Source organism: Symsagittifera roscoffensis, chromosome 10, assembly GCF_963678635.1.
Source record: "Symsagittifera roscoffensis chromosome 10, txSymRosc1.1, whole genome shotgun sequence".
Lineage (NCBI taxonomy): Eukaryota > Metazoa > Xenacoelomorpha > Acoela > Convolutidae > Symsagittifera > Symsagittifera roscoffensis.
Genome location: NC_087071.1, coordinates 35,007,387 through 35,079,475, shown reverse-complemented (window position 1 = coordinate 35,079,475; position 72,089 = coordinate 35,007,387). Strand labels below are relative to the sequence as shown.

General features: G+C 33.7%; 1 protein-coding gene and 1 non-coding gene across 2 annotated transcripts; both read right to left on the bottom strand.

Moving 5' to 3' along the window:
• Nucleotides 1–43,157: 43,157 nt before the first annotated feature.
• On the bottom strand, nt 43,158–43,230 carry Trnar-ucu (transfer RNA arginine (anticodon UCU)). The gene has a single exon. It is a non-coding gene; the product is annotated as a tRNA-Arg (tRNA).
• A 10,692-nt stretch (nt 43,231–53,922) lies between these two features.
• Nucleotides 53,923–67,261, bottom strand: LOC134855044 (uncharacterized). Its single transcript, XM_063871424.1, has 4 exons — nt 66,823–67,261; nt 64,120–64,529; nt 56,583–58,160; nt 53,923–54,047 (listed from the first exon to the last, which is right to left on the bottom strand). Exons 2-4 carry the CDS (start codon nt 64,421–64,423, stop codon nt 53,923–53,925), a joined length of 2,007 nt encoding a protein of 668 aa, XP_063727494.1. The 5' UTR covers nt 64,424–64,529; nt 66,823–67,261.
• Between the last annotated feature and the right edge of the window lie 4,828 nt (nt 67,262–72,089).

Here is a 72,089-nt window from a genome sequence, read left to right as displayed (position 1 = left end):
ATTTAGTTTGCGATAATTTTTGTTGCAGGAAAAGTCTTCCAATTTGTTCAGGCTCAATTTTAATTTTTTGCGGTTTGACTTTGACTTCAGAAATTGAAAAAGTCTTACAATTTGTAGAAAAATAGTTTAATTTATGCACTATGAGCCATTTTTTTCATCACATCTGATAATGCGTAAAAGTTCACACTCTTAGTTCAGACTTTTATGCTTATGTAGTTTGCGATAATTTTTGTTGCAGGAAAAAACTTCCAATTTGTTCAGGCTCAATTTTAATTTTTCGCGGTTTGACTTTGACTTCAGAAATTGAAAAAGTCTTTCAATTTGTAGAAAAATAGTTTAATTTATGCTCTAAGAGCCTTTTTATTCATCACATCTGATAATGCGTAAAAGTTCACACTCTTAGTTCAGACTTTTATGCTTATTTAGTTTGCGATAATTTTTGTTGCAGGAAAAATCTTCCAATTTGTTCCGGCTCAATTTTAATTTTTCGCGGTTTGACTTTGACTTCAGAAACTGAAAAAGTGTTTCAATTTGTAGAAAAATTGTTTGATTTATGCACTAAGAGCCATTTTTTTCATCACATCTGATAATGCGTAAAAGTTCACACTCTTAGTTCAGACTTTTATGCTTATGTAGTTTGCGATAATTTTTGTTGCAGGAAAAAACTTCCAATTTGTTCAGGCTCAATTTTAATTTTTCGCGGTTTGACTTTGACTTCAGAAATTGAAAAAGTCTTACAATTTGTAGAAAAATAGTTTAATTTATGCTCTAAGAGCCTTTTTATTCATCACATCTGATAATGCGTAAAAGTTCACACTCTTAGTTCAGACTTTTATGCTTATTTAGTTTGCGATAATTTTTGTTGCAGGAAAAGTCTTCCAATTTGTTCAGGCTCAATTTTAATTTTTTGCGGTTTGACTTTGACTTCAGAAATTGAAAAAGTCTTACAATTTGTAGAAAAATAGTTTAATTTATGCACTATGAGCCATTTTTTTCATCACATCTGATAATGCGTAAAAGTTCACACTCTTAGTTCAGACTTTTATGCTTATGTAGTTTGCGATAATTTTTGTTGCAGGAAAAAACTTCCAATTTGTTCAGGCTCAATTTTAATTTTTCGCGGTTTGACTTTGACTTCAGAAATTGAAAAAGTCTTTCAATTTGTAGAAAAATAGTTTAATTTATGCTCTAAGAGCCTTTTTATTCATCACATCTTATAATGCGTAAAAGTTCACACTCTTAGTTCAGACTTTTATGCTTATTTAGTTTGCGATAATTTTTGTTGCAGGAAAAGTCTTCCAATTTGTTCAGGCTCAATTTTAATTTTTTGCGGTTTGACTTTGACTTCAGAAATTGAAAAAGTCTTACAATTTGTAGAAAAATAGTTTAATTTATGCACTATGAGCCATTTTTTTCATCACATCTGATAATGCGTAAAAGTTCACACTCTTAGTTCAGACTTTTATGCTTATGTAGTTTGCGATAATTTTTGTTGCAGGAAAAAACTTCCAATTTGTTCAGGCTCAATTTTAATTTTTCGCGGTTTGACTTTGACTTCAGAAATTGAAAAAGTCTTACAATTTGTAGAAAAATAGTTTAATTTATGCTCTAAGAGCCTTTTTATTCATCACATCTGATAATGCGTAAAAGTTCACACTCTTAGTTCAGACTTTTATGCTTATTTAGTTTGCGATAATTTTTGTTGCAGGAAAAGTCTTCCAATTTGTTCAGGCTCAATTTTAATTTTTTGCGGTTTGACTTTGACTTCAGAAATTGAAAAAGTCTTACAATTTGTAGACAAATAGTTTAATTTATGCACTATGAGCCATTTTTTTCATCACATCTGATAATGCGTAAAAGTTCACACTCTTAGTTCAGACTTTTATGCTTATGTAGTTTGCGATAATTTTTGTTGCAGGAAAAAACTTCCAATTTGTTCAGGCTCAATTTTAATTTTTCGCGGTTTGACTTTGACTTCAGAAATTGAAAAAGTCTTTCAATTTGTAGAAAAATAGTTTAATTTATGCTCTAAGAGCCTTTTTATTCATCACATCTTATAATGCGTAAAAGTTCACACTCTTAGTTCAGACTTTTATGCTTATGTAGTTTGCGATAGTTTTTGTTGCAGGAAAAGTCTTCCAATTTGTTCAGGCTCAATTTAAATATTTCGCGGTTTGACTTTGACTTCAGAAATTGAAAAAGTCTTTCAATTTGTAGAAAAATAGTTTAATTTATGCTCTAAGAGCCATTTTTTTTCATCACATCTGATAATGCGTAAAAGTTCACACTCTTAGTTCAGACTTTTATGCTTATGTAGTTCGCGATAGTTTTTATTGCAGGAAAAGTCTTCCAATTTGTTCAGGCTCAATTTTAATATTTCGCGGTTTGACTTTGACTTCAGAAATTGAAAAAGTCTTACAATTTGTAGAAAAATAGTTTAATTTATGCATTATGAGCCATTTTTTTCATCACATCTGATAATGCGTAAAAATTCACACTCTTAGTTCAGACTTTTATGCTTATGTAGTTTGCGATAATTTTTGTTGCAGGAAAAAACGTCCAATTTGTTCAGGCTTAATTTTAATTTTTCGCGGTTTGACTTTGACTTCAGAAATTGAAAAAGTCTTTCAATTTGTAGAAAAATAGTTTAATTTATGCTCTAAGAGCCTTTTTATTCATCACATCTGATAATGCGTAAAAGTTCACACTCTTAGTTCAGACTTTTATGCTTATTTAGTTTGCGATAATTTTTGTTGCAGGAAAAGTCTTCCAATTTGTTCAGGCTCAATTTTAATTTTTTGCGGTTTGACTTTGACTTCAGAAATTGAAAAAGTCTTACAATTTGTAGAAAAATAGTTTAATTTATGCACTATGAGCCATTTTTTTCATCACATCTGATAATGCGTAAAAGTTCACACTCCTAGTTCAGACTTTTATGCTTATGTAGTTTGCGATAATTTTTGTTGCAGGAAAAAACTTCCAATTTGTTCAGGCTCAATTTTAATTTTTCGCGGTTTGACTTTGACTTCAGAAATTGAAAAAGTCTTTCAATTTGTAGAAAAATAGTTTAATTTATGCTCTAAGAGCCTTTTTATTCATCACATCTGATAATGCGTAAAAGTTCACACTCTTAGTTCAGACTTTTATGCTTATGTAGTTTGCGATAATTTTTGTTGCAGGAAAAAACTTCCAATTTGTTCAGGCTCAATTTTAATTTTTCGCGGTTTGACTTTGACTTCAGAAATTGAAAAAGTCTTTCAATTTGTAGAAAAATAGTTTAATTTATGCTCTAAGAGCCTTTTTATTCATCACATCTGATAATGCGTAAAAGTTCACACTCTTAGTTCAGACTTTTATGCTTATTTAGTTTGCGATAATTTTTGTTGCAGGAAAAGTCTTCCAATTTGTTCAGGCTCAATTTTAATTTTTTGCGGTTTGACTTTGACTTCAGAAATTGAAAAAGTCTTACAATTTGTAGAAAAATAGTTTAATTTATGCACTATGAGCCATTTTTTTCATCACATCTGATAATGCGTAAAAGTTCACACTCTTAGTTCAGACTTTTATGCTTATTTAGTTTGCGATAATTTTTGTTGCAGGAAAAGTCTTCCAATTTGTTCAGGCTCAATTTTAATATTTCGCGGTTTGACTTTGACTTCAGAAATTGAAAAAGTCTTTCAATTTGTAGAAAAATAGTTTAATTTATGCACTAAGAGCCATTTTTTTTCATCACATCTGATAATGCGTAAAAAAGTTCGCACTCTTAGTTCAGACTTTTATGCTTATAAAGTTCGCGATAGTTTTTGTTGCAGGAAAAATCTTCCAATTTGTTCAGGCTCAATTTTAATTTTTCGCGGTTTGACTTTGACTTCAGAAACTGAAAAAGTGTTTCAATTTGTAGAAAAATTGTTTGATTTATGCACTAAGAGCCATTTTTTTCATCACATCTGATAATGCGTAAAAGTTCACACTCTTAGTTCAGACTTTTATGCTTATGTAGTTTGCGATAGTTTTTGTTGTAGGAAAATCCCTCCAATTTGTTCAGGCTCAATTTTCATTTTTCGCGGTTTGACTTTGACTTCAAAAATTGAAAAAGTCTTTCAATTTGTAGAAAAATAGTTTAATTTATGCACTAAGAGCCATTTTTTTCATCACATCTGATAATGCGTAAAAGTTCACACTCTTAGTTCAGACTTTTATGCTTATGTAGTTTGCGATAATTTTTGTTGCAGGAAAAGTCTTCCAATTTGTTCAGGCTCAATTTTAATTTTTCGCGGTTTGACTTTGACTTCAGAAATCGAAAAAGTCTTACAATTTGTAGAAAAATAGTTTAATTTATGCACTATGAGCCATTTTTTTCATCACATCTGATAATGCGTAAAAGTTCACACTCTTAGTTCAGACTTTTATGCTTATGCAGTTTGCGATAATTTTTGTTGCAGGAAAAGTCTTCCAATTGGTTCAGGCTCAATTTTAATTTTTGCGGTTTGACTTTGACCTCAGAAATTGAAAAAGTCTTACAATTTGTAGAAAAATAGTTTAATTTATGCACTATGAGCCATTTTTTTCATCACATCTGATAATGCGTAAAAGTTCACACTCTTAGTTCAGACTTTTATGCTTATGTAGTTTGCGATAATTTTTGTTGCAGGAAAAGTCTTCCAATTTGTTCAGGCTCAATTTTAATTTTTGCGGTTTGACTTTGACCTCAGAAATTGAAAAAGTCTTACAATTTGTAGAAAAATAGTTTAATTTATGCACTATGAGCCATTTTTTTCATCACATCTGATAATGCGTAAAAGTTCACACACTTAGTTCAGACTTTTATGCTTATGTAGTTTGCGATAATTTTTGTTGCAGGAAAAGTCTTCCAATTTGTTCAGGCTCAATTTTAATTTTTCGCGGTTTGACTTTGACTTCAGAAATTGAAAAAGTCTTTCAATTTGTAGAAAAATAGTTTAATTTATGCACTATGAGCCATTTTTTTCATCACATCTGATAATGCGTAAAAGTTCACACTCTTAGTTCAGACTTTTATGCTTATGTACTTTGCGATAATTTTTGTTGCAGGAAAAGTCTTCCAATTTGTTCAGGCTCAATTTAAATTTTTCGCGGTTTGACTTTGACTTCAGAAGTTGAATAAGTCTTTCAATTTGTAGAAAAATAGTTTAATTTATGCACTATGAGCCATTTTTTTCATCACATCTGATAATGCGTAAAAGTTCACACTCTTAGTTCAGACTTTTATTCTTATGTAGTTTGCGATAATTTTTGTTGCACGAAAAGTCTTCCAATTCATTCAGGCTCAAATTTAATTTTTCGCGGTTTGACTTTGACTTCAGAAATTGAAAAAGTCTTTCAATTTGTAGAAAAATAGTTTAATTTATGCACTAAGAGCCATTTTATTCATCACATCTGATAATGCGTAAAAGTTCACACTCTTAATTCAGACTTTTATGCTTATGTAGTTTGCGATAATTTTTGTTGCAGGAAAAGTCTTTTAATTTGTTCAGGCTCAATTTTAATTTTTCGCGGTTTGACTTTGACTTCAGAAATTGAAAAAGTCTTTCAATTTGTAGAAAAATAGTTTAATTTATGCACTAAGAGCCATTTTATTCATCACATCTGATAATGCGTAAAAGTTCACACTCTTAATTCAGACTTTTATGCTTATGTAGTTTGCGATAATTTTTGTTGCAGGAAAAGTCTTCCAATTTGTTCAGGCTCAATTTTAATTTTTCGCGGTTTGACTTTGACTTCAGAAATTGAAAAAGTCTTTCAATTTGTAGAAAACTAGTTTAATTTATGCACTATGAGCCATTTTTTTTATCACATCTGATAATGCGTAAAAGTTCACACTCTTAGTTCAGACTTTTATGCTTATGTACTTTGCAATAATTTTTGTTGCACGAAAAGTCTTCCAATTCATTCAGGCTCAAATTTAATTTTTCGCGGTTTGACTTTGACTTCAGAAATTGAAAAAGTCTTTCAATTTGTAGAAAAATAGTTTAATTTATGCACTAAGAGCCATTTTATTCATCACATCTGATAATGCGTAAAAGTTCACACTGTTAATTCAGACTTTTATGCTTATGTAGTTTGCGATAGTTTTTGTTGCAGGAAAAGTCTTCCAATTTGTTAAGGCTCAATTTTAATTTTTCGCGGTTTGACTTTGACTTCAGAAATTGAAAAAGTCTTTCAATTTGTAGAAAAATATTTTAATCTATGCACTATGAGCCATTTTTTTCATCACATCTGATAATGAGTAAAAGTTCACACTCTTAGTTCAGACTTTTATTCTTATGTAGTTTGCGATAACTTTTGTTGCAGGAAAAGTCTTCCAATTCATTCAGGCTCAAATTTAATTTTTCGCGGTTTGACTTTGACTTCAGAAATTGAAAAAGTCTTTCAATTTGTAGAAAAATAGTTTAATTTATGCACTAAGAGCCATTTTATTCATCACATCTGATAATGCGTAAAAGTTCACACTCTTAATTCAGACTTTTATGCTTATGTAGTTTGCGATAATTTTTGTTGCAGGAAAAGTCTTCCAATTTGTTCAGGCTCAATTTTAATTTTTCGCGGTTTGACTTTGACTTCAGAAATTGAAAAAGTCTTTCAATTTGTAGAAAACTAGTTTAATTTATGCACTATGAGCCATTTTTTTCATCACATCTGATAATGCGTAAAAGTTCACACTCTTAGTTCAGACTTTTATGCTTATGTACTTTGCGATAATTTTTGTTGCACGAAAAGTCTTCCAATTCATTCAGGCTCAAATTTAATTTTTCGCGGTTTGACTTTGATTTCAGAAATTGAAAAGGTCTTTCAATTTGTAGAAAAATAGTTTAATTTATGCACTAAGAGCCATTTTATTCATCACATCTGATAATGCGTAAAAGTTCACACTCTTAATTCAGACTTTTATGCTTATTTAGTTTGCGATAGTTTTTGTTGCAGGAAAAGTCTTCCAATTTGTTAAGGCTCAATTTTAATTTTTCGCGGTTTGACTTTGACTTCAGAAATTGAAAAAGTCTTTCAATTTGTAGAAAAATATTTTAATTTATGCACTATGAGCCATTTTTTTCATCACATCTGATAATGAGTAAAAGTTCACACTCTTAGTTCAGACTTTTATTCTTAAGTAGTTTGCGATAACTTTTGTTGCAGGAAAAGTCTTCCAATTCATTCAGGCTCAAATTTAATTTTTCGCGGTTTGACTTTGACTTCAGAAATTGAAAAAGTCTTTCAATTTGTAGAAAAATAGTTTAATTTATGCGCTAAGAGCCATTTTATTCATCACATCTGATAATGCGTAAAAGTTCACACTCTTAATTCAGACTTTTATGGTTAAGTAGTTTGCGATAATTTTTGTTGCAGGAAAAGTCTTCCAATTTGTTTAGGCTCAATTTTAATTTTTCGCGGTTTGACTTTGACTTCAGAAATTGAAAAAATCTTACAATTTGTAGAAAAATAGTTTAATTTATGCACTATGAGCCATTTTTTTCATCACATCTGATAATGCGTAAAAGTTCACACTCTTAGTTCAGACTTTTATGCTTAAGTAGTTTGCGATAGTTTTTGTTGCAGCAAAAGTCTTCCAATTTTTTCAGGCTCAATTTTAATTTTTCGCGGTTTGACTTTGACTTCAGAAATTGAAAAAGTCTTTCAATTTGTAGAAAATAGTTTAATTTATGCACTATGAGCCATTTTTTTCATCACATCTGATAATGCGTAAAAGTTCACACTCTTAGTTCAGACTTTTATGCTTATGTAGTTTGCGATAGTTTTTGTTGCAGGAAAAGTCTTCCAATTCATTCAGGCTCAAATTTAATTTTTCGCAGTTTGACTTTGACTTCAGAAATTGAAAAAATCTTTCAATTTGTAGAAAAAGAGTTTAATTTATGCACTAAGAGCCATTTTTTTAATCACATCTGATAATGCGTAAAAGTTCACACTCTTAGTTCAGACTTTTATGCTTAAGTATTTTGCGATAGTTTTTGTTGCAGCAAAAGTCTTCCAATTTTTTCAGGCTCAATTTTAATTTTTCGCGGTTTGACTTTGACTTCAGAAATTGAAAAAGTCTTTCAATTTGTAGAAAATAGTTTAATTTATGCACTATGAGCCATTTTTTTCATCACATCTGATAATGCGTAAAAGTTCACACTCTTAGTTCAGACTTTTATGCTTATGTAGTTTGCGATAGTTTTTGTTGCAGGAAAAGTCTTCCAATTTGTTTAGGCTCAATTTTAATTTTTCGCGGTTTGACTTTGACTTCAGAAATTGAAAAAATCTTACAATTTGTAGAAAAATAGTTTAATTTATGCACTATGAGCCATTTTTTTCATCACATCTGATAATGCGTAAAAGTTCACACTCTTAGTTCAGACTTTTATGCTTAAGTAGTTTGCGATAGTTTTTGTTGCAGCAAAAGTCTTCCAATTTTTTCAGGCTCAATTTTAATTTTTCGCGGTTTGACTTTGACTTCAGAAATTGAAAAAGTCTTTCAATTTGTAGAAAATAGTTTAATTTATGCACTATGAGCCATTTTTTTCATCACATCTGATAATGCGTAAAAGTTCACACTCTTAGTTCAGACTTTTATGCTTATGTAGTTTGCGATAGTTTTTGTTGCAGGAAAAGTCTTCCAATTCATTCAGGCTCAAATTTAATTTTTCGCAGTTTGACTTTGACTTCAGAAATTGAAAAAATCTTTCAATTTGTAGAAAAAGAGTTTAATTTATGCACTAAGAGCCATTTTTTTAATCACATCTGATAATGCGTAAAAGTTCACACTCTTAGTTCAGACTTTTATGCTTAAGTATTTTGCGATAGTTTTTGTTGCAGCAAAAGTCTTCCAATTTTTTCAGGCTCAATTTTAATTTTTCGCGGTTTGACTTTGACTTCAGAAATTGAAAAAGTCTTTCAATTTGTAGAAAATAGTTTAATTTATGCACTATGAGCCATTTTTTTCATCACATCTGATAATGCGTAAAAGTTCACACTCTTAGTTCAGACTTTTATGCTTATGTAGTTTGCGATAGTTTTTGTTGCAGGAAAAGTCTTCCAATTTGTTCAGGCTCAATTTTAATTTTTCGCGGTTTGACTTTGACTTCAGAAATTGAAAAAGTCTTTCAATTTGTAGAAAATAGTTTAATTTATGCACTATGAGCCATTTTTTTCATCACATCTGATAATGCGTAAAAGTTCACACTCGTAGTTCAGACTTTTATGCTTATGTAGTTCGCGATAGTTTTTGTTGCAGGAAAAGTCTTCCAATTTGTTCAGGCTTAATTTTAATTTTTCGCGGTTTGACTTTGACTTCAGAAACTGAAAAAGTGTTTCAATTTGTAGAAAAATTGTTTGATTTATGCACTAAGAGCCATTTTTTTCGTCACATCTGACAATGCGTAAAAGTTCACACTCTTAGTTCAGACTTTTATGCTTATGTAGTTTGCGATAATTTTTGTTGCAGGAAAAGTCTTCCAATTTGTTCAGGCTCAATTTTAATTTTTGCGGTTTGACTTTGACTTCAGAAATTGAAAAAGTCTTTCAATTTGTAGAAAATAGTTTAATTTATGCACTATGAGCCATTTTTTTCATCACATCTGATAATGCGTAAAAGTTCACACTCTTAGTTCAGACTTTTATGCTTATGTAGTTTGCGATAGTTTTTGTTGCAGGAAAAGTCTTCCAATTTGTTCAGGCTCAATTTTAATTTTTCGCGGTTTGACTTTGACTTCAGAAATTGAAAAAGTCTTTCAATTTGTAGAAAATAGTTTAATTTATGCACTATGAGCCATTTTTTTCATCACATCTGATAATGCGTAAAAGTTCACACTCGTAGTTCAGACTTTTATGCTTATGTAGTTCGCGATAGTTTTTGTTGCAGGAAAAGTCTTCCAATTTGTTCAGGCTTAATTTTAATTTTTCGCGGTTTGACTTTGACTTCAGAAACTGAAAAAGTGTTTCAATTTGTAGAAAAATTGTTTGATTTATGCACTAAGAGCCATTTTTTTCGTCACATCTGATAATGCGTAAAAGTTCACACTCTTAGTTCAGACTTTTATGCTTATGTAGTTTGCGATAATTTTTGTTGCAGGAAAAGTCTTCCAATTTGTTCAGGCTCAATTTTAATTTTTGCGGTTTGACTTTGACCTCAGAAATTGAAAAAGTCTTACAATTTGTAGAAAAATAGTTTAATTTATGCACTATGAGCCATTTTTTTCATCACATCTGATAATGCGTAAAAGTTCACACTCTTAGTTCAGACTTTTATGCTTTTGTAGTTTGCGATAATTTTTGTTGCAGGAAAAGTCTTCCAATTTGTTCAGGCTCAATTTTAATTTTTCGCGGTTTGACTTTGACTTCAGAAATCGAAAAAGTCTTACAATTTGTAGAAAAATAGTTTAATTATATGCACTATGAGCCATTTTTTTCATCACATCTGATAATGCGTAAAATTTCACACTCTTAGTTCAAACTTTTATGCTTATATAGTTTGCGATAATTTTTGTTGCAGGAAAAGTCTTCCAATTTGTTCAGGCTCAATTTTAATTTTTGCGGTTTGACTTTGACTTCGAAAATTGAAAAAGTCTTTCAATTTGTAGAAAAATAGTTTAATTTACGCACTAAGAGCCATTTTTTTCATCACATCTGATAATGCATAAAAGTTCACACTCCTAGTTCAGAATTTTATGCTCATGTAGTTTGCGATAATTTTTGTTGCAGGAAAAGTCTTCCAATTTGTTCAGGCTCAATTTTAATTTTTTGCGGTTTGACTTTGACTTCAGAAATCGAAAAAGTCTTACAATTTGTAGAAAAACAGTTTAATTTATGCACTATGAGCCATTTTTTTCATCACATCTGATAATGCGTAAAAGTTCACAATCTTAGTTCAAACTTTTATGCTTATGTAGTTTGCGATAATTTTTGTTGCAGGAAAAGTCTTCCAATTTGTTCAGGCTCAATTTTAATTTTTGCGGTTTGACTTTGACTTCGAAAATTGAAAAAGTCTTTCAATTTGTAGAAAAATAGTTTAATTTATGCACTAAGAGCCATTTTTTTCATCACATCTGTTAATGCGTATTTAGCAATTAGCTCGACTCGATTCAAGATGGAATGATTTTGACCTTTATCACTTGCTGCTTAAACGGTTGCGGATTAATAGAAAACTGATGAATAATGTGCATTGATTATCCCAAATTAATCTTATTTCAAGCCCAAATAACTGATTTGCCTTATAATAATATAGAATGCTAAGAGACCATATTTTGAGCCCACAAATAACCTCAGTTGATTTAAAACCGCCCAGATCTTGAATGCTCCGGCCATTTTCTTTGAAAGCCGGAACAAAAAACATATTATGAAATGTACGAAGTAACGCTTCATCACCGATTATTTCATAGGTAACATCAACTAACTTCCCAGCCGTGCTTACACTGTTCTCGGCTCCCAACTACTTAGACGTGTACAACAAAAAGGGCGCAATTCTGAAGTACGACAACACCACTATAGACGTGAAAACATACCAGTTCACGCCCCTTACCGGCTGCCCAACTTCATGGACGCATTCACGTGGTCGCTTCCTTTCGTAGGAGAGAAAGTCACTGATATGCTGTGTTAGTACTAATTTTTATGTTATAAATACTTTTGGATTATGTTAACAAATTCCTCTCCTTCATGTTGGAAAGGGTTTGAAATTTTCCGCTAGGTCCAAAATTTGCTGATGCTTAGATGCGTAATTGTGTTAGCTGTTATTTATAGCATTGAAGTTTCTGTAGTAGTTAATAGCAAAGCAGGGACACTTAAAAAGAGTGCCTTTACAAAAAATTCTAATACAAAACAGTGCAAAACTCATGATAACGAACAAAAAACAGTTCGATACTACAAAACATTCCAAATTTACTTTAAACGGAGAAAACTACCAAACCGACTGTCGATTTAAGATCACCAGTGGGATCTTCGCGGCAATAAACGGTTCTAATTTTTGCATAGACAATTTTCTACCTGCTAATTTTCAAAACATTAGAACATAATACTGTTTATGTGAGATATCTATTATCAGGTCATTTTTAACGTATTGTTCATGCAATACTGGTAATCTTTTGGTGACGCAATCATAAATTAACCAAGGTCTGTAAGTAGTTATTTATAGCATTGAAGTTTCTGTACTAGGTGGTAGCAAAGCGGGGACACTTAAAAAGAGTGCATTTACAAAACATTACAATACAAAACAGTGCAAAACTCATGATAACGAACAAAAAACAGTTCGATACTACAAAACATTCCAAATTTACTTTAAATGGAGAAAACTACCAAACCGACTGTCGATTTAAGATCACCAGTGGGATCTTCGCGGCAATAAACGGTTCTAATTTTTGCACAGACAATTTTCTACCTGCTAATTTTCAAAACAATTAGAACATTGGTCTGTTTTAGTGCTGTTTTGTATCGGACTGATTTTGCTGCTCATCATTCTTTTCCGGACTTTTTGGCGCTGAACTGTATGGGGTTGATTTGCGCAAACATGGAAAAAACAGTCCCAAACAAAAACAGTCCGAAACTTGATGTTTTCATTCATAATATTGTTTATGTGAGATATCTATTATCAGGTCATTTTTAACGTATTGTACAAACAATACTGATAATCTTTTGATGACGCAATCTTAAATTAACCAAGGTCTTCATCACTTTTGTTGGGTTACGAACAAAACCCAAAAATTTTTAGAAGAAATTAAATAAAAGATAAAAACACACATTGGGTATATGGAAAAACACTAATCCTGAAAATTCTTCATATATAAAAAATACCAATCTTTGCTGACTTTTCATGCAATGTTCTGTATTATGGAATTACCTAAAATTTGTGTGATTAGAATTTTTGTTCCAACTCGGGTATATATCAAGGACACTTTGTTTTAATCGTGTCTTTTTCTTCCACCTTTCTCAAGATTTGATTTATTAGTCGATGCAAGTAGTTCAGACTCTTATGTAATTTGCGATAATTGTTGTTGCAGGAAAAGTCTTCAAATTTGTTCAGGCTCAGGCTCATTTTTAATTTTTCGCGGTTTGACTTTGACCTCAGAAAGTGAAAAGGTATATAGTTTAATTTATGCACTAAGAGCCAATTTTTTTCATCATATCTGGTAATGCGTATTTAGCAATTAGCTCGACTCGATTCAAGATGGAATATTTTTTGACTTATATCACTTGCTGCTTAAACGGATGCATATTAGTAGAAAACTGATGATTAATGTGCGTTGATTATCCCAAATTAATCTTATTTCAAGCCCAAATAACTGATTTGCCTTATAAAAATATAGAATGCTAAAAGACCATATTTTGAGCCCACAAATAACCTCAGTTGAATTAAGACCGCCCAGATCTTAAATGCACCGCCATTTTCTTTGAAAGCCGGAACAAAAAACATATTATGAAATGTACGAAGTTTACGCTTCATCACCGATTATTTCATAGGTACCATCGGCTAACTCCCCAGCCGTGTTTACACTGTTCTCGGCTCCCAACTACTTAGACGTTTACAACAACAAGGGCGCAATTCTGAAGTACGACAACACCACTATAAACGTGAAAACATACAAGTTCACGCCCCTTACCGGCTGCCCAACTTCATGGACGCATTCACGTGGTCGCTTCCTTTCGTAGGAGAGAAAGTCACTGATATGCTGAGTTAGTACTAATTTTTCTGTTATAAATGTTCTTTTTCTGTTCTTTTGGATTATGTTAACTAATTCCTCTCCTTCATATTGGAAAGGGTTTGAAATTTTTTGCTAGGTCCAAAATTTGCTGATGCTTAAATGCGAAATTGTGTTTGTAGTTATTTATAGCGTTGAGGTTTCTGTACTAGGTGGTAGCAAAGTGGGGACACTTAAAAAGAGTGCTTTTACAAAAAATTCCGATACAAAACAGTGCAAAACTCATGATAACGAACAAAAAACAGTTCAATACTACAAAACATTCCAAATTTACTTTAAACGGAGAAAACTACCAAACCGACTGTCGGTTTAAGATCACCAGTGGAATCTTCGCGGCAATAACCGGTTCTAATTTTCGCATAGACAATTTGGTACCTGCTAATTTTCAAAAAACAATTTGAGCTTTGGTCTGTTTCAGAACTGTTTTGCATCAGACTGTTTTTCGTTGATTATGATTCTTTTCCGGACATTTTGGAACCTGATCTAAACTACATTTTATGATTGGATAAATTAGATATTTTACCACTGTAAATTATTTAATATTAACCAATCATGATCCATCTAACTAACAACCCACTTATTTGTAAGTGCTGAGATTACTTGTAATTTCAGCACCAGAGAGATTTGAATTTAACTTAGAAATTAGTTGCCTCTCCAAGAGAACTTCAGCAGCCGCAATAAACCAGTATACCCTAGATCTTTTGAGCCTAGCAGAGACTAGTTAAACAACCTGAGACTAGATAGTATAAGAGTAAGATTAGGATCGGTATTAGACTAAGAAGTTGCACGAATCTATCCGGCCGAAAATAAGATAGCGTGACGAACAGACGGTGTACCCTATCCGAAATTACTCTATGAGTTAAGACCATCGGTTATAACTCATCTGGTGCGACCATAAGTCTCGAACAAGTCCTTAATAGCTTAGAATTAACCAAAAATAGATTAGAATTTAGACAAAACATTTTAAAAATGTTATACGACGATAATTTAATCGAAATGTCTCTACGACTCAATAGATCAGAGCCAATATTCCGAACGATAATAGAACTACCCGGAATTGGAAGAAGACCTCGAACCAGAGACGACATACGACAAAGTAGAAACTTACCAAATAGTTATATGATAGTACGGCAAAAGCCAACACAAACTTTTATATTTAGAATTTTATTAGCAATGAATTTAGATTTTCATTTGCAAACATAAAATCTTGAAGTCAATCTTCATAATCATTTCAGGCGCTAAACAAACTATTAATATACAATAACGATTGATAAAAAGATCTCAGATCGTTTTCCTAAAGTTCTGCAGTATTATATAAAACATGTTTGGAAAATATTTATTAAAAATCAAAACAAAAATTATTAGCATGACAATAAACTGTTAGTAATCATAAAATCATCAGTTGTCCCAGCTTCATCACCGAAAACATAACAGCAATCATAAGCTCACTAATATCATTAAAACACTAAATCTTTTTCTTAAACAAAATTAAACCATTTTAAACTTAAATTCACTTAATTTTAAAATCAGATCATCAAGGCTTATCCTTGGATCTTAAATAATTTTCTATTTAATTAAATTTAAAACTTGATCATCAAGGCCTATCCTTGGATCAAAAAGAACAATTTTGTTCTCCCCCACCCACTTAGTTAGTGTCTAACGACCTCAAACGTCGATTCACTATCCAACCCTTTCAAAAAACCCAAGACTAATAGAAATTTTTGAACAAAACTAATCATTCAAATTAGGATAAACAGTGAAGAACTTCGGTTATTCGTCCTTCACTTGAACCCTCCTCTTATCAGACCCAGGATAAATCTTAGACTTAGTAAGTTTAAAATAGTATCCAACGAACTACTCGCGTTCTAATTATACCTGAACCTTGTGGATCGATTTACTATTCTCCAACCCTTGAACACAATCACTACCCCTAAGTAAGATTAAGTAAGTTAACACCTTAGCTTATACTAGCCACGAGAAAGTAAAAAATCATTCTTCGGAATCGATATACTTTTCTCTCCAACCCTGAACAAATAGACCCAGGTTAAGCTAACCAAAAAATCGTAAGGACTAACAGTTCAGGAAAATAGAAATCATCTAACAAATGTTTGCATCCGTCATCCTAAACCTTATGTCATTTAAAAATCTAGGAAACAAACAAACAATCGTTTTACACAACTGTGAAATAGATAACAAAAAATACGACCTTGTAATCACACCTCATACACAAACAGTTGGATGTATTAGAACAAAACGACAAACACTAAAAAAGAAAATAATAACCAAACAAAGACAAATAACACGAAAAAGATTTTCCAAAAATAAAAACGCATTTTCAGAATCAGAAGCCAGCAATTTAGACGAACTTTATAAATTAAAAGAATCTATTGATAAAAATTGCCCCATTCGCAATCAATTATATTTTTCAGACTCAGAAACAACTTCAAATTCATCGAAAAGAGGAAAAAGAAGAATAAAAAAGCAATATAAACACAAACCAGTACACTTGTATAATTGGAATCAACCAATTAGACAGATCGATAATTACCTACTAACAGTCATTAAACGAAAAAATGAGCCAAACACACACTCCAAGTGAAGATAGTCCAGATGATGACGATATCTACCCCTTCCTCGTAGATGCACCCGATAATAGAGGACAACATGATCTTTGCAAGAATTTCCTTCTAAATTTGTTTGAACCCGGAATCAGCCCATGTAAAGCAGAGTTCCCAGATGTAAAAATCAAAAGACAAATTATTGATCACTATCTGAAAGACATATGTAATTTAACACAACAATACGGAATCTACACCATAGAATTCAGTACACCAAACCCGAATCACCGCAGATATGTAATTCAAACAGACGATCTTGACTTAGAATTTTCAAAAGTATTCTTTTAGAATTTTCAAGAATATATAAAAAGCATACAATATCATAACTCACAAAGAGCAAACTCCATATTTACTAATGAAGTTTTTGCAATAATATATAGTTATATTTCAATATTAGAAAACGAAATCCCAATCTCAAATGTCTCACCGACAGAGACATCCAAACATATAAAAAATCGCGAATAATATTAATCAGATAAGATCTCAATATTGGGATAATCCAATGGCAACAACCAACTCAGTAAATTTTCAAACTAATTCACATCCTCCACAGGATCGTAGTGAAAATTACCCATTCTTTCAACAGAATAAAAATAAAAAACAAGCACCTCATCAAACGGATTATCTATCCTCTGATGATGATTTTTTACAACCAGATATATTTGCACCATACACTCAAGAATATCGTGGACAAAGAGTGCAGAAACCACATACATATCATAGAATTTTTTCTCCACACCCAATAGATACACAAAATTAACAACCAATACAAATGCAAAACCCAATTAATACACAATCTTTTCAACCAATTCAGCCACAAAACCCAATGATTACACACTCGTATCAACCAACACAAATGCAAAATGAAATACCACTCCCATATTACCTTCAACAACACGAAATAACAAAAAATCAACTTTCAAATTTTTCACAAATGCCAAATGCCGCAGAATCATTACAAATGACAATGAATCCATACCTTATGGGTGGATCATCAATAACATCAAACAAACCATTAATGGTATTCACAGGAACAGACCCTGAATATTCTGTAGAAGATTATTTAAATGCAGTAACAGCAAATTTAATTTTAAATATAGGACCTGAACCAATTAATACGCCACTACATCAAAATTGGATACATCGACGCACAGCGTTGATACAGACAACCTTAGACGGCGCAGCCCAAAAATGGTTTTCAGTATTGCCTATAGAAATAAAATCAAATTGGAAAAGATTTACACAAGAATTTTCAAAAATGTTTGACTCCGAAAGAAACAAACAACAACAAAGAGTTTTATGTAATGAAATTCGCAGATTACCAAATGAAACCATCAAACAATTAGCAGTACGTATCGAAACACTAGTTCGAAAAGCATATTCATTAAATACACACGACTATAAAAACACAAAAATGACAGAAATCTTAATGATGACCTTAACACCTCAATTAAGGAAAATAGCAATAAAAAAGAGAGCATCCCATCCCTCCTCAATTCGAGAGCCCGATTTAGATTTTCGAAAACTAGTAGACAAACTAGAGCAAGCGGAAATCACAATGAAACTTGAAGAAACAGAAAATCTGAAATTACAATATGTTAACCGAATTGAAACAAATACCACAAATATCAACAATATACAGGAATCAGATACAGACCTCGTTGAAAAAATCACTGAAATACTCAATATTTATGAAAAACACCCAAACTTTAAAGGCAAACCATCTTTCAAAAAATGGTGTAATTATTTCCGACGATACGGACATAGTATTTCTGAATGTAGACAAAAACAACAGGACAATCAAAATAAACCTCAAAAAATTAAAGAACCAAATAAATCATTCTATCAATACATGAAGAAAGATCAAAATCTACCAAACAAAAATGTATACAGCAACAACAGTTCAGGAAAACCACTTCCGAACAATACCAATTACACGAGAACTCAATCACCATATAACTCAAGTTATAGAGGAAGATCACCAGAACGAAGAAATACACAAAATTCGTCACAAAATCATTACTATAGACCAAATAGTCGAAATAACTACTCCAGATCAAATTCGAATACAACACAATTTGTTTCTAGATCTAATTCCTAATCAAGGAATAAATACTATCCAAACAATCAGTCACGAAACTCATCATATAATAGAAATAGAAACTACTCCAATAATCGAAATAGAAGTTATTCAAACAACCGAAATCAGAATTACCCGAACAATCGATCAAGGAATAACTCATATAACAGATCAAACTATAACAGACCAAACGATAATTATCAAAACAGATCACGAAACAATTCACAAAATCGACATTCAAGGTATAATAATCGTTATAGAAATTATTCCCAATCACCACACAGAAATAATAACCATTATAATAATTCTAACAATCGCCACAGAAGTAGTACACCTAAACATCAAAGACATATTAATCACGTACAATCAAATCCAGAAACAACATCAGACCCCCCAGGTATTGATGACACAGTAAATGACAAACTACTACTAAATCAAATAAACTGTGGATCATCAGATTCAGAAAGTGATACAGAAAACACTATCTCCATCAATATGATAGCAGTCGAAAATGACTACGATTCTATTATATATGAACAACCTTTTTCATCACATATATATGAAAATCAATTAGAACTCCTTCACAATTATTATATTGAACCCATTCATTCCACACAAACGGCACAAGAAACTAACGAAATCAACACTACAAATCAATCCAATGAAAATGACAAAACAAAATGCTTGAATACAAATCACATCTATCAAAACATACAAAAAGAACAACCCATAGAAAAAATTTGGACAATACCATTTCTTTTAGAAAGTCCAAGAAACAAAGAATTTCAACCACCAGATCTTGAAATTGATTTTTTAATTGATTCAGGAGCAGAATCAAACATAATAAACATTCCCACATGGAATGAGATAAAAACATTACACCCAAAACTAACACCTCTTGAAACCTCCAGTAAACTAGCCACAGCACAAGGATCAACATTGGTAAACTATGGAAAAATTCAATTATTTCGTCTCCCCACAAGAACAATAGAGCAAAATAAAATTTTAAATAAACCATTTAAACAAATATTTCATATCACTGATATTAAACACAATATCATCATTGGAAAACCATTTATCTCTAAATATATACCAACAATCAACATCTTGAATAGTAAAATACTAATCAAAGATAAATACACAAAAACAAAAGACACATCCCTAACATTTTTTCAAAGACTAAATAAACAACAACCATTCTTCTCAAAATTTTATCCAATTTATATCCAACAACGGAAACACCTGAAATCACTATCAGGAAATATATATTACTTTTCAATAAAACAAGTTCACCAGTATGATAAAAGTCAAAATAAACAACAACTTTTTATGTCAGACTTTGAATTCAAACCTATCCATAAGTTTTTCAAAATCACAATTTCATCCATCAAATATTTGAAAAACTCGAATTCAGATATTATTTCGTTACATGTATACAACAATACACCTTATCAAGTAACATTACCTTTAGGACTTTTAGGATATTGCGAAACCAACGCTACGATATCACCAATACACGAAAAAGCATACCGCATAAATAATATACTCCAATTATTAGATATTTGTCAATCCACAATTCTTAATGAAGAATTATCCATAAATAACATAATAAGTAATGAAAAAAGAAATACAGATTATTTCACAAAAACCCCATATTTCAAACCTACATTCAACATAAATAACTATACAGAGGATCAACAGAAATTTTTAACAATGTTTAACTTCCAACATTCACAAATAACACAAGACGAATTTGATAAGTTAGCCAAACAGCTAAAAAAAAATTCATCAGTCTATGCAACATCCAAATTTGCAAATTTGATGTTGGCAAAATCAGTTCATCACTACATCTCCCATTAAAACCTGACGCAGTTTTCAAAAAACAAAGAGCAAGTAAAGTACCAATTCATTTACACGATAAAGTGAACAGATTACTCGATATCTTAGAACAATACAAAATTATCTCACCGGTAAACAAAGAAGAACAACCAAAAGGTAACACATTTATCAACCCTGTTATCATCCTAGCAAAAGGAGAATCATTAAAAATAGTTCTAGACGCTAGATATCTTATTTCACTAATAGACGAATCAAAATGCAATTGGCCTATTGAACCAATACAAGTTATTTTAACAAAAATAAACGGAAAATACTTTACAACCGCAGATATGAATAGTGCATATAATCAAATGCCACTAGATGAACAATCGCGACGCTTAACACAATTTGTTATTGGAAATCAGCAATATGAACTCAACCGCCTATTCTATGGAATATCCATAGGACCAGCAGCATTTTCAGCTTTCATGAGCAAAATTTTTAGACCACTAATACTCAAGAAAAACGCAATCACCTATTTAGACGATGTTTTTATGCAATCACAGACAAAAGAAGAAATGTTCAATGTTTTAGAACACTATCACAAAATACTTCAGAACAAAAATCTGAAGGCCGCCCCCGATAAATCACACTTCTTTTCAACACGAGTTAAATTCTTAGGACACAATATAGAAAGAAAAACAATCACACCATTAAAATCACGCATTGATGCTATTCAGAAGCTCCAACCACCAACAAACAAAAAGAAAATCCAAGAATTCCTAGGAATGTTAAATTTTTTAAGCAAATATGTCTATAAAATGCAATTATACATAAGACCATTCTGTAATATACTTAGACAACAAAATAATTTTGAATGGAACACAGAACATCAAGCACGATTTGAAGAAATTAAAAAACTCTTAACTGAACAAATTTCGAATACAATTCCAGATCCAAATCAACCATTCTATGCAATGTGCGATGCTTCGAATTTTGGCATCGGCGCAGCATTATTACAATCACACAATGGTACAAACAAAATGAATCTTATATCAGCAAATTCTCGATTATTCACTCAAGCAGAGCTACGACTCTCAACTCTAATGAGAGAATGTACAGCCATAATATATACAATAACAGAATATGAATTTCTGATACTTGGATCAAAACATCCAACAGTTCTATTCACAGATCACAAACCAATCATTTTTCTCTTTACACAAAAGTCCAATCCAAATCACCAAGTTTATAGATTTCAATTAATTCGAATGAAATTCCCAAACTTACATATAGTTTGGACAGCAGGAAAGAATCTTGCATTATCAGACACTTTAAGTCGAAATACACCACCTGAATTACTTACACGTAAAACTACAGTTGAAATACCCAAAAATATAAAATTTTACCTTGCAGAAAACGAAACATCACCCCGACTAGAATTCAAATATGCAGTAAAAACTGACGTTGAACAATCACAGATAAATAATCTACAACACTTCCCACTTTATTTAGATTGCCAAAATAACCACTACGAAGTTGATCTACTTGGAACATCAACTTTTAAACCAATTCCATATTCACAATGGATAAAAAATAACACCCAACAAAAAAGAGTAAAACAACACCCGCATAAGAAAGACCTTTTTCCGTTAATTGAAAAAGAAAATCTAACTGATAAAATAAATTTATCAGGACCACAAACAAACGATTCAAAATACACAATAAATCAAGCTTTTGACCTCCATGACCCACTTGATACAATTCCTTTATCTAAATTAGAAATTGAAAACATTTTTCTCCCCCCAACAGATAAAATTACAATTAATACTTTGAAACAATATCAAAATCTTGACCCAAAAATTAGACAACTAAAATCATGGCACAAATATAAAACTAAACCCGTAAAGGCAGATACAACAATTTTAGGAAATAAAACACTCCTCCGATATTTTCGAAAATTTAATAATACAACAATTAATGAAAACACAGACCTTCTAGAATACCAATTAAATGAATCTACAGTTCCCTGTCTCCCTTTAAGTATGATTCTCATAGCTTTTAATATTTCACATACACAAAACATTAAAGGACACTCTGGATCAGAGAAAACATATTCAAATTTCATACAAAACTTTTATTTTCCAAATGCACCAATTTGGATAAAAGTACTATGCAATGATTGTATAGTATGTCAGCTAAATAAACCTTATCCAAATCAAAAACAAATAGCACAAAAACAAGATTTTAAAGGACAAAGTTTGTACTTTAACCACCGTATTTCATTTGATACAAAAGGACCAATTTCACCATCATCCGAAGGAAACTCCTACATTATGGTAATTGTTGACGCATTTACACATTATGTAGCACTCAACCCAGTACCACATTGTAACGCTTATTACGCTCACACAACACTTTATGAACACTGGATAGCCAATTCGGACTACCAGAAATTTTAGTTACAGACAACGGTACGGAATTCATAAATAATGAAATCATCACACTATGTCATTTATATAACATCAAACACAAACCACGTACATCTCACGCACCTTGGACAAACGGCTTAGTCGAAGGTATGAACCGTTCACTACAAGAATATCTTAGATGTATCATCAATGGAAATGATACAAGATACACCGAATGGTCAGCAGATGTAAAACTATTTCCCTTAGCATATAATTCACAAATCACGACAACTCTAGGAAGGTCACCATATGAAATGGTTTTTAATCAAATGCCACGCAAACCAATTATGTTTACAGCAAACTCTCATAAAAATGCACAAAGTCATTGTCAACCGAATAAAGACTCAATTTGTTATAACCTACCTTTACACACACACGATGAAGATCATTTTCATCACCCACAAATTCTTAAATTAGCCTCCGGTACACACACCGAATGGATTTTAAACAGAGATATAAAACACAATGAAATTTACCAAAAAGTAACAAAAAAGTTGTTACAAAGGCAAAACATTAATGAACAAATAAATTCACGCTTTACACCAGCCTCCGATTTAAAAATTGGAACATTTGTTTTAATACCCAACTTTAACACTCAAAAAGGAATTTCTAAAAAATTACAACCCCTCCGTAAAGGACCATACCAAATAATTGCTAAACCCACTGATGTCACATATAAAATCACCGACTCAGACCAAAAAGAAATTGTTCAACATCGAAACAACCTATTACCTTATTACCCAAAAGAATACGCACTACGCGAACTAACTCAATTATATTCTTTCACAGGTTTAAAAGTTATTCAAAATAACCCACATACGGAAAATAAAACAAAGAAACAACATGACATTCACCTCGAAAACCAAAATAAAAAATCAACTACAACGAAAAACAATACAAAAAAGCTAGATCAAAATATACCTCAAAAAGAAAGAAAAAATAGAAAATTGATAGAAAAAATAATACCCCAAGAACAAATCGACAAATCAGAACATAGAGAGTCATCACGACTTAGAAATCAACCACGTAAAAACTATAAAACATTCATCCCACAATCTAAAAAATTAAAGAAAGTCGAATTTCAAAAACAGCTTTAATTTTATATTTCATAATCTTTGCACCTCTGAAATATTTTGAACTTTCATTTTTCAAAATAACATGCTGACAAACACGCAGCGACTCTAGTTCATAATTAGCCAATAGGATTCATCCAATCCGTCACCTTCTCTAACTCTAGCACAAATCAACTAGACGAACGATATTAAACTCCAGGCATATCTATAACTATAACTTTGCGACCTCCAGGTCAAAAATAAGCAAACCACTCCAATTTGACAACTAAAATAAATATCACCATAATATCATAACCCTCCCTTATCTAATAACCCAAAGATCAACAATATTTCCCCAACTCAGACCTCAAATACCCCCCAAAACAAATATGTTAAATTAGCCTAAAGTAAAAGAACGACCATTTTAATTAGCCTAAAGTATAAAAATCTCAAAAATACCCCAGATCATTTGACAAATAAAAATAAAGAAAAAGAGGACCTCCCGATCACTATAAAATTTGCCCCCAACAATTTTTCACAAAACTCAACCCACTTGTCAAAAAACCAATAAATAATTCGACCACACTTGAAAATTGCCTCAAACAACAAAAACTATTCGATCGAGAAGCCATTTCTTAAATGCTCTTCTCTCGACCAGTCAACATAATTCTGAACATTCTCATAAACTTTTTAACGATATTTAAACTTTTAATCATATTTTTTTTTGATACCTTTGAATCTTTTGTAATAATCTTAATCATTTTTTGCAATATTTTTTTTATTTTTCTATTCCATATTTGAACTATACCTCCAACCTTCAAAAGCTATTGACTATATCCACAGGTACGATTCAAAAAACTTATCTAAATGATACGAACCATTTTTAGGAGAACAGATATTTTTTTACTATTTGTAATTTTTATAACATTTCTATCATCCCTCATCTTGACAATATGCAAATGTATAAAGAAAGCAATCATCACATTCGCCCTAGCAACAATCCTCCTAATTCTTTTTCTAGAAGAATACTATAATAAACATAAATTTTTTCACTAAAAGAATAAATCAAAAACCATCAAAAATTGCTAACCAACAATCACACAGTCAGTCTTCACCGACATCATCCCAAGATAACCCAACACCACCTTCAACTACCCAAAACCCCCAAACATCTACACGAATTTCCTTTCAAGATAACCCATATACCTTTGAAGAACGACACGCTCGCTTATCTGAACCACTAGAACCAGTTCAACGACAAACACCTCTAAGTGAACCAACATATAACTTATACCCAACACTACCACAAGAATTAAGTAGAATACGAAACATTAGTCAAAACAAAAATACAGTCGTAATAAATAGACAAATTATACATCCTCGACGAAACAGAAATTTTCAAACTCCCCGAGTTCATTTTGATATACCTCAATCCCCATCACAAAGTACTCCAGAAAACCCCATTGGTATATTACCAGAAACCCCTACGCTTCTTTCACAACGTAGCACCTCAAGCCTACCCTCAGATTACTTAGGTTCAACACCAACATCTGAACAAATACGTGAAAATCCCTTTAACCCCACAAACCAAACATCACGACTACCATATTGGACAACACATTCATTCACACAAGGTGAACCAAATTTAATCAATGATCCAATAGATATTTCTACGGATACAACAACATCCTCATCACTACCAGAAACATTATCACTACCATCAACACAATCAATAAGCCAGATTTCACCAACGCCTTTTAACTTAAATTTCCCAAATAACCTCGACGCTAGATATCGAGAACAATCATCAACAAATATTCCTTTAAGACTAGACTGGAATACATTCACAGCACCTCCACCATTATTTGGACAACACCCAGAAAATAACCGACTCCACAACTGGGCACTCAATAGACTACAATATAGACAAGACATCCACGAAGACATTCGTGATCATAACATCCAAATACTCCAACAAAATAGTCTACAATTAAAATTTGAAATCACGGTTAAACTAAACAACATTACTCAACATCCCTACCCATTAAACCCACCAAATAAAACAGCTCAATCACTACCACCACCATTTATAACAACTGAAGTAATATACAAATACGACAGATATACCAAAAAGACAATTGGTTACATCACATTTTATAACCCATACTCAGAATTATCATACACATGTATAAACTAAAAATATTAATTTTTCTCCAACTCTTTTTTCTAGTAATCTCCAATCAGAACATAAACCCTTCCCCCCGCACAGGACCCCAAGATTTATTAGTAACACATTACGATTGTGAAGAAAATGAACAAAAAACACTACACAAAAATGCAATAAATCAAGTATCACAATGCGAAACAGAACCACAAGCTATAGAAACTACAAATGTAATAGCGACACTTTATTCAAAAGCCCGAGCAACAACAGTTATAGGATATAAATTCACAGCAACATTTTCTGAAAAGAAAGTACATTGTTCACAAGTCTCAAATGGAAATAAAAACCGACTTGACCACGAATCATTCTACCAGAGTAATATCGAACGACTTTTACATCTCAATCCCGAAGATTGTAAAAACGAGTTACTCCGACTAAAAATCACAAGAAATAAAAACGCAGATAGAAAGTTAGTATGTTTCCAAGTTTTTTCAGATTCTGTACATCAAGCAGAACTTGAAAGATATCAAGGACATATAAAATTAGATGAAAAATACCCATACAACGGCGCACACGGAAGATTAACTTATGACATACACGATAAACACTGGATACCACATATTGGTATAAATAACCCATCAAACTGCAAAGCAGACACAAAAAATAAAGGATATCAAGAAATAATGTTTTTCGATTGGAAAATACAACTCGAAAAAATACAACTCACACGCGATTTATCTGACAACACAATGATCTATCAAGGAATTAGATTACCTTGTAAAAACGATCAAGGCTATTGTGACCCTACAACACGAACACAAGCAACAATTGTTTGGTTCCCCGAAGACACATGTACAACATTTCAAGTAGCTAAAATACACGCTCGTATGATAAAATTTCACGAAAAATATTTTATACAATCAATTCCATATGAACAAGTAAATCCATCACGAAAACAAAGTTCTAATTTTAGAAACATATACAATATAGAAAATAAATTGACACGTTTTCAAATATATCAAGAAACAGAACTTGCATGTAAATACAGAAATCCACTTCACAAAACACAATACTCCGAAATATTAGTTGAATACGAAAAAGGATTCGACATGACCACTGGAAAAGTAAAAATCGACCCATACGCCACAAGTCATCCTATAAACGAAGGAACATCATATATACCAGTTAGTTTTCAAAAAATTAAAGGTCAACCTGGTGGACATCTAAAGCCCCATGACACTAGAAGCACACGTTTACAAGAACTATCAATAATGAATAGTACATATTTCGGTAATATCCACTATGATATTCACTTAGATATGAAATTAGACTACACAATTAGCCGAATTTTTCAAGAAATGTCACTCTCTGAATTAGAAACACTTCACCAACTATGCGAATTAGAAAGAACACAAATCCTACAATCACTTGCACTAGCAGTATTAAAAATACCCTACGCAGGATATTTACTATCAGGAAATGGATCAAATTTTTTAGACTATAAAGGAAACATTTTATGGTTTTATACCTGTACCAAAAAAGTATCACCACTATATGTTTTTGAAGACAAACGATGCTATAAAAGAATCCCTATCTTTTATAAGAAAAAAGTACATTTCGTTGACATGCTTTCAAGACGAACCTATTTCTGGGATACCGCAGTCCCATGTGGATCAGAAAATAGCCACAATGTAGTACAACTGAACCCTGATGAAGATAAATTTTACCTTCTTACCCCATATCCCACATTAATGCAATCACTCAAAAAATTTTCACCTGAAAGCATTAGAGCTATTGCTCGCAACCCAAATATTGACCTACAATCAATTGGAATATATTCAAAATCCGATATCCAACATCACATTAGAACACAACAATTCCAAGAATTATTAACACAAATGGACACTATACAAAGACAATCAATTGACCAAAACTTACGCAAACTTGCCGAAACCGCAGGATTTGCAGATATTTATACACAAGACTATAGCGGATATTTTAAAGACATTAAAGACTATATATATCTAAACGGTGAAAAATACCGACCACAAGATATCTCACCTATAAATATTTTTAGCTTTGTTACACTCAAAAATGAAATTCTTGATTTTCTAGGATGGCCCTATTACATCTTAGAAAAATTAACTATTTTATACGCAATGTTTAACTTTATAGGATTTCTTTTTTCACTTTTAAAAGGAATCTATAATACATGCGCTATACACACACAAGTAAATAGACAAGCAAGTGTAGCACGCATACTATTTGCAGGATTTTTTGGAATTTTTTCATCATCAATAAACGAAATTCTTTTAGACGCACAAATAAAAGAATACAACACAAAAATAGCAACAAGACAGAACACATATGACGAAGAACATAACAATGTAGACATAACGCCTACAGCACCACAGTTACCACCCCTACCACATAACCATCCATTATCCCTAGTCCCACGAAATTTTCGAAATTTAGCAATAACACATAATCCAAATTTTAGACCAACCATATCACAAAGTCCCATTCAACATATAATGACACATCATTCACTAGATGAAAATAAATATGAACAAATTATAGAACAACCCTATACCACCGCTTTTCAGTCTCAAAATAATAATTTTTTTAGCCCATGATGAGCCGACAACTTGGATCCCTACACCGCTCAAATTCCCATCCAACCAACCTCAACACTCCAATTACAATAATTCCACTTTTTGCTTTCCCGCCAGCCGATTTCCCAACCAATAATATAACATCAGGCATGAATTCAGACACTAATTCACATATCTCAGTTTTATACTCCATTTCACAACTCAATAACCCAAATATTGAAACCCCTGATGAATTTGCAGACTCTGAACCATCTCCATCCAATAATTTTCAAACCAACTCTTCAGTTTTTTCAAAACCCCCTTTTCAACCAATCCCACCAAATAACCCACTCCCATCCATTTCTACACCCTCTTATGCTTCACAAGTCACCCCAACCTACTCTTCATTTCATTCAGACCGATCATCCAATTCTCCAGACACTCCCGAAATCTCCCAAGAACTAGATAATTTTATCACCCTACAACAACAACCCTTTCACCTTGACACCCCCACTATAAATCAGATTTCATCCACAATAGAATCATCAAACCCACCTACCCCTACACCCTCTTCAGCTTATACCGCATCATTAGCACCATCATCCACATCCACCGAATCATCAAATAGCACTAATAGAGCTTATCGCACTTTCAAAAGAAAATTCCCAAACCATCCATTTCCAACAAAACCAGGAACAGCCCGTGAATATATTAATCATCCAAATCACACTAACACAAAAGATTTTTTAGCAATCACCTTACCTTCATTTCCACAGTATACTTTGAACACCCCTAACGACACTAACGACACACGTAGTTTTGTAGATGAACAAGTTTTAATGCCTACACTTCATTGGACATCATATTATCATTTTACTAACCCCCTTTGCCTACCTTTATCTAATACTCACATCGATATAGAAAGAAATCAAAATATGCTATATCGACTCACCACACCACTGACACATAGACAAATTACTTATATAGGATATAAAAAGTCACTAAAAACATACACTGCACCCCGAGCTAACGAATATACACTAGAATATTACAATCATAACAGCATCCGAGCTAACCAAGACCAATTTTTAGATGATGATCGTTTCGCTAACCCACAAATCACAGAAAAATTCTTCATCAAAACAGCATATGTATTTACACTCAATATATTTGATCGCAAATTCGACCACGTCATTTCTGAAGCACTAACCGACATGCAAGCTTACGAAAGTTTTAAAGAAAGATTTCAATTATTTTCACTAACCTTCAATTTCCTTGCACCACATGAACGCGATTTGCACTGCTCACACGACATTATGTTACGCACTAAACAAACCCACACATATACATACTATCGCTTCATACAAAATCATTTTGATCTACACACTCCATCAAGACAACCACACCACCGTTTTCAGTTTATTAACTCTAAATACACTTCACCATTTTTTCTTAACTTCACATATTGGATCAAAGATACTAACCTTTACGGTATTCTTCGCAATTATGATCCCATAGCCCAAATGTATATTTTTTGTCCCATCACGAAGACCTTCAACGCAGAAGAATCCAGACCCTTCCTTATCCCACATGAATTTATTCAACCTATAGAAATCCCAATATTAGAATTCATCCACAACACTAAATACAATCACAAATTATATAATCTCATCCAAAACACACCTTATGAGTTTGCAGTTGGCACTGAAGAACTAAAAACTATTAAAGCACTTCAATTGCTTCGGCCACTGCTTCAAACTAAAAATATCATTCGCATACTAGCAAAATTACTAACAAACTCCGACATAATACACGACATCTTCCCCCACGGTTTTTTCCCCGACGACTAACAGGTAAGTATAATTTAAACATATTCTTCACTAATAAATTTGAAATAAACAATAACCATTCTTTATCCATGTCTTATTTAGATTTTTAGTCTTCATCCCACGATCATCTGCAAATTACACAAAAGAAAAATAAAAAATAGAAAACTTCTTCAAATTCTTCAAAACTCTATTAATATTTTGCACTAGATAAATTCAATAAAAATCATACCAATGTAGTAAATTAATTTATAAATTCTTTCCCTAAAAGCAGTAATTCTAATAATGATGAAAATTTGTAACTTAATTTTTCCCCAAAAAACTAGCAGTAAAATTGAAATTCTATGTAGTAAATCGATAAAACGAAAATGCAGTACTAACCTTTTGATATTTCCATCCACTCGCACAAAAATTCTATCCAAACTCGCACAGCTCGCCCACGAAGAATTGTTTAAATAATGAATTTCAGTTTCAAGCTTTCACACTCAACAACTCTAACACACGATAACACGTTTCAAACTTTCCTTTAACCCGGTTGGAAAGGAATTATATAATAAACAAAACTAACCAATGCAGCTTACTAAACACCACAAATCATAGAATAACAGCATGACTAAGGAAAGGAAACCAACGGTACCCAAACCGGATTAACCCAGTTTAAAACTGGATAATTTATTCTTTTGAAGACTATTATTAAGTCTAAGAAAGAAATAATAAAACACAAAAAAGTCGAAAGACAAACCCATACCAAAAACAATTTGATTTTTGAAAAAAGGACACAACCAACGAAACATAAGAAAAACCACAATAAACCCAACATAAAACGTTATCACATAACAGGACCTCTCACAGAAATCATACTCCCACTCCTGGCCTAACCCACCAGAGAGGACGTCCGGAGCATGCTCTATAGCCGGCCTAACCCACCGCGCTACATCCACGCTTTGTGACCACACTTCTATTTTTAATAAGAGGTACTCAAGGGTGAGTAACTCTTCAAAATAACCGAACTAAAATAAAAAGCTTTTGTGAAAACAACTAACCAAAATCATAATTAAAACACCGAACTAATAAAAATTTTATAAAATGTAAATTATACCTTGCAGTGTATAGATTAGCATACAACACCAAAGACGAACATCCAAAGACAAAATGACCCCATTACACTCGAAAAAGAATGGCCAACCACAACCAATATGCCGTCCACAATCACAACTCAAAGGATTTAGAGTACGACTTGACTTCGCAGAAAAGGACTTCATTGAACTAGACCAATGACCACCTCGATGTTCAAGTATACGTACAGATCCGAGTAACCAGGCATCCCCTCCACGCACAGTCTCCACGCCATTCCCAGACGAGGTTGAACACAAAAGAAGTTCTCTACATGAAACAGAAAAACATGTCATAGCAATCCATTCTGAAATCAGATTTGAGTTTGTTGAGAAAACCCAGTCGTTGTCATGAGAAGACACAACGATTGATCCTGGAACTTCTCTAACAAGAGAACCCAGAAGAAAAATGATGTTCGCCAAATACCAACGTCCATCATCCATCCTTTGAATTGCAGAAAGACTATTCTAAAAAACTCTGTAAAACCCGGATGGGTGGAACCTGATCTAAACTACATTTTATGATTGGATAAATTAGATATTTTACCACTGTAAAGTATTTAATATTAACCAATCATGATCCATCTAACTAACAACCCACTTATTTGTAAGTGCTGAGATTACTTGTAATTTCAGCACCAGAGAGATTTGAATTTAACTTAGAAAGTAGTTGCCTCTCCAAGATAACTTCAGCAGCCGCAATAAACCAGTATACCCTAGATCTATGAGCCTAGCAGAGACTAGTTAAACAACCTGAGACTAGATAGTATAAGAGTAAGATTAGGATCGGTATTAGACTAAGAAGTTGCACGAATCTATCCGGCCGAAAATAAGATAGCGTGACGAGCAGACGGTGTACCCTATCCGAAATTACTCTATGAGTTAAGACCATCGGTTATAACTCATCTGGTGCGACCATAAGTCTCGAACAAGACCTTAATAGCTTAGAATTAACCAAAAATAGATTAGAATTTAGACAAAACATTTTAAAAATGTTATACGACGATAATTTAATCGAAATGTCTCTACGACTCAATAGATCAGAGCCAATATTCCGAACGATAATAGAACTACCCGGAATTGGAAGAAGACCTCGAACCAGAGACGACATACGACAAAGTAGAAACTTACCAAATAGTTATATGATAGTACGGCAAAAGCCAACACAAACTTTTATATTTAGAATTTTATTAGCAATGAATTTAGATTTTCATTTGCAAACATAAAATCTTGAAGTCAATCTTCATAATCATTTCAGGCGCTAAACAAAACTATTAATATACAATAACGATTGATAAAAAGATCTCAGATCGTTTTCCTAAAATTCTGCAGTATTATATAAAACATGTTTGGAAAATATTTATTAAAAATCAAAACAAAAATTAGTAGCATGACAATAAACTGTTAGTAATCATAAAATCATCAGTTGTCCCAGCTTCATCACCTAAAACATAACAGCAATCATAAGCTCACTAATATCATTAAAACACTAAATCTTTTTCTTAAACAAAATTAAACCATTTTAAACTTAAATTCACTTAATTTTAAAATCAGATCATTAAGGCTTATCCTTGGATCTTAAATAATTTTCTATTTAATTAAATTTAAAACTTGATCATCAAGGCCTATCCTTGGATCAAAAAGAACAATTTTGTTCTCCCCCACCCACTTAGCTAGTGTCTAACGACCTCAAACGTCGATTCACTATCCAACCCTTTCAAAAAACCCAAGACTAATAGAAATTTTTGAACAAAACTAATCATTCAAATTAGGATAAACAGTGAAGAACTTCGGTTATTCATCCTTCACTTGAACCCTCCTCTTATCAGACCCAGGATAAATCTTAGACTTAGTAAGTTTAAAATAGTATCTAACGAACTACTCGCGTTCTAATTATACCTGAACCTTGTGGATCGATTTACTATTCTCCAACCCTTGAACACAATCACTACCCCTAAGTAAGATTAAGTAAGTTAACACCTTAGCTTATACTAGCCACGAGAAAGTAAAAAATCATTCTTCGGAATCGATATACTTTTCTCTCCAACCCTGAACAAATAGACCCAGGTTAAGCTAACCAAAAAATCGTAAGGACTAACAGTTCAGGAAAATAGAAATCATCTAACAAATTTTTGCATCCGTCATCCTAAACCTTATGTCATTTAAAAATCTAGGAAACAAACAAACAATCGTTTTACACAACTGTGAAATAGATAACAAAAAATACGACCTTGTAATCGCACCTCATACACAAACAGTTGGATGTATTAGAACAAAACGACAAACACTAAAAAACAAAATAATAGCCAAACAAAGACAAATAACACGAAAAAGATTTTCCAAAAATAAAAACGCATTTTCAGAATCAGAAGCCAGCAATTTAGACGAACTTTATAAATTAAAAGAATCTATTGATAAAAATTGCCCCATTCACGATCAATTATATTTTTCAGACTCAGAAACAACTTCAAATTCATCGAAAAGAGGAAAAAGAAGAATAAAAAAGCAATATAAACACAAACCAGTACACTTGTATAATTTGAATCAACCAATTAGACAGATCGATAATTACCTACTAACAGTCATTAAACGAAAAAATGTGCCAAACACACACTCCAAGTGAAGATAGTCCAGATGATGACGATATCTACCCATTCCTCGTAGATGCACCCGATAATAGAGGACAACATGATCTTTGCAAGAATTTCCTCCTAAATTTGTTTGAACCCGGAATCAGCCCATGTAAAGCAGAGTTCCCAGATGTAAAAATCAAAAGACAAATTATTGATCACTATCTGAAAGATATATGTAATTTAACACAACAATACGGAATCTACACCATAGAATTCAGTACACCAAACCCAAATCACCGCAGATATGTAATTCAAACAGACGATCTTGACTTAGAATTTTCAAAAGTATTCTTTTAGAATTTTCAAGAATATATAAAAAGCATACAATATCATAACTCACAAAGAGCAAACTCCATATTTACTAATGAAGTTTTTGCAATAATATATAGTTATATTTCAATATTAGAAAACGAAATCCCAATCTCAAATGTCTCACCGACAGAGACATCCAAACATATAAGGGTACGACATGAAATCACACTATTTTCAACTTTCCTACATATAATTAAAGAAAATTTCACTAAAGATGAAGTTTCACAACATACAAAACATGACTTACAAAAAATTTTGGCATGGTTTATAATAGATTATTTCACACATAATATAGATTTAATTTCACAAGCAAGAAAAAAATTTAGCCTCAAAATTCAAACGATGATACCGCCATCACAGAACAATCAGACTACATTTGGGACCCCGAATGGTCTCATTATGCATTCATAAATATCCCACAATCAATCTCAAGTCAAGCAATAAGTACAATATCTTATGCAAGAGATTATGTAAGAGTAGTACCATTAACCATTGATGCAACACCATTGAACTACAATAAATTTTTACCTGATACGCGAAATAACAGTTTAAATTCGACCGTCATACACAATGAAAACCTTAATGGAACTAGGAATCTCACTCAACAAGATATTCAGACACCATCACACATCATAAATGAAGAAATCGTCCAAACAACAACAACTACACAACAAAGTAGTTCACCGATACGTCCAAATTTAACAACACCAAGAAATACAAACACTTCACTAGCACAGGTAACCTTACAATCAACCGTTAAACCTTCGGTTGCTCCAAAACATTCACAAATGGATTATCAAACATATAGACCCATGACAATACCGTCAAAAACACGCAGAACATTCACCAGAAACACTTTTGCGGAACACAATTATAATTATGCACATTCATCAAAAACAAACTATCCCCCACGGAAAAATAATAATAATCAGATAAGATCTCAATATTGGGATAATCCAATGGCAACAACCAACTCAGTAAATTTTCAAACTAATTCACATCCTCCACAGGATCGTAGTGAAAATTACCCGTTCTTTCAACAGAATAAAAATAAAAAACAAGCACCTCATCAAACGGATTATCTATCCTCTGATGATGATTATTTACAACCAGATATATTTGCACCATACACTCAAGAATATCGTGGACAAAGAGTGCAGAAACCACATACATATCATAGAATTTTTTCTCCACACCCAATAGATACACAAAATCAACAACCAATACAAATGCAAAACCCAATTAATACACAATCTTTTCAACCAATTCAGCCACAAAACCCAATGATTACACACTCGTATCAACCAACACAAATGCAAAATGAAATACCAAATGCAATCGAAAAAATATTGGATCAATTTAGTAACGTTTTCGATAAACATAAAATTGATACTGTTTTTGAAGTATTAGTCAGATTTAGTCAGATTTAAAAAAAAAAAATTGACAAACTGCGAAAAAAAATCTCCGAATTATTAGTTGGATCTAGATTTAAAAAACTCGTCGTCGCTCCACACGTTTAAAAACTGCAGGTAATTTGCAGGTAAAGCCAGCTTGTTCACAAAAGATGGCTAATGCATTTTCTGTTAAGCTAACCAAATTTTACACTACTGTACAGAAAAACAATTTTATCCCAAAAAAACATTAAAATGTTTGAGGTTGGGTTTCGGATTTTTTTGAAAACTTTAAAATGGTACATTTAAGACACAATCGGATTTTCTTTGAACTGTTGCTTTTCAATTCACTAAAGTTTTTCACAATTCCTTCCTCATTTAAAGAAAAACGGTATGGGGTAAATCTTCCCGTATAGTGTCCCTGACGCTGTGAACTTATTAATTAAAAGTGAGTTAGAAAAAACTAACTTGGCTTATTTATGACGTGATGTTAACTTGGTTCCATTACTTCCTCAATTTCGGATTAGGTTAGTACGAGGCTTTGAAACAGATTAGGCTGAAATGGTCATTTCGGTGACAATTTCCTTTCCTGCAATACTGACAAATTTTTTTAATTGCCGGCCAAAAAATTCAAACAAATTACATAACTTTTTGAGTAATTATTTTTGGTTATTTTGCTATCATTACAAATATGTAAGTTGAGTTGTAATCAGGCGCGGTTCTAGGAATTTCTCGAGGGGGTGGGGGCTCGGATTTTCAAAAAAAAAACATAAAATTTTAAAAATTTGTCGACCTTTTTTTTGTCGACCAAATTGATTTTCTGAGCTCTCCCAAACTACTATAAAGATAAATTTTAGACAAAAGCCTAAAAAATGGGTTTTTTGGCACTTAATGAAAAATGTTGACCAAAAAATCGCGTTTTTTTGGCGCGCGCTCCCCCCTCAAAAATAATATAGATTGGCGCCGAAGGTGCCTTCAGAAAAACTTTAAGGTCAGTCAGCGAAAATTGGATATCTCAAAACAGTACAAAGGGGGACCCTTTGGGTCGGCAGGGGATCGAATCCCTAAAAAGAGCGTCCACCCCAGCCCCTCCCTAAACCCGCTACTGCTTCTAATTATAGCAAAAAAAACGATAACTCAAAAGTTCATTCAACTTTTGCAATATTTGTTTGCCGTGCAGTTCTGGAGGAATTTAGGTGAAAGTAAATTATTTGATAACAATCAATCATTAAATTGAGATAAAAAGGACCACAAAAGTGTTTTTGTTACCTTTTCTTTTTAAAAAGTAACCAAAGCAGTGAAGACTCTTATATAGGTCTTGATCTCTTTTTTTTGTTTAGGAAAAAATTCATTCACACTCACATTTGATTTTTATTTTTTTAATAAGTTGAGTTCTTCTTTTGGTAAAAAGAAACTTAACTCCACTATCGAATAGCATAAAAATCACAAAAAACGTGATTGATTTCTCATTTCAAAATTTGATTTCAGATTTCTCAGTGGAATACAAACGTTTTCTATTGGTCTAGTTTTCTCAAATTGAACAAATTTAATCAAAAATTTTCTATCATAAATTGTTTTTAAAATTCTAATAGTTTGACGGTCACATGTTTCCTTTTGTTCGTTCAATGACTCTTCCTTGGAACAAGTTTGACAGTTCAGTCTTGAAACAAATTTGACAGTTTAGCCAGTATTGAACACTCACAGAAAAAAATTTGTTTGCTGGATATTTTCTATTTGTCTTGAGAATAAAAATCGATGCCATTGGTACTTACAACCAAAAGTATATTGAGCCAAATTTGGTTTTTTGAATTTTTCTGAAAAAGTTCCTCATTTTCGTTTAATTTGGTTATGATCAATTAAGTTCAGACCATTAACATAGTTGTGTGCATAAACACAAAATTTAAGTATGGCATTCACAAATTGCATCAGAATTGTGGCGTCGAGCTCGGATACTTTGGCAGTGATTCGGACCATGGAAATTGTCAATGGATTCCATCAAATTTGCTCACGGTTCCTTAAAATATTGAATTATTCAATTAAAAGTCGACTTATTTAACAGTAATTTGTTTTTTGCATGCTAGAAAAAATTAAAAACCAGAGACAATTTAATTAGGAGAGGAATGCTTAGCGATGCTTGTTTTGGATTTTATTGTAAATTGGAGAAATGCGTTTTCTCAATTGAAGTGAGTTCCAATAAACGTGAATGGGTTCGAGAACTTTCATTAGATTTGGTGCTTAAACAGCGAAGTTTTTCATCTTGTTCTAAGAAAAAATAATGGATTCCTGAGACAAAACTTGTAATGCAATGTGACAAAATGTGGATTCTAGATACAAAACAGGTACAAGTTTGACAAGGTCCCAAGACACTAACAGGGTCTCTATTGTAATACAGGACCTCAATATGTTCCAGATTCATGCTTCGGTGATGTTAATGAAAACCTCCAACAATTTACAGCGCAAATGTCATTTATTTAAGACACAATTAAGACAATCCAGGTCGTAACTCCACTTTTGAGTAACCAAAGCCTCTTGTGTTCGGATACGGACACAGCCAAAAACTGTGACCATAATAATTTTGACACAAAATCTTTGGTTTATGAAAAAATGCTAGTCATACCATTCCCACATATAAAAAATCACTAATCATACACCGTTTATGCAATTTTCTGCACTAATGGATTTGCCACGTATGAAAATTGTACGATTAGCGTTTTTGGTCATCCCGGGATTAGTGTGATTTGGGACTCCCCTGGAAAACTTAGTTTTGTAGGGACCCCTCTATCACACTTTAACCCAAAAAGACTAAACTGACTTTACAATGGTAAATTCAATGGTAAAATCCAATGGTAAATTCTAAAAGTCACCGATATTTTATGGAATTCGCTTTTACGGTCTGAGCGCGTTTGTCGCTGAATTCCAGAACAACAAATATTTTATTTAAATTTTGAGCCGGCATCAATTGTCTCTGAATTGTTGCCACAAAAATTTCTGTAGATTTTTAAGTAGATTGCAGCAAGTTTTCGACCAATCAAAATGCAGTAAAATATAAATTTGTATACAACGCTCTAGTGCGATTTTACTGTTTATACTGACAAGGGGTGGATATTATTTAGTAGATACAATAGGGGGGAGATTGTTAAGTAGGTCCATTATAACTAACGCTTGTAGGATTCTTTTTTTAAATATCTTATTTTTCAAAATGCAATCCCTAAAATGCTCATTTTGCATGAAAAAAAGCAAAGAAACGGTATCGAAGTTGTATGAAATTAGGGAAAAAATCCAAATAAGTTTATAACTGTTCAAAGGAACAAGTGTTATAGAGAAATTAGCAGCAGGGTCCCTGATCAGGCCTCAAAGAATTCTGTTGTTCTATAAAACATTCTTTAGAAAAGAAATCTGTTTTTTTTCTGCTCCATGAAAGTTTTTATTAGTCATTCGTTTATTACAAAGCAAATACTATTTTTATTGCTTTTCGAGAAAAAAAAAATCAATTTTGAAAACGAGCAGAGCAATTTCAGGAAGCAAAATAGTAGATTTGTAGAGTACCGGAGAGATGCATTCTTTATGTTTCTGAGAGATAGAGCAGTTTTGTTGATAGTTTAGTCAATGAGAGAATAGATGTGTATTTGATCTTTCCGAGAAATATAATTCTCTAGCATTCATTTTTTTGATTTTGAAAAGAGTTTTGAGAAAAATCGATAAAATCTGCCGTATGATTAAAATCCTGGTCTATTTTCTGTTCTATAAAATACTGTGCTCTACAAGCTGAATTTTTCCCGGTAAAAACCAACCGTGACGAAGGGGTCCCAAAGCTTTCTATATTCTGCTGCTAGCAGAATCCTTTGAGGCCTGGTACTTAATGTAAAAATAGTGCCTGAACGTTTTTCATATTTTTGCATGAATGCTGTTATAATTAAAGCATGAAATACGCTAGTGCAACTGAGCCAGGTTAACTACTGTTGAGAAGTTTGAGAACAAATCGAGCGGCGCCTAAAGAATCACTTAATTGCTATATTTGTCTACAATTATAAACAAATATAGCAATTATAAGTGAATATATGGACGCCGTTCGATCCGTTTTGAAACTTCTCAATAGTAGTTAACCTACCTCAGTTTCATGCTTTAGTTATGACATCATTCAATTACATTAAGGACCATAGGTCTCAGAAAAGACTCTGCTAGCAGCAGAACATAGAAAACTTTGGGACCCCCTTTGTCACGCTTGGTTTTTACTGGGACCCTTCTATCACACTTTTACCTATGCATATTTTATGATAATATAGAAAAAATTCGGCTTCTTAAAGTAATCCCCAATTATCCGATTTGACTTGAAGGTCTCCACCCAAAGATAATAATTATCATGAGAAAGGATTTGTAAATGATAGAAATCAGAAGTCATCTCCGGCGTGATTCGAAACCTCGACCTATGGATTAGAAGTCCAGCTCGCTATCCACTGCGCTACGGCGACTATAGTACCCTCAAATCATCAATAACTTTATATATTTTTTGCATTTGTGCGTGCTTCAATTTTCTCCTACCGCCCAATAAAAAACATTCTTGATCTGTTTTTGGGGGTTCTTGAAACTTGTTGATGCTTGTGATGCCCCAAGTTTGAAAGTTTTCTAGTTTTCAAATTTTAACTGAACACCTCACCGAAACAGATGTTAAACAAAATGCGTTTATGTAGTTTTAAAGCAAGGAAAAAACGCATTACGAGGTCAAAACGTGTATTTTGTGAATTGTTAGCGGTTTCGGCAACAAAGACGTTTCCTTTGTTCTTCTTTTATTTTTCACTATCTTTGATTTTAAAGACAAAAATTTAACATTTTAATAGACTTGTCTCTGGGTTCCAGTGACCTATACACACTAAATTGTGCGCCTTTCGAGGGCACAGTTTGGCCTCGTAATGCGTTTCTTTTTCAATCGTTTAGACATCATCACCTCCATCTGCACGCAGCAGGAGTTGGCGGAAGTGGACACGGACGAAGAGACGGAGAAGCGGAAGAAGAAAGAGGAGACTCTGAATAAGTTCAGGGCCATTGGGAAGATGAGCAGATTCTACAAGACACTCTCGGAGGAGAAAACTGCTGTGGTCAAACTCAAGGCAAGGGACACGGATTCTTTATTCGAAGAGCTTTTTTTATTTTAATTTTTTTTGGTTATATTGCTCCGGATTATCAAAAACTTTTCCAAAACTTTATCCAGTTTTTTCCGAGTTCACTCCGCCGGCATTACTTAGAAAAAAACAGGCCAAAAAGCGTTTTTAGGCACTTTTTGGAAAACGTTGACCGAAAAAATTGCGTTTTTCGGTGTGCTCTCCCTCCCCTCCTGGAATTTAGTACACATTGGCGCCAATGGCACCTTTAAAAAAATTTCGCATCTCACCAAAAACGTATCTCAAAGTAGTAAATTAGTACAAAGGGGCCCTTTAGGTCGACAGGTTGTCGGTCGAATATCCGGGGGGGGGGGAGTGGCGTTTGATGCTTGTCCTAGTCCGCCCCTGATGCTTGTCATTGTCTATCTCATGTCAATCAATTGTAAAATTTGCAGGTGGGGGAGGGAGAAAAGGAGCCAAAAACTCTAAAGAAAAAGAGCCAAAGACTCTGTTAGGTCTGTCTAAGGATAGTAATTTCTATACTTTTTCCCACATTCCAGACTGCGATCTGATGTTGTTGATGGTATGTGCGATTTGCAGGGTCTGTGCTCGAATTGTAAGTTACCGATGGGTGCTCTGAGTCAGGGCAACGAGGCCATCCGAGACGCCATCTGCAGTGAGAAACCCAGTCACCTTCTTCGAGGCCAAGGAGGCCTACGCTTAGAACGAAAAGATGCCCGAGGCTAGTCGTAGATTATACTTTATATTAGTCCTCAGGGTTAGCTCAGTCCTCAGCCAACCCTAATTTTTATCAAATAAGTTATCGGCCGGCCGAGTCGCCCGAGTTGAGGTCCCAGACTCATGTCCAGACTTTAAGGGTCGCGCCACATCCGGATTTAGACCCAAATTGCATAGTCGCGCCGAAAGTTTGAGTCTGGAAAGTGTGGACATGAGTCGCGCCGTGGGCCGCGAAAGTCTGGACATACCAAAAATTGGTCGCGTAAGTCTGGACATGGGTCGCGAAAATCTGTGTCTTGCGACCCATGTTTAGACTTTCGCGACCAAATTGTGGTATGTTCAGACTTTCGCGACCCATGTCCAGACTTTAAGGGTCGCGCCACATCCGGATTTAGACCCAAATTGCATAGTCGCGCCGAAAGTTTGAGTCTGGAAAGTGTGGACATGAGTCGCGCCGTGGGCCGCGAAAGTCTGGACATACCAAAAATTGGTCGCGTAAGTCTGGACATGGGTCGCGAAAATCTGTGTCTTGCGACCCATGTTTAGACTTTCGCGACCAAATTGTGGTATGTTCAGACTTTCGCGACCCATGTCCAGACTTTAAGGGTCGCGCCACATCCGGATTAAGACCCAAATTAAAAAATTACGATCCCGAACATTAAAGGTTAAATGTTTGCTCAGCAAGTTGAATAAAGAGACACGCAGGTTTATCAAATAAGAAAATCCCAATCAAGCTGTTTTTTCTTTTTCAAAAAATGAGACCAAAACATAAATATTTTTTTTTCAAACTGAGTAATGTTCTGTCCTGCTACTATTTCGAAGGAAAATAAACTTTAATTTTGGTTCATATTATTTTCACTTGTAATTACTGCAAACAAAGAAATGATGAGATTGAATGAGATTTCGTGTTAAAATACTCATAGTCTTGAATAAAACTGGATAGTAAAACTCAAAAAAATCCCATTGCTAAAAATTGTCCGGATTTTCGAGTTTTTGTTTTATAGGATAAAGTTTTAAAAAATTTTGCATAATTTGCCCTACCTAAACAATTTTAGAAGTCAAACTTCTTATCGAAGCTAAATCAAGTTTTACATGAGGACTATTAGGTATATAATTATACATGGTGACAATTAGGATTATTACATTGTGACCATTGCTGATCATTTAATACATGGTGACCATTATGATTTATACCTAATGGTCATCCATGTATGACAACCCATACCCCCCCCCACCAATCCTAATGCACTATATGCATACTACTGTTATGACATCATTCAATTACATTAAGGACCATAGGTCTCAAAAGGACTCTGCTAGCAGCAGAACATAGAAAGCTTTGGGACCCCCTTTGTCATGCTTGGTTTTTACCGGGACCATTCTATCACAATTTTACCTATTCATATTTTATGATAAAATAGAAAAAATTCGGCTTCTTAAAGTAATCCCCAATTATCCGATTTGACTTGAAGGTCTCCACCCAAAGATAATAATTATCATGAGAAAGGATTTGTAAATGATAGAAATCAGAAGTCATCTCCGGCGTGATTCGAAACCTCGACCTCTGGATTAGAAGTCCAGCGCGCTTTCCACTGCGCTACGGAGACTATAGTACCCTCAAACCATCAAAAAAGTTATAATTTTTTTGCATTTGTGCGTGCTTCATTTTTCTCCTACCGCCCAAAAAAAAACATTCTTGATCTGTTTTTGGGGGTTCTTGAAACTTGTTGAAGCTTGACGAAGCTTGTTATTCGATCCGCCCAAAGTTTGAAAGATTTGTAGTTTTCAAATTTTAACTGAACACCTCGCCGAAACAGATGTTAAACAAAATGCGTTTATGTAGTTTTAAAGCAAGGAAAAAACGCATTACGAGGTCAAAACGTGTATTTTGTGAATTGTTAGCGGTTTCGGCAACAAAGACGTTTCCTTTGTTCTTCTTTTATTTTTCATTGTCTTAGGTTTTTAAGACAAAAATTTAACATTTTTATAGACTTGTCTCTGGATTCCAGAGACCTATACACACTAAATTGTGCGCCTATCGAGGGCACAGTTTGGCCTCGTATTGCGTGTCTTTTTCACTCGTTTAGACATCATCACGTCCATCTGCACGCAGCAGGAGTTGGCGGAAGTGGACACGGACGAGGAGACGGCGAAGCGGAAGAAGAAAGAGGAGATTTTGAATAATTTCAGGGCCATTGGGAAGATGAGCAGATTCTACAAGACACTCTCGGAGGAGAAAATTGCTGTGGTCAAACTCAAGGCAAGGGACACGGATTCTTTTTTCGAGGAGCTTTTTCTATTTTAATTTTTTTTTGGTTATGTTGCTCCGGATTATCAAAAACTTTTCCAAAACTTTATCCAGTTTTTTCCGAGCTCACTCCGCCGGCATAGCTTTGAAAAAAACAGGCCAAAAAGCGTTTTTAGGCACTTTTTGGAAAACGTTGACCGAAAAAATTGCGTTTTTCGGTGTTCTCTCCCTCCCCTCCTGGAATTTAGTACATATTGGCGCCAATGGCACCTTTAAAAAAATTTCGCATCTCACCAAAAACGTATCTCAAAGTAGTAAATTAGTACAAAGGGGCCCTTTAGGTCGACAGGTTGTCGGTCGAATATCCGGGGGGGGGGGGGGGAGTGGCGTTTGATGCTTGTCCTAGTCCGCCCCTGATGCTTGTCATTGTCTATCTCATGTCAATCAATTGTAAAATTTGCAGGTGGGGGAGGGAGAAAAGGAGCCAAAAACTCTAAAGAAAAAGAGCCAAAGACTCTGTTAGGTCTGTCTAAGGATAGCAATTTCTATACTTTTTCCCACATTCCAGACTGCGATCTGATGTTGTTGATGGTATGTGCGTTTTGCAGGATCTGTGTTCGAATGGTAAGTTACCGATAGGTGCTCTGAGTCAGGTAACGAGGCCATCCGAGACGCCATCTGCAGTGAGAACCCAGTCATCTTCTTCGAGGCCAAGGAGGTCGACCCATGTCCAGACTTTAAGGGTCGCGCCACTACCAGATTTAGACACAAATTAAAAAATTGCGGTCCCGAACATTAAAGGTTAAATGTTTGCTCAGCAAGTTGAATCAAGAGACACGCAGGTTTATCAAATTAGAAAATCCCAATCAAGCTGTTTTTTCTTCTTCAAAAAATGAGACCAAAATATATATATATTTTCAAACTGAGTAATGTACTGTCCTGCTACTATTTCAATTGAAATAAATTTTAATTTTGGTTCATATTAATTTCACTTGTAATTACTGTAAACAAAGAAATGATGAGCTGGAAGGAGATTCCAGGTTAAAATGCTCATAGTCTTGAATAAAACTGGATAGTAAAACTCAAAAAAATCGCATTGCTAAAAATTGTCTGGATTTTCGAGTTTTTACTTTATAGGATGTTGTTTAAAAAAATTTTGCATAATTTGCCCAACCTAAACAATTTTAGTAGTCAAACTTCTTATCGAAGCTCACTTATAGCAAAACAAAAATTTGTTCAGTTAGTAACAAAAGTCCCTTCTCTACTAATTATTGCTCAAAACGGCCGCTTCTAAAAATAAATTTATCATTACTATCATTATCGTCAAACAAAAAGTGGTTGCAGCGACACACATTTTTCTTCTCTTTATTTTCAGAGCATCATTTTTGTTTTTACCTATTTGCTCCGACTATTCAAAAAAATAAATCATATGAACGAACTTTGCATTCGGGGCGTGTTTCCCTTTCTTTTTTGTGTTCTATGCAAAATAAGGTACCGCAAATAATCATCGGATTGAGTCGAGCGATATATAATCGAGAGGAATCGGTTTGCAATTTTTGCAATCGGAGTGTCAAGAGAAAACGGTTTGAAAATTTTGATTTTCAGTCTAATTTCGAGCGAGTAAAGCGATCGAGTAAAATCGTTATCTGAAAAAATTAGGCAAAGAAAACTTGATTTTACTAAAAACTAAAAATATTTAGCGCTACCTTGGCAACAAGTTAGGGCTCTTTTTCCTTTTCCTTCACCTGCAAAATTTTTTGAGTAAATTTTTGGTTCATATTATCGGAATTTTATAAAATTTGGCATTCGGACTACTTAGGCCATGATAAACACATTTGGTGTTCATACTCAACCTTGTAAAATCTGTTAATACACCATGGAAGCGATGTTTATGTGAGGTCGGTGGAAAAAGGAAAAAGAGACCAAGTTAGCTTAATTTAGCGCTACCTTGGCAAAACAAAAACGTTTCGTGAAAGCTAAACATTTTATTTAGCTTTCACATAATGAATTTCAGAAAAAATCTAAGGAAGAGGACTGGAAAAGAGCCGAAAAATTCATCTATTGCTCTAGCTATCTCAATTGGTTTTTTTAATCAAACATCTGATAATAACAACCTGTTCTAGAATTTCAAAGAGCTTCAATGCCATCTGTTTGTTTCCGAAAATTAAAAGTGGAAATTTTTCAGAAAGACAAGTTAGTTCTTTTTCTTTGTACCTGAGTTCATTGGTTTTTTTTTTCAATCGTCTATTGACTATGTTAAAAAAATTCATAAAAAATGCAGGTCTGAGTCAAAACAAAAACTTGAGCAGCAACTTCAAAATATTTTTAAAGTGTCTTAATGAAACAAAACTTTCAAAAACTTTTTCCAAAGATGCGACAAAAACGAAAGTAGACTTTTTTGCGTAGTTAGAAGGCTGAATAGGTGATATTGAAAAAAACCTCTAGCTTTCGAAACACGAAATTCTCTTCCGTCTTTTGTTTATTTTGTGCAAAAAAATTAATTAAAATCGAAAGTATCATTGGCAACTCTCAAAAATTGCCGAGTGAGCCAAAAACAGAGCGCGAAAAGAAAAAATGAATTATGGAAATAAGTTGGAAGTTTTTGTGCTTTTCAGATTTTTGCTATTAACCGTCCAGACTTATGCGGCTTTATGTCCAGATCTTTTCGACTTTCCAGACTTTGATGGCCAAAATTTGGTAATCCTTGTTTGCTAATTGTTACACATATGCGATTTCACAAGGCTGTAAACAGGATTAGACAATCAGCAGCGGTTGCGTGAAGAGACCGTGTGATTAATATTTTGAATTATTTAGATTATTTTGAGACTAGATTGGCTCAGAGATTATAATATAGATGAAACATGTATCAAATACCGGGTGTTTTTATATTCTTCCAAAGAAATACATTGTTGTTTTTTGCCAGTGAGATGATGTTGGTTTATTTGACTTTCAAATTCCATATTTGTGCAGGACGTTTAATTTAAATCAATTTCCTTATCACTTTTGGTTGGAATTTTGATCAAAACTGGTCAAAAACGATCATTTGTTGCAATGTTGATGCAAATCTGATTGTCTTCGCCAATTGGAGTGGGTTTCTGTTAGTCTTATCCTGTTTTGGCAAGGGGATTTCGAAAAAACGCTGCTTCTTGAGCAGCTGAAGCAAGTGACTTGCATATGGCTTCACAAGAAGAGAGTGACACGGTCGGTTGCTTCTTCACTTGCCAGCCCATCACTCCCCCAGTTTATCCGAGCTTGTAGTTATAGCCTGTTTTAGACCGCCTGTCATCGGAATCTACGCTCCATTCAGCGTCAGTTTTGCCAAAAACTTCGAAATCGTTGTCCTTGGAGTATGAAAATTTCAAGTTTCTGGTGTGCTGGAGGTAAAGTAAGACTCGTTTAACGGCAGACAAGTTTTCAGCAGTTGGTGAAATCATGAGAAATGATAAGACAATTACATTCCACAGGATACCAGGCCTAATTTGCTTAGCTAGGATTAACAATGAACTTACTAAGCTTCTATACTATGTTGTTTCTGCTGGCAGTGAGCTTTCTGATTCTTTAATAAGTTGAATTTACTTCGGTTGGTGATTTCTACGGCTTACAATCTTGCATAATAAATGTTGTGGGAATGCTTTTTGTAAAAATATCTTAATCTAGGGTAATTTCATTTTCAGTTTTCTCAATTGGCGTTCCTAGAAACCACGCCAGTTCTCCTCTATCATCCATTCGAAAGTTGCTTTAAAATGTAGGCTTAAGGTACTCCATTTTTTGTTCATGAGATTCTGCTGAAATTAGATCGTCGACTCAGCTTGAAATTTGAAGTTTTTTGTTTTCTCTAGTCTTATAGAATAGGCAATATTCATTTTTTCTTTTAATAAAGTGTTGCTCGATTTGAAAAATTGCTAGTTCTTTGTACCAATAATGGGCTAGAAGTGTTCGGAAAGTTTCTGGCTTACTAGCCGGTGCATATGTTTGAAAGTATTCGAGTTCTTCGACTTCTTTAAAACCTTTGGCTACATATCGGGCTTTGAATCAATCCCCCACTTTTTGTTATTTTCTCTTAACAAATCCATATGCCTGAAAAAATTTTGATGTCTTGAGGCACTCCTACCACTTTTGTTAACTTCCTTTTATACACCCATATGCCTGAAATAACAATAATTTCCGGAGGTTGTTTGGTTAAATTCCTTATTTGACCTTCAATTAAAGAATTTTTTTCGCTTCGTATTGCTTCGTTCCATTTGCCCTGATCGGTAGATTCTATTTCCTGCTTGTATATTTCGTTTTCAAAAAGATGTGCTAGTTGTTCACTGTTGTTGGTGTACGGTTTGTCGAAGCGTTCTGGTGGGTTTCGAGATCTGTCAGATCGCTGCAGGTTTTTGCTGTGCTTTGTCGTTTTGTCGTTTGAGATTTAAGAGATCTTTTTCATACGATTGATCAGATGCATCTACATGAGGTAAAGTCATTCTTAAAAATGTACCCTGGTTTTTTGTTTGCCCAGCAACAGTGCTGAGCTGCAAATTTTGTTTCAAAAGACCCTGATTTTTTGAGTTTGTTACTAAATCTTGTTTGTTCCTACTTTGATCATTTTTGTTACTACTTGCTTCATCAATTGATAGTTAACATCCTTTTCTCTGCCAATTTTTTCAAGTTTACTAGGTTGTGATAGAGTTAAATTTTTTTCACTGTAAACATTTGACTATTTCTTTGAGCCTAAATAAAAAAAATCATCTGTTTCACTTAGTATAGCACTAGTTTTGTTTGGAGCAAAAAAAGTGTTCATTGAAGGTTACAATCCTTACTCTATATATGCGTTTGTTTTCTCAGTTTTGGACTAAGTACACTGTACTGTTACCAGCGTATCAAAAAAAACGTATTACTGGGCCCTTGGATCAAATATGGATTTCGGCTTATGATTTTTTTTATTTATGCAAAACATCCACATATTCTTAAAGTTTTTTTGATTCAGATGTCTGTTCAAAAACTTTTTTGAAACGCTAAAGTTTTATCATCCGCTTTTTTCACTATATTACGAATGTGATTGGCTGTTTCTATAGCCCCAATACATTACGTTTTGCTAAAATTTGCTTGAATTAAAAGACATCTAGCCTTTTCAACTATTGTTTGGTTGTACCGTTCTGCAACCCCATTTTGTTCAGAAGTTTCTGGGACTGTGAACTCATGCCTAAATTTTGAATGTACACAAAACGTGCTGTTTTTTTGTTCTTACAAATAGTTCTATTGTCTGTTATGAATTTCTGAAAATTTTCAAAAGATTCACTTTTGTAATTTATGTACTTAACCACTGCGCAGTTGCTAAAGTCGCCAACAAAAATCATTACATATCGGAATCCGTTAAAGCTTGAAGTATTTACTGCTCCTAATTCATCGCTAAAAACTCTTTCAAGTGTTGTTTTTGCTTTGTTTTTTTTGTGATTTTTGGAACTGGTTTCAGTGTAATTTCAGACAGAGCCAAGTTTTGCATATTTCGTCATGTGGTGAAATCTTTAATTCAATTGGGGCTTTTAAGTCGGTATATTTTAAGTCACCGAATTTTGTATGCAAAACTGATGTGCGAATGAATGATTTGCAGTTTGCTGCATTTTACATGCAATTTAAGCAAGAACAACAAGCTTTATAACAAAAATTATGTGTATGCCCCTTCTGATTACATGCCCCTAAGTTAGAACCTGCTTTTTTGAATTCTTTTTTCAAAAGTTCTGCTATGCCACGTCCATAGCATGTTTCTGTTTTTAGGGAATTTTGAGTTCTATTTTGCTCAGGAACTAAAGATGAATTAATTGATTTCATGAAAGGTTTTGAATGTATTGGTCTTCTCGCAGAAATTGCTATGTGCTGTTCCTTATCAACTTCACGAGCTGCCCGGCCTTCCTCGTAGTTTGTCAGCCTAGTTCTCAATTCCGCAAATGTGACCATTTTGGATGAGAAGTTTTAATAGCGATGGAATATGTAACAAAAACAGGGGACGTTTATTGTCGCCTAACGAATACATTATTGTTTTTTTGCCAAAGTGGCATTGGCGTGAGTGAGTGATTTTGGGTCATCCATCTTTCAAATTTCCATAATTGCGCCTGACATTTGATTTACATCATTTTGTGATCATTTTTGTCAGAGAAATTTACTGTTGCTTAAAAGGTTTAGTTGTAGGACATAAAATTATGAACTTGGTTACATTAGTATTAATATCAATCGTGAGCAATAAAATGTGCAGTTTATCAAAAGTTCATTTGGGCGATTTTGAAACTGTCAATGTCAGTTGCCAGGTTAGTTTGTTTTTCTTAACAACTTCTGAGTTATGGAATAATTGATGTTTTATTTTTTTTGCAAGATATTTTCATTAATTTTTTTTCAGTTTTTTTTTAATATGTCGAGACTAGTTGTTCAAAACTGCTTGGGATTTTTCTTCTTTCAGTTAAAACGAATAAATTCCCAAAAAATGAAACCTCAATCAAAACAAAAACCTTAAATCTGTTTTATTTTGAAAAGTATCAATTTTGTGCTTTTGGTTCAAGAAAGTCAGACAAATTTGAAGATTTCGAAGTCTGCGACCATTTAGACTTCTGTGACTAAAGTTATGTATGTCTAGACTTTTGTGATATTTTTTCCAGATATCCAGACGCTCTCGGTCGCAAAAATCTGGATAACACTAATGTTGGTCGCGCCGCTGCATCTTGGGTCGCTCTCGCGGCGCCATTTTATGAGGCGTTGTGGCGTTGCGGCGCATCAGTAGTGATGGTGCCCAGCAATCATATGATTGCGGGTTCAAATCGCACGCGCGCTGCTTCTTACAAGATGACCTCTTTCAAGTCATAACTTAGTTAGTCTTAAGTAATTAACTCTCGGGTTTGGCCTCTGACTGGTTAAAAAATAGCAATGTTTGGTCGTTAATCTCAAATAATTAACTCTCGGGTCAGGCCTCTGGCTGGTTAACTAAAAACATACATGGCAATATTTGGTCTCAAAGATTTGGACATATCGAAATATTTTTCTCGAAAGTTTGATCTCTCGGTCTCCGCCATGCAGAGTCATAAAAGTCTGATGTATATTATATGTTGATTTAAATCCAATTTTTATTATTTTACCTTGATTTTTTTGAATTTTATTGGAAACGTTTTTGTTTCAAGAATCAATTTATTAACGCAAAATTACTGATTCAGCATCACAAGTTAGAAGAACACAAGTTACCCATATTTTTCAATTTCCAGTCAACTTCTGAGACTGGAATGGAAAAATCCGAAAGTGCTGGAAAAACTTTTCCAGTTAAAAGTATGCTATGAGGAGCGAAGAACGTAACCAATGTAAATACTGCAAGCTGGGTTGTATGTTTACCGCGGCACTCGGCAGGATAACACAAGGGTTGATTTTTTTGATTTTTATTCTACGATTAAAATCCGATTTAAATCATTGATTTAAATCAAGTTGATTTTAATCATGCAACCCTGCCGCTGTGGTCGCGAAAAATGCGACAGATCTTTTTAGTCCAAAATTGAGATGTGAACAAATTTGGTCGGGACATTCTGGAATTAGGTCGCGGTCCTCTACCGGGGTACATGTCTCTAAACTACTTTACGCTAGGAAAAAACCCGCCCGCATGTAAACTTTTTCTGTGTGGCCGGAAGAATAAGGTTAACACCATACTCTCAAATCAGAGTGGTCGAAACACAAAAATACATGATTGGAACAACTATTTTTTTCCTATTCTTAGGTTAAGGAAATTACCCCACAGCAGCGTCGGGCCAGTATCACCACCCGGGACGCCTACATCAGTGAGATAGCGAACAAGAAGTCGGGAGCGAGGATGAGTCTACCCCCTGATGTCAGCCCCATGATAAAGACAACAGAAGACATCAACCCCGGAGTTGTTAGGGACTAACGGGAAGGAGAAGTTGAAAGGGGTGCGGAGAGAGGGGGAGAAGACAAGGCTGAAAAGAGCATTGAAAAAGAAAGGCAAAAAGTGTTGTTCAAATGACGCATTTTGAGTCTTATCCCTATTTTTTGTAGCAATGAAATTTTGGCTGAATTTTGCTTATCATCAGCAACCATCATTAAAAATTAAGTTATATAAAAACATAAATTTACAAAATTTGCATTTTTTGCATGAAGCTAGAATATTTCTTAGGGGAATGTTTGAACGATTAAGTTTATGTACATATTTACATAAAAAGCCCCCTATTGCATTACGTAAGAGAATGACTACGGTATTGAAAACAATATAAATTACAAAAAAAAGTGAGAAGTGAGCTGTTTCCATATCCTAATTGAACAGACACTGATTTATTGCAGATTAGATAAACAGACTTAAATAGCGAAGCCTTCGATAAACTCAAAATCAAGAAATGAGTCGTTGACGCCTGCTGCAAAACAAAAAATATTCTGAAATTCAATAGCAAAGACATGATAAACAGCTACAAAAAAAAGAAATTCAAGCTGAAATGACAAAAATGGATATCGTTGACGGGAAAAGAAACAATAAACTTCGTTCTTCGGAAAATGAATGAAGATTTAAATTGAAGTTCGCAATTTTGTTTTGATTCATTAATGACTTAATACTTACAATTTATAATTGATTATAGTTCATTATGAATGAAATAAATTGAAAGTATGTTGGGTTCTTTTTTTCAATATTTTCTAAGTAAGTGAGCACGTAAAAATTCTCCTCAGTAACATATTGATAAAAAATGATTGAATCATCTGAATTTTCTCATTTAGGCCGCGAAGATCTAGACCTTTAAGAGTAAAAAAAACCTAAGAAACGAAATGTTCGAGACTATTTAGCTTAAATTATTTTTTGTTCCGAATTTCGTAACGAATGTAACGGAAGGTAATATAAGTGCTCGGAGTGGTTTATTTTCTTTGGACAAATTTCGTTTTTTTTTAACCTAGCCATTTCTGACGAATTTTTGTTCATATCATTCAACAGGTATTGTTGTCTTGAACTTAAATTTGAAAAAATATTTTACCTAAGATCATTTTTCGTAAAGGTTTTGGGGTTTAAAGATTGCCATTCAGGCCACTTTAGGACAATTAGCGCGCGATTTATTTTGCGCTCTTAACGCTTAAGCGGAAACCTAATTCATCTTAGAAATAGTTCCGAATTAATTGAAGTAAGCTCAATTGCCAAAATTGAGTTGTTACAAGGAGCAAAATTTATCACTTTGCTTTTCATATGGCGTGTGGGGAGATGATTTTCACAAAAAAAAGCCCGAATTTCAAACTTTTTTCCCTTTATTTCATTATATTTAGTTTTTTTCATGGTTTATTGCTCCATCGACCTTTAAAGGCAGTCGAAACTCTCAGGGCTTCGCACTGATACGAGCAGTTTTAATACTTTAAGTCAAGGTTCTGAAAACAATTAATCACTTTAACACTGGAGGTTGAAGATTGAAGATTTCTTTTGCTCTTTTCTTGTTTGTGCAACTCTTTCATGTCTCAAACTTGGACAAATCAATGTTAGAAAACAGCTTTTTTAACAGCCGTTAGAAATTTGAGGCCATTCGAGTACAAAATCCGACAAAAATTCCATTACTTAAGTTTTGCGCAACCCATTTTGGGACTTTGCGCGACTCATGTTACGACTTTGTGAGACCCATGTTGGGGCTTGGCGCGACACATGTTGCGACTTTGCGCGACCCTTGTTGCGACTTTGCGCGACCCGAATTAGCTAATAGGCGACTTTGCGCGACCCAAAATTAGCTATGTTGCGACTTTGTGCGACCCAAATTAGCTATGTTGCGACTTTGTGCGACCCAAATTAGCTATGTTGCGATTTTGAGCGAACCAAATTAGCTATGTTGCGAACTTTTGCGACTCAAATTAGCTATTTTGCGACTTTGCGCAACCCAAATTAGCTATGTTGCGACTTTGCGCAACCCAAAATAGCTATGTTGCGACTTTATACAACCCAAATTAGCAATGTTGCGGCTTTGGGCGACCCAAATTAGCTATGTTGCGACTTTGCGCAACCCAAAACAGCTATGTTGCGACTTTGTACAACCCAAATTAGCAATGTTGCGGCTTTGCGCGACCCAAATTAGCTATGTTGCGACTTTGCGGGACCCAAATTAGCTATGTTGCGACTTTGCGCGACTGAAGTCTCTCGCGGGATGATGGAATTTTGGTCACCGAAAGCCCATTGTTGCAGGTTGGAGGTGCAACCTGCAACAAAACTAAAACTCATTTATAGTCTAATGATATGAAAAACAGCCAAAGTTTTTGCTCTGAAAGACTATACACTCTTCCATAGAGAAAATTGTCATAATTTAGTGGTGATAGACTTCAATTGTTGGAATGGTCAGTTTTGCAGATTAGTTGATTCCAGGGATCTTGTTAATTATCCCGCCTATGTAACCATGTAACGAATATCCCCCTATAAAGAAAGAATTGAATATTTACGATTTTTGAGCATGTACGATTTTTGCACCTTGTTATCTATTCCCCCTCCCCTATTGCAATAGGGGGGAATAGTTAAAAAGATTCGATTCCAGTTCATTGTTAGACGATGTCAAATAGACATAGCCGAAAAGTCCTGAGAGAAACAATTGATCAGTGCTTCAATACAGTGATGAAATAATTTATGGTGTTAAAACTAATAAAACTTGAAATTTGAAACGCGTTTTTCTCAAATTGGGTTGATTGAAATTAATGAAAACCAGCCTGACTTAAAATTTGAACCAAGCTCACTTAAAACAATGAAGATCAATCTTGCTTAAACTTTTTACATTAATGGTATGGTGCATTTTTGGTTTTGAGTAGATTTACCCCGACCAGAAAAAGCGAAGAAAGTAGCTAAAGAAAGAAATGGTAAACATCTGCTCAGAAATCGGCTTTGTTAGAATCAGCTAAAAATTTAAAATGATCGAAGTTGTATCAGTAAAACGAATCAGTGTGATCATCATTTTGCTATTTATTTTTACATTGATGGTACAAAATTGCAAAACTTAGAAATTTGGGCGGAAAATGTAAAAAGTTTTTTTTGTCTATCAAAAATTACTCCAAGAGTTCTTGGTTTTTTAGTCAATCAAAAAATACTCCAAGTTTTTTTGTTTCTTTACTGACAAAGTTAAATCACTGCAGACCTCTTATGTTGCCCAACTAAATTAAGAAGGATGTAGTCTCCAAAAGTGGGCGCAAAAGGCTTTGAAAGTGTTTTTAATTTAAGAATTGGTGTCTTATAACGTAAGAATGACGTTTCACAACATAGGTTTATCGGTCTTTTTTAATCTATTTTATTGAGGATCTCAAGAAAAAAAAGCGCACGATCATTTGAGGCAAAGCATGACCTTTAGAATCAAATTCAACAGAAAAAAAAAGCATGTTAACGCAATATTTTGATATAAAAATTTTTGGTTGGACTAATAAAATAACAGCAACCCTTTGTTTTTTTCGAGGAATTGTTAAATTATGGAAAACAAATTAGCCGTTAGCAGAATTCGTTAGCCAGTGCCATGGGGGACTGATTGATTAAAAATGTATATACAAACTCTGAACAAACGTTTTAAGAGGCTTTCAGTCTCAGACTACACTCGTCGAGATCTGGCACAGATTACGAAAAAAATTATCCTAATAATTATTACTTTGAAAGGAAGAAAGTTGATCAAATAAAAATTTTACCCAAAATATGGCTGAGAAAAAATGAGAGTCAACAATAACGACAAACGTAGCAGCTCGGCTTGTTCTAACAGAAAATAAATTATAAAAACAGATTTTTTTCACTGTCGGTGGTGCTTCTTTGGCTTTTGTTTCTATAAATCAAAACTTTTCCATTTTCCTTTGACTTTTTTGATTGGTAAAAGAGGTCGTCGGCTGGAAAATTTTGCTTGGTTGATGTTAATTTCTTTTTTTGTTGTTCCGTAATTTCCCCGAAGTTCATTATTGACGAGCCATTTATTTAAAATTTTTTAATTTGGGTTATACCCCGTGGTGCTAACTTCTTTCAGATTTACAGTTTAGATGCGAACATGATCCACGAGCAGTTCAGTTTTGTGCCGAATGTGATCGCATCCGAGCGAACCGGAAAAGGCAATTGCTGCTTGTTCACTGACATCCTGTTTTCCAAATTAGCATTTTGCTTCGATTAGCCGACGTATTTGTCTGAACGCAAAAAACGTTGTTCACAGGATTTTGTTCGAATACGATTAACTGTTTTCGTTCACAACGTACGCTTTCGATCTCGGAAAGTTTTTTTGGTTATGTTGAATTTAAGAAACCATCAAACTATTGAAAATTTAAAAAATTATTATATTCCAAAATCTTTTATTCAACAACTGAAAGAAATATAATAACATACAGCTCTTTACATTTTTTGCGTTATTGATCAATAAAATAAAAAGAGTAAAGTCGTTCCATAGAGGGAGATGAAAACATTTTGAATTAGATTGAAATAATTAAGGCTTTGTTAGTGGTGAAAATGTATTATGAATCAATTTAAAAAGCAAGCTTTATTCGGTAAGAATTGCTCAATATGAATTGAAAAAAATTATTAAGAGCCAAAAGTTAGCTAATGGATGGGATCTATCTTTTATTTGTTATTTAATTGTACTGTTAAAATTAACTTAGCCCAAACAAGTGGGAAGACTCAAGGTGTCGTATACTCTAAGTTTAGAAGCATTGGCTTTCCAGAAAACCAATAGGTAGTAGCAAATAGTGTTGAGCTATCAATGGAACACCAAATGTGTGTGTAATCTAGTTGACCTATTCCTTCCATAGGGGAAATTGTTCTCTCCTCTCCTTCAGCCACCTCTGCCATATCTTTCTCTAAATTTATTTTGTAAACATGAGAGAAATCACCACAAAGATCTGAAGCAAACAAGTACCCTTCCGCAGCATCTGACTGCACACTTTCTTCAGATGGTATCCATACTAATGAATAAATATTCTCCATGCCAGAGAGTCGAATGTACTTGATGGATTTGGGCTGCAGTTTTTGAGATGTGTTTGAAGTTAATTTAGAAGTATGTGCAGATGTTGTTGCTGTTGTAGTTTGCTGTGAAGGCAAAGAGACCACTGCTATTGTTCTTTTATCAGAGACAAGTAACAGTGTGTTCTCATTCACCAATACTCTTTGACCAGAGCAACGAACGTTTAAACTGATATTGAGTTGTACAGTTTGTTGTCGGATATGACTACGATACAAAGTCACACTGTTGTATTCCCGCTCATCTCCTCTCAAATCCTCCACTACCACAGCCACTGTCTCGCCTACAGCACACAATCTCCAATAATATACATATTTTCCATTGAGTAGTCCCTCAGTGTCGAGTAGTTCTCTCTCCTCGATCAGTTCCTTGTTCTTCATTATGTCCAGCACTGCCACTCTCTTCACTCTGGTTCCCTTATTCCAAATCACACCATAGAGAGAGTTATTGCTGTCTAGTGTAATGTCACATAAATCGTTTTTTGCGTCTGAGTTCAACTTCATCTTCTTACTCACTTCAAACTTCCCATTTGGCCCGTTTAGTCTTAACACTGTTATAGTGGTATTAGCAAGACAAATCACTTCTTTCGTGGCAGTATTGTACACAGCTCTACTACACTCAATCTTCTCATCTCCAATCGCACTCTTTGTAACTCGCACCAACTCTTTCTTTTTTCCTCTTTTCAAAGTCGAAGCCACATTCTTATTCGGTTGAACTGGAGTCGTATTTCCATTGTCACCTCCTCCAACTGCGCCCAATAGCTCCTCGGAGACTGGCGTTTCAACTCTGCTGCTCCCTCCTCCATCAAGCGTCGATGAGGAGCTATGAATCGATAAGCGATCATAATCGCTGTCAAAAGAATCCCCTAAGATGCTTCTCTGCTTTCTTTCAAGTTCTTCAAGTTCGGTCAAAATTGTTTCTTTAAATTTACGAACATCCGTGATGTGATTTTGAACCAGATTGCGAACAATGTCTGATTTCTGCTCAAGCTGATTGGCTGTGCTAGTTTTCAAAACTTCGTTTTGTTTATTTTCTGCAATCTGCGCCTGTTGGACGATCGCCTTCCAGTCCTCCAAAATGCGGCTCATTTTTTGACAGTCTTTCTTGTTTTCGACAATTCGTTTTTGGATCTCTTTTTGAGGCTCTAGATTGACCTTGATGAATCCTACATTATGTTTGCGATAGTCATCTTCATCGTGTTCGTTCTTCCAACATTCCTCGCATAGCTCCACTTCGCAGATGTGGCAGAAGTAGCGAACTGTGGAAGTTGGGTGTTTCTCACAGTAAACGACCGAGGCGAAATCAGAATGAGATCGGATTGAAGATGCCACTGAACTAGCAGTATTTGGCCTTTCTAAACATGAAAAAAAAAGTTTTCAAAACAAGTCATGATAACAATAACAGTTTTCAGTTTTCAGTTTTTTTTAAATTTCCTACTTTTTTGGTTAATTGTTTCCGTTTAAACCGTTTGGATGTACATTAGCGGTGAAGAAATCTCTCAGTGACAGTTTGAGTACATCAAACTTGAAAAAATCTGCCACGGAAAAAAAACGGTCAAAACACCTGAAAACTTGACTACAAAAAAAAAGACAACTACAAATTTGAAACTATTTTTTGAAACCGTTTTTTTTGCATTTTTTGTAGCTTTCAACGTAATTTTCTACTGTAAAACCACGTCCATCAGAAAAAGTTTTACAGAAAATTGTCCTAAATGCCCATCTGGAGGTTCCTCATTCGACAAAACAAGCATTTTTTGAGACGTCTCAAAAAGGCCAAAATAAAAATTTTAATACGGATGATGTTGCAGTACCACCAGTATCATATATTTTACGATCCTCCTTTTGTTTCGTTCCAGCAGAACATGTTAGTTTCATTTAACATCTTGATTAAGAAAAACATGTCTAGGAATGATTACTTTCAAAAACAACCAACTATGTAAATTGAACTGCTGTAGCACCATTTATTTATTTTTGTTTCATTTAGCTTTCTATAAAGTTTTAGTTGAAATAACTTCTAAATCGATCGGGTGATCTGTCAATTGGCACTGATTCGTATTTCTGTAGAATGTAAATCTTATTTTTTCTTTGAACTTTTATCAAGATGTGACGAGTTCAATTTTTTAGGCATTGAATTCCATTCTGTAATGCAGCATCTTGACCCTGACGCTTTGCCTTTTTGTTGTTTAGTCGACTCTGGGGTATTGCCTGTAGTGTTCTCTCGTTTTCATGCAAATTAAATGTTTTGTACAAAAAATCACATTTTCGGCTCTTGTATTTTTTCAAGCAATCGAAAAAATTGAGAAGACTCATTTTCGCTATCAGTAGTTTTAAAAGAGGTGTTTTTTATTGTATGATCACGTGCTCCATCAAACTTCCTACAACAAAACCAGACTTTGATACCCAATTTTGTAGCTTATTGATTCTGCTCATTCGTATAATTTGTAAGTTCTTAAAGAAAACTTTGCTTTTTCTTGTCTGGAATAAAACTAAGGACTTGAAAAAACTAGTCCGAACCTTAAAGAAATTTATGTTCCTAATAAGGTACAGATTCATTGAGCAAATTTGCTTAAAATATTGATAACTTGAGTTGAAAAACTTAAATCTTGATTCAAAAAGTTTCTAGATGTCTCCCCGAAAACAAAACTTCTATTTTGTGATTTTAAAGGAAAAAAACGGAGACTACACCAGTTTCAAAAATAACTAAAATTAACTTTTTTTATTGGAATTCAAAGAGATACGATTTGTTCCATAAAGACATAGAGGTCATCCAGCTATTTTTAAGAGTAATCTTGCAATAAATTGTAGAATTTCTGGTTCAAATTGGACTGGTATCATCTGCAAACTGAATCGTTTAAAGTTGAAAGAAAGTCAAAAGCATAGAGAAAGAAAATTTCGTTTTTATTTTTTTTTACCTTGATGCATTCAATTTTGACAGTTGTAGGTGTTTACCCGTTGCTAAATTTGAAGATCTAATGCTCCATGATGTATATTCATAGGACCAGTAGTTTGTTTCACTTTGTAAGCTATCAAGGGACAGAAATACTTCTTTTCAAGTAATTTGTAATTGCCCGAGTTCGAATGAAGTTTAACAGGGAAAATTTTTCCCTGACCCTTGAAAGATTTCTTTTTTGTGTTTAACGCGGAAACTTCATTTGTAGTTCTGCGAAAGCTCGCTTTAATATATTTGCTAAATAATAAAGATCAGTTACTCGTTTGTCTAAAACTGAATAAGAAAAACTTGTTTTTGTGAGATTATGATTTTTCTCATCTTTGAGTTAATAAAATTTCGGTGTTCTCTGATTTTTATCTTTTTCTGAAAAACTGTTCTGGGATAACTTTTCTCAGTGTTTTTCAAAAGTCTAGTTACAAGGTTTCTTTGCCTTCCTATAAAATATTTGATTTGCATCTGTTCAATCATTTTAAAAAATTGTTGAAAACCATTGTTTTTCCTTGATCATCTGCTTAATGTATTTTGTTAACCACGGTTTCCTAAATTATTGCAGTTTTTTAATCCAATTGTTTTTGTTTTCAATAAATGAATGCTTGTCCAAACTAATTTTTTTCAAACAAATTATCAATGAAAGCGGAAAATATGTTTTGTGCATCTAATTGCTGGTATATGATAGACCAGTCAGTATGACCTCAAATAAGTTTTTGATCTCTGAAAAACAAAAAAATTTCGGAAATTTCAACGTTATCGACACTAAAAAGCAAAAAAATCATCTATTGTTTTGTAAGCTGACGTTTTTTTTCAAGTTAGTTCATCTAAGAAAACTCTACAAAAGATTTTTTGAGACAATATGAAACATTCAAAAGTACTTTTGTGTCAAATGGTTGACTTTTTTCCAACCAGATTGATTCGAAGATAGTTTTTTTTTTCATTGTCTTCAGGTCATCCTTGTTTTTGACGATATAATTTTTTGGGGCTTAAATTTCAACACCACCACCCGTGCTAACTCTTGTCGACTTTGCTCTGCATGTGCAGCAAGAATTAAACATGAGACTGAGAAACTTTATATCTGTTATTTGATTTTCATAGCCAATTTCAAGTGACAAAGAAAAAACTGTTCCCTGGTATTTTTTCTGAAATTTTTTCTGCTCATCAAACACTTGTGATGTTTTGTAAAAAAAACTACAGTTTTTTCCATTCTTATTCGATCCAACAAGTTCTCAAAAAATTAGTTTTGCTCAAATTTGGAGGGCCAGGGTATACTTTACTATCTCCTCATAATATATAGCATTTAATTTGTTAAAAATCTCCCGGAATATAAACAAAAGTTGCCTGTAACTGCTAATCTTAAACAAAAAAAATCTTTTGTTGCAACAGAGGCCATTGCGAGGCCTAAAGTAAAAAAATATCATCAAAGTAGAAAAAAACTAAAAAACAAAAAAAGTTGGTCTCTTCACAAGGATCACAAAAATTTCTGTTTGAAAAGTTGTTTCAAAAATTCAGAACCGAACGAGTTATTATTTTTTTCAAAACTTTTGTATAATTAAAAAGACTAAATTCTTCATTTATTGGTTTTTTGCGTGATAAACGTGGTCAAATTTATTTTAAAAACTCATCAATATTCTTGATCATCATTATGATTGAGGCGAAATAAGCACATTGAAAGCCATTTCAAGCCGTTTTTCGACAAACGTATTGAAAACTTTATAGCGGAATGATGTTTTTGAAAACGTGTAAATTACGCCTGTGTTTCAAAAAACAGATCAAAAATAGACATGAAACTATGAAATAGCATTTGAAAATAAAAACAGGGTTACTGTGCAAGTAGCACAAATTGTTAGAGTTACGTGTCGTTTTGATATTAGAGTCGTTTTTTTGGCGTGGTATAAAAAGATCTGAACGAAATACTAGAACTTCTGTTTTAGGCCATTTTTTGAACAACTTACTGAAAGTTTCATGACAAAATGATGCGTTTAGATCTTTGATGATCTTTCAAACAACAGATTGAAAACAGATAAAAAACTATGAATTAAGAAATATAAATTAAAACCAGTATTGCCTATTACTGTGCAAATAGCACTGATTTTTTTTTCAATTAAGCGTCGTTTGTTCTGCGTAGTATGATAAAAAAAGATCTGATTGAACAACCAGAACAACCAGAACAACCATAATTGAGAGTCGTAGTAAAACAGGCAAATTGAGGAAACAGTTTCATTAGAAAAATTACCAAAAACGGGAAAAAATGGCATAAAAAAGTTTGAAGTTCAAAAGAAAAGTTGAAATTTTTCAAATTTTGTTTTTGAGGTTTTTGGTCTTTTTGATACATACTGAGGCGCCAAAAACGCCTAACCCTAAGCCAACTTTAATTGAATAAAACTAAATTTTCCAGGCTGAAGTTAAGCATAACTACGCTATTGTAATTGAACAAAAAATCAAACTTAACTTGGTGCGAATCAGACTAAAAGGTCTTTAATATGATATATCACTCAACCCAGTCCAAAGATTATTTGTGATACCTAAGTTTTTGTGAAAAACAAAAAAAGAAAAACCTAAAACACCTCCGAATATATAGTTCGTCCTCATTTTAAATGTGAAACTGATTGTGAAAATTAGACGATACAGTTTGATGGAGCTGCTACATATTATAAAGAGAAGCACAGGCCAAAAAATGCAATCAATGTTTTTTTTGAAAGTTCAGCATGAAAAACAACTATGTCATCTTACATGATTTTTGTATTAGAAAAAATTATAATAGAAAAATTATGATAGAAAATTTTTATTATAGAGTGAGGCCAAACTGTGCACTTGGATAGGCGCTCAATTTTGTATCTGTATGAGCCTGGATTCCAGAAACTAATCTTTAAACATGTTCCAAAATGTAAGTGAATTACATTTACAAACTTTCCGTGGATTTCGCGTACAAACAACTGTAACAAAAATTTTGTCGGAACATTTGTTGTGTCGCCGATTCTGCAACAAGCGAATATAGCCAGTTATTTTTGACTCCGGAACTATAAGTGAATTCCGCAAAAAGTAAGTGAAATCCGAAAAGGTAAGTGGAATCCGCAAACTGTAAGTGGATTCCGAATTTTGTTTTTTAATGAATTTGCATATGAAAATTTAAAAGCTAGAGCTGGAATTTCTATTTTTATCAATGAGAAATTTAAAAGCAAGGACATTGTCAGTGGAATCCACGAAAAAATCTTAGAACCTTCGTTAACTAAATTGGTAGATGTCATCTTTTAGTATTTGGGACACGTATCCCAACAAACAGTTTTTGGGATCATAGTTTTGGAAACACAACACCGAATAAATTCATTGTTTGGAGTCACTGGATTAGAGTGTTTAGAAACACAACGCACACAAAATCGCCATTTTATAATAATTTTTGAGATTCCATCGATCCCAAATATTGGTCAGTATTCAGGATTGATGGATTTCCAATTACTGGAATAATATGGAATAAATATGGAATAAATTCATTATTTGGAGTCGGTGCGTTGAGAGTGTATAGAAACAAGGTCAGTCGACGAATTAGGTCAGTATTTGGGATTCCATCGATCCCAAATACTGGTCACTATTTGGGATTCCATCATTCCTAAAAAGTGAAGCTGGGTGTTTGACAGAAATTGAGATCGAACATTACATATATATACATATATCTAAACGAAATCCCCAAACAAAATGCGGATTCCACTTACAATTTGTGGATTCCTGTTACAAGTTGCGGATTCCGCTTAAATTTGCGGAATCCGCAACAGCTCAATTTAATTATACACATGTTTTATTATTTGGTTGCGGATTCCACAAACGGTTCTGGATTCCGCAAAAACGGTTGCGGATTCCGCAAATTCGTCTATTTTTGCAGCGATTTTGAGCGGTACAATTTTTTAGGTATTTGTTTGTGGAAACCAAAACAGCGAGGAAGACCAAAGAAAAGTAGCAATGTTGCGGAATCCGCCACAAATCTGATTTTGGCCTGTTGCTTAATCCGCTTACAATGCACAGACGCACATTTCGGCCTCGTAATGTTTTTTGTCTTCTTGCTAAAAAAACGAATAAACAGCTGAAAACAATATTTTGTCACGCCCGCATTTTTTGAAAGTCGGAGCAATTACTTGCCAAGTGTTTTCAGGCTCGAACTTTTTTTTCGGCAAAGCAATACTACTACCCACCAAACTTTGCACTTTATTCAACCAATACACATTCAGATTTTTTATCGATTTTTTTTCAAGTCTTTTAATCCGAAATTTGCTTTGTTTCTATCGAGCAGCTGCTAAAAGTTGCCTTCAAATTGCGTTAAAACTAATACTCTGAGATAGCAAGGAGCAATTTGGCTGGCATCTTTTTTTAAATGAACAAACCTTGTTCTGGGGGTGGCAAGACAATCGAGTTTCTGTCCAAAGCAGATGCAGGTCTGCAAGGGTAATCCTCAAATTTGAGTTTAAGGCGTCGCCTGGGTGACACTTTGTGGCTTTTGCATTTCTTATTTGGACATTGCTGCACTGTCTTTGAAGCAAGGTCCATAGCACAACTCTTACAAAGACAATGTCCGCATGGGATTTCAAAGGTATCTTCTGTGTAATGGAAGGTTTTCTTGCATCCCGGGCATTCAACAGAAACATCATCGTCCACGCCGAATTGAGGCATGCGTCTATATGTTGCCATGGTTGTTGAATGGTACCTCTTTCTGTAATGAGGGTGTGAAGACAAAGATGAGTTTGATTTGAAGTTTGCAAAGGGTCAGAATTTGCGGTAGAGTTCGGAAAAGGCGCTAAACAAACATCACATTATTGATTTACTATTATCGGATTTTTGAAAAAGTTTTGAGCAGTTTTTGATTTGACTTTCTCGGACACGTAATTAAACTTGACGACTGCTTTTTGGACCCCAGAGCATTTTAGGTTGTTTTTCGGCTTATTTTTCAGTATTACGGAATGCTAGAAGTTCAGACTCTTAAAGGGTCGATTCTGTGTATGCATTTGAACGAATACATTAAAGGAGAATTTCGAGGTATTATTTCAAAAAAACTTAGCTAGAATTTAAGAGGTTTTGAACGGTTTTGAACGGTTTGATACTTTCTTGTCTTTAAAAACGCTCAAACCGCTCAAATCTTGAGAGATTTTTGAGCGGTATTTCAAGTAGGGTTACGAAACGTTCATATGTGTTTGCCATCTCAAAAACTGTATGCCTAAAATTGATTGAAATTTTGTCAAAAAACGTTATCGAGGCTCGTAGAATTTCATTGAATATAAGACTTGCTTTCCATGAAAAGACTAACCTTCAAAAAGTTTGTACTTTTATATTTCCACGCTTTAAAATGCACCACTTTGAATTGTTTCAGTTCTCTTTTTTAATCGGGTTATTAAAAAATTGCTGTTTTATTATGTAACGCCTAAGATTAGGCATTCTTTAAATATGTATGTATATCAGGCGTTATGTAATAAAACAGTCATTTTCTTGCCAAATACTTTTTGAATGATTTAGTGGATCTGCTCAACAATCCCCCCACCCCTCCTCTGGCATCTATGAAGAAATGCCACCCCTTTCAGGGGCGGATCTAGGATTTTCTCGAGGCGAGGGATTTTCAAAAAAATGTCAAAAATTTTGTCGACCTTTTTTTAGGTCGACTTATTTGATTCTCCGAGCTCTCCAAAACCATCAGAAAAACCTTATTGAAAAAACAGGCCAAAAAGGCGTTCGTAGGTACTTTTTGGAAATTTTTGCCTAAAAAACATGTGTTTTTTGTCGAGAGCTCCCCCCTCAAAATTGGCATATTTTGGAGCCTAGGCGCCTTTGGAAAAATTTTAGGGTCAGTCAGCCAAAAATGAATATCCCAAATTAGTACAAAGGGGGACTCAAAATAGTAACTTAATCTAATTAACAATTATCCCCCTCTATCTTGAAATTGAAATGGGTATTGTTAAGTAGATCCAGTTTAGTTTGCAGCTGACGCTTAATCGGCTGAGATAGATTGAGGGTTATTTCTCCCAAATTGAAGTATAATTGACAAGCTAGTCCCAAATATCTTGGCGAAAATGATCACAGTTAAAATATTGTTTTTATGCTAAGCCCATGATTAATACTTTTCAGAGGATAGTAAAAACATTCCATCAAAGATTGCTAGTTTAATGATCGAAAATCGTCTGAAAAAGAAAAATAAATTGAGCTTGAATATTCCTCATTTTTTTAAATGGAACAAAAAAGATAAAAGAAACAGAGAAAACACTGGGAAACATTACTTGTGTTTGGTACGCGGTTTTGAATTTCTTGCGACTTCTGGGTTGCGGGCACCAGCGGATTTAGGAGGGGGGAAGGAACGGGGGGCTAACCACAACCCCCCCAAACCACTCAGGGATTCGACCCCCTGCCGACCCAAAGGGTCCTTTTGTACTAATTTGATATCCATTTTTGGCTGACTGACCCTAAAGTTTTTCTAAAGGCGCCTAGGCGCCTAAATATATCAATTTTGAGCGGGGAGCGCGCGCCGAAAAAACGAAATTTACGGTCAAAATTTTCCAAAAAGTACCTAAGAACGCTTTTTAGGCCTATTTTTTCATAATGTTGCTTGCGGAGCAGAATAGTTGGCCAAAACAGGGGTCTTTTTAGTGCTTTGGAAAAGCTCGAAAATTTTATTTAGTCCCAACCTAAAAAAATCGAAAAAGTTTTTGAAAGTTTTGGGGATTGTTTTTTTAGATCAATTCTTTTGTGTTTTTAAAAAATCTGTACCGAAAACTAAAACCAAAAAAGATTCAAAAAACACTAAGAAGTAACGGTCGAATATCTTGAAACTTCGCATTAAATGGGCAGTTTTTGAGCGCTGCACCATCTCAAATGTCGTATAACTTAAAATTCGTCATAATTAACCATCATTGCGAACTTGCGAATAAATACTGTACAATCGGCACGAATGATTTAATTGGACCTATCGTGCTTTCGGGTAATGGCGCTCTGGAGCTTGCTAAATTTTATTTTCAACTTGCTTCCTGTTGGCTACCTAATATGCACCCACTTATTTTTTGTGCCATCTACATTATCTTTTTCAAAAACGCTTCATTGGTACTCACTTTTCGTCAAAAGAAATGGTAAAGGGTGAGAAGAGAACTAATTGAATAAAACTGGATTGATAAGAAGATAAAAATCGGCTCCTCGAGTTCTTAAAAGCAAAAATTCCAGTACAGTTTTCACAATCAAGAATTTAGGACTTCAAAGTTCATGGAGCTTATAACTAAAGTATTTGTTTTTGTGAGCATAAGCCAAAAGAATTAGATTTTGAGCATTAATGATACAAACAAGTTATTTTTTTCTCAACTAAACCAGAAAATTAGTTTCAACAGTTAAAAATTTGTGTATTTGGGTGATTGCTTGAGATTTGAACAAATTATCAATGTGTTTTTATTTTTGAAATTATGCTCAAATAATAATAAAAGTACAATCTGTTGTTCTGAAAATAAATTTTGCACGTTCGTTTTTTGAAAACTACAACAAAACTAGAGGGTGTGATAAATCGTGTTGAGACTAAACTAAGCTTATATCTGATGATCAACGTGGTCTTTGAATGTTTATTTGGTTTTGTATACAGTTGGTTGTAATTTTATTCTGAACACAGTATTGTATCATCAAAACTCGAATAAGTGTATTTTCAAAACTATATTGAGCCATAATAAAAATTTTATTCCAGAAGTTTGTTTTTGCTTCAATGAGCTAAATGCATGATAGTTCATTTTAAAATTTGCTGAAGAATCTTTAAGAGCGGCTAAATTTTTTTACCATGCATTATGAAAAAGTTTTAACAACTTAAGCAAACGTTTTTTTTTAATATAAATGAGTGTTCGAAAAATTTAAACATTTACAAATCATCAGAAAAAACTTGTTCAACACAGGCTGGTTTTCGAAATTACAGAAATTCTGGGCTTTTTTCCTTTTGGCTTTTTTTCCTTTCCCCGAATATCTCATAAACAATGATTTCTTGGTGTAACGAGTGGTTTAACAAGGTTGAGTATGGAGACCATATATGTTTGTCATGGCCTGATGATTCCGAATGCTAAATTTCCTAACAAAACGACAAAGTGAACAGAAAACTTACACTAAAAAATTTGCAGGTGGGGGTAAAAGGAAAAAGAGCCTTCCTTTTTCCCCACCAGCAAACTTTCTCTAGTAATTTCTCTGTTTTCGTCGTCCGATTGCTACAAAACAAGGCATGCAGACTGAAAAGGCTGTGGCAAACACTTTTGGCCTCATGTCTAATCTTGTAAAACTCCAGTTACGCCAGAAAATTGTTGCTTATATGAGGCGGGGAAAAAAAGAGTCAAATCTTGTTTTTCATAGAAAAAAAATACATTTTTTTTCATGCATGCATGACTCCAACTGGTCATTGTTCAGTTTTTGAAGAAAGTGACGGAATTTTGGTGCTCGGTTTTTTTCGTTAGAGTAATTTCGAGTTTTTTATTAAGCATTTTTGGCTATGTTTGTTTCGTCATCTGAAAGTTTTTAATTATTTGAGCTCAAAATTTGAAAAAACATCCGAACTGTGATTATGTTTTGTTACGTTAAAGTTTTTTTAGAAATTGACAATTTGACCAAGTTACACAATGACGGCCGGAGCAAACATTTACTCCAAAATAGAACTTCTTAAAATTGAAATGAGTCTTGCTATTTTGTGCCTTTCGAGTAATGTAAATAATTCTTGTATTTGAAGATATCCAGCTGAAAAATATTTTGGCGTCCGTCGTATCCGTCGCAACTTTGTCGGGTAACGTCAATTAGATTGTTTGGCATGTTGCTTTCAAATTTTAGTGAGAAAAATTCGTTTATGTTAAGAGGTGCTGTTTTGGAGGATTTTGCAAAAGTCTCCCGAGATCTTTGTCAGAAAAGTGGCAAATTTTAAAATCTTTTGCAAGACTTTTGCAATTAATGCAAGATATTTCTCAATGATTGATAGGCAAAAAAAAATTTTTCTTCGTTTTGTTTCTGTAATTTTGTCTAATTTGTTTTTATTTGAAAAATTTAATAATGAGATTTTCAAATTTCAAGAAAAAAACAAATGCCAATGAACAAAAAACAATTCTGCGCGTATCCTGGCAAAAACTTGAACGCTCCGGTTTTTTTCATAGGTCTATACAAAGATGTTTACTAGAAAATCTTTTCTATGATATTTAAAAAAAGTTAGATTTTATCATGAAAAATTATCTCCCACGTGCTATTTAAGTACTAAATGATCAATTTTGCAAAGAGCAAACTAGTAAAAATACCAAATACAATTTAAATTATTTCCTTTTCCTTGCTAATTTAACTTCATTAAATCTAACATTAAACCAAATTAAAATCTGTTTCCGTTAAAATTTGTTTGATCGACATTTTCATAGACGTCTCCTTACACCATCCCGGAGAATGCCGACACCAAAAATGCTCGAAAATGGTCTCTAGCAACATACTCTGAGAGCGTTTGCATTGCTTACGGGACATTAGATTTGGAGTAGGGACCTGTCGGCCCTTTGAGTATTGCGTCTAGCAAAAAGAGATCAATCAATTATGATAGTTGATAATGTTAAAAAATCTTTTTTGTTTTTGAACCGTCTTGATTTGTCTGAGAATAATGGCCATGTTCATTAGTAGTCTAGTCTGTTTAAACATTTGGTTGCAAACTGAAGGCCAGATTTTAGCAAAGTCACTAAAGTTCAAATTTTTTGCAGCAAAAATTATGTCGTTTCTTTGATTTCAACCGACTTTTTGTCTTCTCTTTGATTGATTAACCGCTTTTTTCATTTATTTGATTCCCTTTTCTTTAATTTTTATATGGTATCTTATTTCGTGGGCACTTGTATAACGAGGTAAATTTTGGACTGGTATTTTATCGGCTGGTATCTTCTCGTTCGGGTATCTTAAGGTAAGGGATCTTTTGTCATGTAACCTAAAGTTCCTTTTTTCAAGAGCAACCTTTTTTCTAGAAAATACTGGGAGTTTTAGAACTAGCCTGTTCCAAATACCTTCATATAGAAAACTGGAATGAGATAACTTCTAGGTCAGATTTTTATGTGCAAGCAAGTTTCTGCCAGTTCTTAAGACGAAAACTTTTCAAGGCCAAAAATTCTCAATGCGTGTGCTGAACAAACAATTTAATGCCGTTTACACAAATTCTCTGTCTACCAATGAATCAACGTCTAGCAGGAGCCGACTCGCCAAAACGAGCCTACATGAGAAAAAACGCGAATACTGCCTGAGATAATTTGAAATTTTATGTTGCCTTGATCGAAATTGTCACCCCACAACCCCACAATTTACCGAGAGATCAGCCAGCATAGTTTTTATTGTTCCGACTTTCGATACAAAAGTAACGGAATATTTGTGCTCGGGGTGGGTTTTTTTTTCTTCAGACAAATTTCGACTTTTTAACTAGCCCTTTTTGACGGAATTTTTTTACATCATTCGAAAGGTATTGTTGTCCTGAGCTCAAATTTGAAAAGATATTTCACCTGTGATCATTTTTCGTAAAGTTACGGGGGTTTAAAGATTGCCATTTTGGCCGATTTGGGACAATTAACGCGCAATATATTTCGCGCTATTAACGCGTAAGCGGAGAGTTAATCCGTCCTATAAATCGTTCCAAATTGGTTGAACGAAGATTATTTGCCATAATTGATTTGTTACAAGGAACGAAATCTCCCTTTTTGTTTTTTATATGGCGTGTGGGGGGATGGTTTTCATAAAAAAATTCAAATTTTAGAAATTTTTTTTTGATTTTGTTTTATTTCATTGAATTTTTTAATGTGTTTACTGCTCCATAAACCTTAAAAGGCAGTCGGAACATTCAGGGCTTCGCCCTGATACGAGCTGTCTTGTTGTTTTTATTTTGCGTGTCGGCAAACAAATTATTGGTGCTTTATTAGAGAGCAAGCAGTTCGAAGATGGTCAGGTCTTTAACGATGATAGTAAAGGTAAGCAACGGACTATAAAACAAGTAGACAACAACTATTCACGATTCCGAGATTATTTAAGTGGACATTAGCAATATCCAGTTCATATAAGTATATATCGAGTTTGTTCGTAAACATAATAATTTAGCCGAATTAGGAGCGAATTATAACACTAGGACCAGTAAATGGCGAAAATAAGCGATTTGACTATAATTATGGCAAAAAGAACTACATGACAAATTTCGAACTTTCGAGAAGAAACTGAGCAATTTGCAGTTGCTTTTTGTAACTCAGACTGGTGATTTATCGAACAAGTTATATGAAACAAACAATTTAAATGACCAAAACGCGAATAAATAATAATAGGCAATTGTGCATCCCTATACTCCCAAAGCATATCTACAATGCGGTTTTGACGTGGGTCGACTGATTTATGTTTGCCACTGATTTCTGGTTTGTGTCAATTCTCGATTAGTTTCCCAAAATAACCGTCTTCAATGGTAAGCAACAGACAAGGATTTGAAAAATGACCATTACAAGGAACCACTCAGAAAACACTCAATAGGCAGGCGGATTGGAACCTGATCTAAACTATATTTTATGATTGGATAAATTAAATGTTTTACCAATGTAAAGTATTTAATATTAACCAATCATGATCCATCTAACTAACAACCCACTTATTTGTAAGTGCTGAAGTTACTTGTAATTTCAGCACCAGAGAGATTTGAATTTAACTTAGAAATTAGTTGGACTCTCCCGAGCACTTCAGCAGCCGCAATAAACCAGTATACCCTAGATCTATTGAGCCTAGCAGAGACTAGTTAAACAACCTGAGACTAGATAGTATAAGAGTAAGATTAGGATCGGTATTAGACTAAGAAGTTGCACGAATCTATCCGGCCGAAAATAAGATAGCGTGACGAGCAGACGGTGTACCCTATCCGAAATTACTCTATGAGTTATACACCCCAGTCCTAACTCATCTGGTGCGACCATAAGTCTCGAACAAGACCTTACTAGATTAGAATTAACCAAAAATAGATTAGAAATTAGACAAAAACATTTACAAAATGTTATACGACAATAATTTAATTGAAATGTCTCTCCGACTCAATAGATCCGAGCCAATATTCCGAACCATAATAGAACTACCCGGAATTGGAAGAAGACATCGAACCAAAGACGACATACGACAAAGTAGAAACTTGCCGTATAGTTATATGATAGTTCGGCAAAAGCCAGAACAAACTTTTATATTTCGAATACTACTTGCAATGAATTTAGATTTCCATTTGCAAACATAAAACCTTGAAGTAAACCTTCAAAATCATTTCAGGCGCTAAACAAAATTAATATTATACAATAACGATTGATAAAAAGATCTAAGATCGTTTTCCTAAAACTCTGCAGTATTATAC

Excerpts from the sequence above, each read along its gene's own strand:
- LOC134855044 (XM_063871424.1), bottom strand. The coding sequence starts at position 64,423 with ATGGCAACATATAGACGCATGCCTCAATTCGGCGTGGACGATGATGTT. Across the intron at positions 58,161-64,119 it reads CTTGCCACCCCCAGAACAAG|AAAGGCCAAATACTGCTAGT; the intron begins GTTTGTTCATTT and ends TTTCATGTTTAG. Across the intron at positions 54,048-56,582 it reads TTCCCCTATGGAAGGAATAG|GTTGCACCTCCAACCTGCAA; the intron begins GTCAACTAGATT and ends GTTTTGTTGCAG.